Source organism: Zea mays, chromosome 1 (assembly GCF_902167145.1).
Source record: "Zea mays cultivar B73 chromosome 1, Zm-B73-REFERENCE-NAM-5.0, whole genome shotgun sequence".
Classification (NCBI taxonomy): domain Eukaryota; kingdom Viridiplantae; phylum Streptophyta; class Magnoliopsida; order Poales; family Poaceae; genus Zea; species Zea mays.
In genome coordinates, this window is record NC_050096.1 from 13433768 (window position 1) to 13505856 (window position 72089).

Below are 72089 nucleotides of genomic sequence, written 5' to 3' on the forward strand. Positions count from 1 at the left end.
GTCATAGTATATGAAAGAGACATGATCAACGGTATATAAATGAGTTATGTGTGCAAATCAACAAAAGAAGTTCCTAGAATCAAGAATATTTAGCTCATGCCTAAGTTTGTTAAAAGTTTGTTCATCAAGTGGCTTGGTAAAGATATCGGCTAATTGATCTTTAGTATTAATGTAAGAAATCTCGATATCTCCCTTTTGTTGGTGATCCCTTAAAAAGTGATACCGAATGGCTATGTGTTTAGTGTGGCTATGCTCAACGGGATTATCCGCCATGCGGATTGCACTCTCATTATCACATAGAAGAGGAACTTTGGTTAATTTGTAACCGTAGTCCCTAAGGGTTTGCCTCATCCAAAGTAGTTGCGCGCAACAATGGCCTGCGCCAATGTACTCGGCTTCGGCGGTAGAAAGAGCTACGGAATTTTGCTTCTTTGAAGCCCAAGACACCAAGGATCTTCCCAAGAACTGGCAAGTCCCCGATGTGCTCTTTCTATTGATTTTACACCCTGCCCAATCGGCATCCGAATAACCAATTAAATCAAATGTGGATCCCCGAGGATACCAAAGCCCAAACTTAGGAGTATAAACTAAATATCTCAAGATTCATTTTACGGCCGTAAGGTGAGCTTCCTTAGGGTCGGCTTGGAATCTTGCACACATGCATACTGAAAGCATAATGTCCGGTCGAGATGCACATAAATATAGCAAAGAACCTATCATCGACCGGTATACCTTTTGATCGATGGATTTACCTCCTTCGTCGAGGTCGAGATGCCCATTGGTTCCCATGGGTGTCTTGATGGGTTTGGCATCCTTCATTCCAAACTTGCTTAGGATATCCTGAGTATACTTCGTTTGGCTTAGGAAGGTGCCCTCTTGGAGTTGCTTTACTTGAAATCCTAAGAAATACTTCAACTCCCCCATCATAGACATCTCGAATTTTTGTGTCATGATCCTACTAAATTCTTCACATGTAGACTCGTTAGTAGACCCAAATATAATATCATCAACATAAATTTGGCATACAAACAAGTCTTTTTCAAGAGTTTTAGTGAAGAGTGTAGGATCGGCTTTTCCGACTTTGAATCCATTTGAAATAAGGAAATCTCTAAGGCATTCATACCATGCTCTCGGGGCTTGCTTGAGCCCATAAAGCGCCTTAGAGAGCTTATAGACATGGTTAGGATACTCACTGTCTTCAAAGCCGGGAGGTTGCTTAACATAGACCTCTTCCTTGATTGGTCGATTGAGAAAGGCACTTTTCACGTCCATTTGATAAAGCTTAAATCCATGGTAAGTAGCATAGGCCAATAATATACGAATTGACTCAAGCCTAGCTACAGGTGCATAGGTTTCACCGAAATCCAAACCTTCGACTTGGGAGTATCCCTTGGCCACAAGTCGAGCTTTGTTCCTTGTCACCACACCATGCTCGTCTTGCTTGTTGCGGAAGACCCATTTGGTTCCCCCTTATGAATGTCGCCTAGGATGGTGTCGACAGGGTGATCTCGTTGGATTGCTTGGTGGATTCTTGGGTGAGGCGGCCTTTGTTCTTCATCCTCCTTATCTTGACCATTTGCATCTCCCCCTTGATCATTGTCGTCATCTTGAGGTGGCTCATTTGCTCGATCTTCTACTTCATCAACTTGAGCTTCATCCTCATTTTGAGTTGGTGGAGATGCTTGAGTGGAGGAGGATGGTTGATCTTGTGCATTTGGAGGCTCTTCGGATTCCTTAGGACACACATCCCCAATGGACATGTTCCTTAGCGCGATGCACGGAGCCTCTTCATCACCTATCTCATCAAGATCAACTTGCTCTACTTGAGAGCCGTTAGTCTCATCAAACACAACGTCACAAGAAACTTCAACTTGTCCAGTGGACTTGTTAAAGACTCTATATGCCCTTGTGTTTGAATCATATCCTAGTAAAAAGCCTTCTACAGTCTTAGGAGCAAATTTAGATTTTCTACCTCTTTTAATAAGTATAAAGCATTTGCTACCAAAGACTCTAAAATATGAAATGTTGGGCTTTTTACCGGTTAGGAGTTCATAGGATGTCTTCTTGAGGATTCGGTGTAGATACAACCGGTTGATGGCGTAGCAGGCGGTGTTGACCGCCTCGGCCCAAAACCGATATGATGTCTTGTACTCATCAAGCATGGTTCTAGCCATGTCCAATAGAGTTCGATTCTTCCTCTCCACTACACCATTTTGTTGTGGCGTGTAGGGAGAAGAGAACTCATGCTTGATACCCTCCTCCTCAAGGAAGCCTTCAATTTGAGAGTTCTTGAACTCCGTCCCGTTGTCGCTTCTAATTTTCTTGATCCTTAAGCCGAACTCATTTTGAGCCCGTCTCAAGAATCCCTTTAAGGTTTCTTGGGTATGATATTTTTCATGCAAAAAGAACACCCAAGTGAAGCGAGAATAATCATCCACAATAACTAGACAGTACTTACTCCCGCCGATGCTTATGTAAGCAATCGGGCCGAATAGGTCCATGTGTAGGAGCTCTAGTGGCCTGTCAGTCGTCATGATGTTCTTGTGTGGATGATGGACACCAACTTGCTTCCCTGCTTGGCATGCGCTACAAATCCTGTCTTTCTCAAAATGAACATTTGTTAATCCTAAAATGTGCTCTCCCTTTAGAAGCTTATGAAGATTCTTCATCCCAGCATGGGCTAGTCGGCGGTGCCATAGCCAACCCATGTTAGTCTTAGCAATTAAGCAAGTGTCGAGTTCAGCTCTATCAAAATCTACCAAGTATAGCTGACCCTCTAACACTCCCTTAAATGCTATTGAATCATCACTTCTTCTAAAGACAGTGACACCTACATCAGTGAATAAACAGTTGTAGCCCATTTTGCATAATTGAGATACAGAAAGCAAGTTGTAATATAAAGAATCTACAAGAAAAACATTGGAAATAGAATGGTCAGGTGATATAGCAATTTTACCCAATCCTTTGACCAAACCTTGATTTTCATCCCCGAATGTGATAGCTCGTTGGGGATCTTGGTTTTTCTCGTAGGAGGAGAACATCTTCTTCTCCCCTGTCATGTGGTTTGTGCATCCGCTGTCGATGATCCAACTTGAGCCCCCGGATGCATAAACCTACAAAACATGTTTAGTTCTTGACTTTAGGTACCCAAATGGTTTTGGGTCCTTTGGCATTAGATACAAGAACTTTGGGTACCCAAACACAAGTCTTTGACCCCTTGTGCTTGCCCCCAACATATTTGGCAACTACCTTGCCGGATTTGTTAGTTAACACATATGATGCATCAAAAGTTTTAAATGAAAAGCCATGATCATTTGATGCATTAGGAGTTTTCTTCTTAGGCAACTTAGCACGGGTTGGTTGCCTAGAACTAGATGTCTCACCCTTATACATAAAAGCATGGTTAGGGCCAGAGTGAGACTTCCTAGAATGAATTCTCCTAATTTTGTCCTCGGGATAACCGGCAGGGTATAAAATGTAACCCTCGTTATCCTGAGGCATGGGAGCCTTGCCCTTAACAAAGTTAGACAATTTCTTAGGAGGGGCACTAAGTTTGACATTGCCTCCCTGTTCGAAGCCAATGCCATCCTTGATGCCAAGGTGTCTCCCATTATAGAGCATACTTCCTGCAAATTTAAATTTTTCGTTTTCTAAGTTATGCTCGGCAATTTTAGCATCTAATTTAGCTATATGATCATTTTGTTGTTTAATTAAAGCCATGTGATCATGTATAGCATCAATGTTAACATCTCTACATCTAGTACAAATAGTGGTGTGCTCAACGGTAGATGTAGAGGGTTTGCAAGATTTTAGTTCAACAATCTTAGAACGCAATATATCATTTTTATCTCTAAGATCAGAAATAGTAGCATTGCAAACATCAAAATCTTTAGCCTTAGCAAGCAATTTTTCATTTTCATCTCTAAGGCTAGCAAGAGAAATGTTTAATTCTTCAATCCTAGCAAGCAAATCATCATTATTATTTCTAGGATTGGAAATTGAAATATCACAAACATGAGAATCAACCTTAGCATTTAAACTAGCATTTTCATTTCTAAGGTTGTCAATGGTCTCATGGCAAGTGCTTAGCTCACTAGATAATTTTTCACATTTCTCAACTTCTAGAGCATAAGCATTTTTAACTTTAACATGCTTCTTGTTTTCTTTAATAAGGAAGTCCTCTTGGGAGTCCAAGAGGTCATCCTTCTCATGGATGGCACTAATTAATTCATTTAATTTCTCCTTTTGTTGCATGTTTAAGTTGGCAAAAAGAGTGTGCAAGTTATCTTCCTCATCACTAGCATTTTCATCACTAGAGGTTTCATATCTAGTGGAGGATTTAGATTTAACCTTCTTCTTTTTGCCGTCCTTTGCCATGAGGCACTTGTGGCCGACGTTGGGGAAGAGAAGTCCCTTGGTGACGGCGAGGTTGGCGGCATCCTCGTCGTCGGAGGAGTCGCTAGAGCTTTCGTCGGAGTCCCACTCTTGACAAACATGGGCATCGCCGCCCTTCTTCTTGTAGTACCTCTTCTTCTCCTTTCTTCTCCCCTTCTTGTCGTCACCCCTGTCACTGTCACTAGAAATAGGACATTTAGCTATAAAGTGACCGGGCTTACCACATTTGTAGCAAACCTTCTTGGAGCGGGGCTTGTAATCTTTCCCCCTCCTTTGCTTGAGGATTTGGCGAAAGCTTTTGATGACGAGCGCCATTTCCTCGTTGTCGAGCTTGGAGGCGTCGATGGGTGTTCTACTTGGTGTAGACTCCTCCTTCTTTTCTTCCGTCGCTTTGAATGCGACCGGTTGAGCCTCGGACGTAGAAGGACCGTCAAGCTCGTTGATCTTCCGTGAGCCCTTGATCATAAATTCAAAGCTCACAAAATTCCCGATAACTTCCTCGGGAGTCATTAGTGTGTATCTAGGATTACCACGAATTAATTGTACTTGAGTAGGGTTAAGGAAAATAAGTGATCTTAAAATAACCTTAACCACCTCGTGGTCATCCCATTTCTTGCTCCCGAGGTTGCGCACTTGGTTCACCAAGGTTTTGAGTCGGTTGTACATGTCTTGTGGCTCCTCCCCTTGGCGTAGACGGAAGCGACCGAGCTCCCCCTCGATCGTTTCCCGCTTGGTGATCTTGGTGAGTTCATCACCCTCGTGCGCGGTCTTGAGCGCGTCCAAAACTTCCTTGGCGCTCTTTAATCCTTGCACCTTGTTGTACTCCTCCCTACTTAGAGAGGCGAGGAGTATTGTTGTGGCTTGGGAGTTGAAGTGCTCGATTTGGGCCACTTCGTCCTCATCATAATCCTCATCCCCTACGAATGGTACCTGTGCTCCAAACTCAACAACATTCCATATACTTTTGTGGAGTGAGGTTAGATGAAATTTCATTAAATCACTCCACCTAGCATAATCTTCACCGTCAAAGGTTGGCGGTTTGCCTAATGGAACGGAAAGTAATGGAGTATTTCTAGAAGTACGAGGATAGTGTAAGGGGATCTTACTAAACTTCTTGCGCTCATGGCGCTTAGAAGTTATGGAGGGCGCGTCGGAGCCGGAGGTAGAAGGTGATGAAGTGTCGATCTCGTAGTAGACCACTTTCCTCATCTTCATTATTTTGTCGCCACTCTGATGCGACTTGTGAGAAGAAGTCTTCTTTTCCTTCTTCTTCTCCTTCCTCTTCTCCTTGTTGCGGGACTCTCCCGATAGAGCTTTCTCGTTGCTTGTAGTGGGCTTTTCGCCGGTCTCCATCTCCTTCTTGGCGTGATCTCCCGACATCACTTCGAGCGGTTAGGCTCTAATGAAGCACCAGGCTTTGGTACCAATTGAAAGTCGCCTAGAGGGGGGTGAATAGGGCGAAACTGAAATTCTCAAAAATAATCACAACTACAAGCCGGGTTAGCGTTAGAAATAAAGTCGAGTCCGTGAGAGAGGGTGCAAAACAAATCACAAGCGAATAAGGAGTGAGACACGTGGATTTGTTTTACCGAGGTTCGGTTCTTGCAAACCTACTCCCCGTTGAGGTGGTCACAAAGACCGGGTCTCTTTCAACCCTTTCCCTCTCTCAAACGATCCCTCGGATCGAGTGAGCTTTTCTTCTCAATCACTTGGAACACAAAGTTCCCACAAGGACCACCACAAGATTGGTGTCTCTTGCCTCAATTACAAGTGAGTTTGATCGCAATGAAGAATCAAAGAAAGAAGAAAGCAATCCAAGCGCAAGAGCTCGAAAGAACACAAGCAAATCTCTCTCACTAATCACTAGGGCGTTGTGTGGAGTTTGGAGAGGATTTGATCACTTGGGTGTGTCTAGAATTGAATGCTAGAGCTCTTGTAAGTAGTTGAAGTGGGAAAACTTGGATGTCTTGAATGTGGGTGGTTGGGGGTATTTATAGCCCCAACCACCAAACTAGCCGTTTGGTGGGGCTGTCTGTCGCATGGTGCACCGGACAGTCCGGTGCACACCGGACATGTCCGGTGCGCCAGCCACGTCACCAAGGCCATTGGGTTCCGACCGTTGGAGCTCTGTCTTCTGGGCCCGCCTGGATGTCCGGTGGCACATCGGACATGTACTGTAGAGTGTCCGGTGTGCCAGCGCGCGCGTGCCTGACTTCTGCGCGCTTCTGGCGCGCATTAAATGCACCTGCAGGTGACCGTTGGCGCGAAGTAGTCATTGCTCCGCTGGCTCACCGGACAGTTCGGTGTACACCGGACAGTCCGGTGAATTATAGCGGAGCGAATTCCCGAGGCTGGCGAGTTCCAGAGCCGCTCTTCCTTGGGGCACCGGACACTGTCCGGTGTACACCGGACAGTCCGGTGAATTATAGCAGAGCGCCTCTAAATTTTCCCGAAGGTGACGAGTTTGACTTGGAGTCCTCTAGCGCACCGGACACTGTCCGGTGGTGCACCGGACAGTCCGGTGGCACACCGGACAGTCCGGTGCGCTAGACCAGAGGTGCCTTCGGTTATCCCTTGCTCTCTTTGATGAACCCAATTCTTGGTCTTTTTATTGGCTAAGTGTGAACCTTTGGCACCTGTATAACTTGTACACTAGAGCAAACTAGTTAGTCCAATTATTTGTGTTGGGCAATTCAACCACCAAAATCATTTAGGAAATAGGTGTAAGCCTAATTCCCTTTCAGTTTCTCAACTGGATGCCATTGAGCGTGTAATGGCGTTCAAGTCGCAGTACAGCATGAGTAGAGACGCATTCGATGGCTTGTTGACGGTTATTGGGAGCCTGCTTCCGGATGATCACGTTCTGCCAAAGAGCATGTACGAGGCACAGAAACTCCTTCGTGCACTCAAGATGACGTATGAGAAGATTCATGTTTGTCCAAAGGGCTGCGTGCTATTTAGGAAAGAATACGCGGAGGTAAAGTATTGTCCCAAGTGTAAATCGTCTAGGTTCATGGAGGTAGACTCTGGTGATGGACAGAAGAGGTAACTCGACATCCCCTTGACAATCCTACGGCACCTTCCGTTCATACCGAGGATCCAGCGTCTATACATGATAGAGGAATCCGCGAAACAGATGACATGACACAAAAATGGAAAACGATACAATCCTGACGAGATGGTGCACGCATCCAATGGTGAAGCATGGAAACACTTTGATGCCATTCACCGTGAGAAAGTCGAAGAGGCTCGTAATGTACGTGTTGCGTTGGCCACAGATGGGTTCAATCCCTGTGGAATGAGCGCTGCCCCGTACACATGTTGGCCCGTGTTTGTTATCCCAATCAATCTTCCCCCTGGTGTGTGCTTTCAAAGGCAGAATATATTCGTGTCATTGATAATTCCCGGACACCCGGGGAATAAAATGGGCGTGTACATGTGTCACACCCGGTTTTGAAGGTAAACCGAATGCGAACCATGTGCGTGCCAGGATCAGTAATTAACGTACACAGCGATTACATAAATGACTCATCATAGCACAATGCTTCGAATTACAATAAAGAGTAAGTGATAATATACATACTAGAGCCATTTATATAATATAAATCAAAGTACACAGAGTCGAAACGTAGCCAACGTAAACAACCCACCACAGGCAGCTGACTGGGGGGAAGGTCGCTAGCCTAATCCTCGAACTTGTCGAAATCCTGAAACTCCCAAAGCAATAACATGAATCTAACCATAGTAGCCCATAAGGTAATCAAGGACCAGGTAAATAGAAAGCTAGTCAATCCTTAGGTTGTTCATAGTATGCGGGACAGTGAATTGTAAAGTAAATGGGACATAATAGGTCAGAGGACACTTGCCTTCACCAAACAGATGCTCAGGGTCTTCAACTTTGTAGAACTCGAAGAGTTTGATCTCTTTGTCACCGAAGCTTGACCGTCGATTCCTCGAAGTTCGGAAATGGATTGCAGTCTATTCGCGAGGCGTAATGAATACAAATAGACACAAGCAAACATATACTTGCATAAGAACATTACACCATACAAGATAAAATATTATAAAAGCAAGCAATATAAAATAGATAGCGCTTCTACGATTATGCGAGGAAAAGAATCGCGATAGTCGAAGCTAAGGTCGAGAGGTTATAACATTTACGCTACAAAGTATTAGTTAGAACATTCAATTCGACGCAATCACATTAATTGATATCAAATGTAGATTAAAACTACTATATAGTTATGACTAACTTATTAGTTTAATAGTGGACGATTAAATAGTTAATTAACTGCCATGAGTGATTATAAGCAAACGACTTAACCTTACGCGCGGATAACATGCGATACGCGCGAACGTCGAGCGACAACGCGTGCGGACAGCACGCGCGACACTCGCGAACGACACGCGCGAAATAGCACGTGCAACATGCGCGAGCAACACGCGGTGAGACGCGCGAAAGGCGCGTGACAAACACATAATTAACATTATAAATTTGATTCGACTGAGTTGTTAATTGAATGACCGAGAAATAAATAGGAAATCACTTATTTAACATTAATGAAGTGACACAACGATTTTATTAAAGTGTCTAAATAGCGACTCCCGCTAACAACGCGACGATATGCTAGAATCAATAATCGATACCGCATTCCTATTAAATTAGAATGTCATTTTATTAACCATTAGACAAGCAAACAGTACACTAGTTAGCCAAAACCTGTGATGCGACAACATACTATTATTAATGTGCATTCAGCATGATTACGAAGTTATAACAATTAGAACAAGATCAGATGTATCTGTTATGCATACACATTGAATACGTACTTGTTCACGATTCAATACGATGGGATCTCACGTGGCCACAATTCATCTCACCCACGAACTGGTCCTGCGCGACGGGCAAGGGCGCGAGCAGCCATGCAGAGGCTGCTCGAGCCGCGCTGGTCGAGCGAGGGCGCCGCGAGTATGCCATGGCCGCTCCTGGGCGAGCCGTGAGCACACAGGCCACGCCGCGCACAAGGGGGGCTCGGCCACTATGCACACCCGAGGAGAACCGACCGGGGAGGCCGCGGCTAGGCCGCACGAGGGCAAGCCGGGCCGCCATGCAGGCTGGCCGCGCCGGGTCGAACCACGCAACGCTAGGGCCAAGCCGCACGCACCGGGCGCCATGGCCGAAGGCACTTCGCGCGCCATGCCGGGGACACCGCAGGATGACCGCGCCGCGGACGCCGCGAGCCTGCGCGTCAGGTCTGGTCGGGGTGAGCCGCCGCGCCGGGCTGCCACGCCGGGGTGCCCACGCCGGAGCCGCACGCCCGCGCCGGAGCCGCGCCGGGGCCGCGCGCCCGAGCCGGGGTCGCGCCCGCGCCGGGACCGCGCTGGGGGCAGGGGCGGGAGCTCGCCGGAGGGATAGAAGAGAGGGGGGTGGCTGGAGGGGCCTACCTCGACGGCGGCAACTGTTCCAGGCTCGGCGGGTGCGTCGTGGGCGAGAACCAGGGCAGGGCGGTTCGGGAGGAGGAATAGGAGGTGGGCGCCCCTGACAGGCGGGCCCGGCAGCTGTGGGAGGGTGCGGCCTAGGGTTTGGGGGTGGGGCTGCTGCACACTGGTGGGCCGCTGGGTGGGCTACGGGAGTTGGGGACGCGGGGGGGGAGCGAGGGTGGGCCGTGCGCACTGGGGCACGTGCGAGCAGCGCAGCTGGCGCGCTAGGCCTCGGGGAGGGATATGCCACCTGGGGCGAGTCGGGCCGCGAGATGGGGGGAGAGAGGCCGCCACGGCTGGGCCACGCGAGCCCGGGCCCAGGAAGGGGAAGAGGGGGAGGGTGGGCTGGCTAGAGGGTTTGGGCTCCTTCCTTTCTTTTCCATTTTCTTCTTTTTCTTGCTCTTTTCTATTATTCCTATTCATATTTATACACAAGAAAGAGCTACAAAAATAAATGGATACACACCAAGACAATATGTTAAACAGAAAGAAAATGCACTCCACAACCAAAATAATATATGCCCCGGCATGATGCAACAATCAAAGCACCTCTAGGGTTTTATTTTACTAGGCTTACATATATAAAACAAAATAAATCTCCACTATTTGAAAAAAGAGTAGAAAAGAAGGAAAGAAAGAGGGTAACACCTGAATTTGGTGGATATTAAAAAAGAAATTTTATACCCTCAAATTCAGGGTGTTACAAATCTAACCCCCTTAACAGAATCTCGCCCTCGAGATTCAAGAAGAGGCTAGCAGGAAAAAGAGATTCGTTCATTGGTTGATCATGGCTTTCTTGGGTTAACTTTGGCTCTGCAAACTTAACTTGGGGATTGGTTTGCTTTGACTTTCAGGTGCTTGAGACCGACCGATGCAATTCTTGAGGATCTCTTGGACCTGTGGATTAGGACCCACACATGCTTCCGCTGCGCCACTTTGATCTTGATGGTTGATGTTGATCGCATTGTCTTCATTGGGGTTAGCGGCTAACCCCCTTAACAGGAGCGTTTATATGCACTTGATGAAGATGTTGCCGACTCTGATCTTGACTGATTTGGAGGAGTTGGAGGTTGCCAAATGGACGAGTGCAAGAGGAAAGAATAGCGGGAAAAGGTAAGTATAGACGAATTAGAGAGAGCAGGGGGAGAACCCAACTACTTAACTCTATGGCACTCAGCTAGTAAACTGATGTCATTGCGGACCAAGGGCCACAACACATCAACACTCATCACAAAGAAGCAAATCAGTCATCACACAAAAACAAACCGCACAAACATACAACAACAAACATTCCGTTGCTACACGTTCCTTCTAATTAAATGGTGACCTTTCTTGAAAAGGGAATAACTACTCTCTAAGGTTGTTGAAGGACAAGGAGAAGAACAAGACGTGCAGAACAGGGACACGAGCACCATAAAGAATGGAGTTAAAGCAAGCATTGTAAGCAATCAACAAAAGGATACGACCAAGGGCATAATGGGTAGAACAACACTCTCAGGTTGAGATAGAAAAGGGGAGATTTCCAAAAGCAGACCTTAGATAGGTATCAAGTCAAGATCTAGTGATTACAATGGTAAGGCATATATCAAACAAACGCTATGACTGGCAACGCGGTAAAGGAAAAGGGAATGACCAAGAGCGGGTAGGTAAGACAACACTCTTGAACTGGAACGAGGGAGGGGCTTTAAAATGCAGGGACGGGATAAGAATCAAGGTAAAGATCAAGGGATGACAAGGGTTAAGGTGATAACGAACAAACACCCAACCAAAAAATTATTTTAGACCAAAACTTGCAAGGTGTCAAGAAGGGGAAGCAGTCAATGATGAATAGGTGAGGCATTATCCTCAAACACGGATGGAAAAGAGGAGGCTTCAAAGGATATGTTCGAGATAAGTAGGAGGGTAAGGACATAGATATCACGAGGGTTTTTTAAAGGTAATAACGGACAAAGATGTAGGATAGGAGGTAAATAAGCATAAGACAAAAGATATTAGTACCATAAAGGATAAGGATGGAGCTAAGATAGGACCTGCAAATGAAAAAAAATGAGAGGGTACGTCCAAGGGCCAGATAGGTAAACTGCCACTCCCAAATTGAAGTGGAAGAGAGGGGATCTTTTTAGAAGTAGGAATAAAGATGAGTATCAAGGCAAGATCGATGGACGACAAGGTGAGGGTGATAGAAAATAAAAACACAGCAAGGGATGGAATTAACACAAAACTTGTAAGGCATCAAGAAGTGAAAAGAAATCAAGGGAGGGATAGGTAAAGCACCACTCCTAAACTAGGATGGAAAGGAGAAGGCTCCAAAGGTTGGGTTCAAAGTAAGTGTCAATGTAAAGATAAGATATTACAAGGGTTAAAGGCGATACCAGACAAGGGTGTAAGAGAAGAGGTGACGGTGCAGGAGAACCAAGGGTATGAGTACAATAAAGAATGCAGCTAAGGTCATGCTGGCACGTGGCAAATATAAGGTTGCGACCAAAGGCGGGATAAGTAAAACGCCACTCCCGAAATGAGATGGGACATTGGAGATTTTAGATAACAGACATAATGTCATCACCCAGGCAAAATCGAGAATGAGAGAGGTAAAGGAAATGAAGAGCAAAAGCACAACAAAGGATAGAGTTAAAAACTCGCAAGCGACACAGAAGAGGATACAACCAAGGGGAAGTAGGCAAGTTACAACTCTCAGATTGAGATGGAAGAGAGGAGATTTTAAAGGGTAGGTATAAGATAAGCATCAAGATAAGATATAGAGGTGTCAAAGATGAAGGTGATAATAACAAAAGGCATAACAAAGGATAGAGTTAAGACAAGACTCACGAAGTGGCAAAGTGGAGAAAACAATCAAGGGTAAGATATGTGAGGGTTCAATAGAATGGTTGAAGTAAGAATTCATCATCGAGAAACAAGGGTGGCCAAGGGCATGTAAACTAAAATATCTTAAACAGACCTTGAGATATGAAGGTAAGCATAAAAAGATGAGAGTATGAAAGGTTACAAGGAGATGAGCATACCAATACCAAGAGACAAGAAATTGTCGAAAGATAGCGACTTAACAACAGAATAAGAAAGGGTCTCAGAAGACAAGAAGATCATGGACACATAAACTGAGCTGTTTAAATAGGCAACAGAGGTACAAGGGTAAGTACTTTAGATCAAGGGATAAGGGTATTTAAAATGTAAGGATATGAGCATGTCAATAACAAAATAGAATAGAGGTCAAATGGTAGCAATTTAATAATGGAAGAGGAAAGAGTCCCAAAAGACTAAACACTATGGTCAGGGGCATCTACAAAGATGTCGCAAGCACAAGAGTGAGATCAGATCTAATAGATTGAGAGAAGTATAGACCATACTAGAATAAAATACTTTTGGCAAGGGGGCATATAGGAGCACAACATAGAATTAGTCGAGGTGACTAATATTTTGAAGCAGAATCAAGGGTGAGGTGAAGTAATGATCAATAAGTCCTTAAAACGGCCAATGCTACTCTAGGCTAGTGGTCCTATAGTCAGCATGGCTTTGATACCACTTATGTCACCCCCGATTTTGAAGGTAAACCGAATGCGAACCATGTACGTGCCAGGATCAGTAATTCACGTACACAGCGATTACATAAATGACTCATCATAGCACAATGCTTCGAATTACAATAAAGAGTAAGTGATAATATACAGACTAGAGTCATTTACATAATATAAATCAAAGTACACAGAGTCGAAACGTAGCCAACGTAAACAACCCACCACAAGCAGCTGACTAGGGGGAAGGTCGCTAGCCTAATCCTCGAACTCGTCGAAATCCTGGAACTCCTGGAGATCCGCCTCGACACCTTCTTTACCTGAGCATAGATTGCACCAAAGGCAACCTAGTGTTTTGTGAAAGCAAGGGTGAGTACACATCAACGTACTCAGCAAATGTCATGTTTGGCTGTAGTGGACTAGCTTTATGTGGGGTTAAGTCAAGCAGTTGCTTTTAGTTGGTCAGGTTATTATTACTAGTAGAAAGTCAGGTTTTAGCATTAACCCAAGTTCTTAACCCAAAGTACCCTTTCCAAACAGAAAGAATACCACTTACCATTACCATAGTCATAAACATCATCCTTGTCACCACCTGTAAACCAACCATCTCTGATCAAGGTATCTCTAATCAATGGAGCTCCCTTGGCCGCTCATAACCGCGAGCACGGCTGATATATCAGTTTCATAACACTCTGCAGAGGTTGCGCACTTTACCCACAAGCCGTGATTCCCTCTTGCCTCGGGCCGATCAAATCCTTAAACACTACCAAGGTGAATAGGCAGGGTCTCACTACGTAGCCTTTACAAAGATTCCCTGGGGCTGTAGCCGCCCGTTAGGTTTCCTAAATGCACCGCACTCCTCCCCAAGGGGCGAACCAACCTTGGCAGAGCGAGCCGCATACATCGAGCCCCATTAACGGCACGACGGCGAAGCGAACTACACCTCAGTTCCTCTAATTATTCAGCTAAGGGCGTCCCATTCCACCCTCATGGTTGCATTGTTTTCCCGGGTGGTCATCCAATGAATAGGTACTTACAGAGAGGCACTCGAGAAACCGCTCGAGCCCCGTAAAGTATCACCAGTCCGACATCATAATCATAATGACAACATCGTATCATAAGTGTTCACATCATGTTCATTGATAAAAATAAAGCAATAGCATGAATCTAACCATAGTAGCCCAGAAGGTAATCAAGGACCAGGTAAATAGAAAGCTAGTCAATCCTTAGGATGTTCATAGTATGCGGGACATTGAAATATAAAGTAAATGGGACATAATGGGTCAGAGGACACTTGCCTTCACCAAACAGATGCTCGGGGTCTTCAACTTTGTAGAACTCGAAGAGTTTGATCTCTTGGACACCGAAGCTTGACCGTTGATTCCTCAAAGTTCGGAAATGGATCGCAGTCTATTCGCAAGGCGTAATGAATACAAACAGACACAAGCAAACATATACTTGCATAAGAACATTACACCATACAAGATAAAATATTATAAAAGCGAGCAATATAAAATAGATAGCGCTTCTACGGTTATGCGAGGAAAAAAATCGCGATAGTCGAAGCTAGGGTCGAGAGGTTATAACATTTAGGCTACAAAGTATTAGTTAGAACATTCAATTCGACGCAATCACATTAATTGATATCAAATGTAGATTAAAACTACTATATAGTTATGACTAACTTACTAGTTTAATAGTGGACGATTAAATAGTTAATTAACTGCCATAAGTTATTATAAGCAAACGGCTTAACCTCACGCGCGGATAACATGTGATACGCGCGAACGTCGAGCGACAACGCGTGCGGACAGCACGCACAACACTCGCGAACGACACACGCGAAATAGTACGTGCAACATGCGCAAGCAACATGCGGTGAGACGTGCGAAAGGCGCGTGACAAACACATAATTAACATTATAAATTTGATTCGATTGAGTTGTTAATTGAATGACCGACAAATAAATAGGAAATCACTTATTTAACATTAACGAAGTGACACAATGATTTTATTAAAGTGCCTGAATAGCGACTCCCGCTAACAACGCGACGATATGCTAGAATCGGTAATCGATACTGCATTCCTATTAAATTAGAATGTCATTTTATTAACCATTAGACAAGCAAACAGTACACTAGTTAGCCAAAACCTGTGATGCGACAACATACTATTATTAACGTGTATTCGGCATGATTACGAAGTTATCACAATTAGAACAAGATCAGATGTATCTGTTATGCATACACATTGAATACGTACTCGTTCACGATTCGATACGACGGGATCTCACATGGCCACAATCCATCTCACCCACGAACTGGTCCTGTGCGATGTGCAAGGGCGCGAGCAGCCGTGCCGAGGCTGCTCGAGCCGTGCTGGTCGAGCGAGGGCGCCGCGAGTTATGTCGTGGCCGCTCCTGGGCGAGCCGTGAGCACACAGGCCACGCCGCACACAAGGGGGGCTCGGCCACTATGCACACCCAAGGAGAACCGGCTGGGGAGGCCGCGGCTGGGCCGCGCCGAACCGCACAACGCTGGGGCCAAGCCGCACGCGCCGTGCGCCATGGCCGAAGGCACTTCGCGCGCCATGCCGGGGACACCGCGGGCTGGCCGCGCCACAAACGCAGCGAGCCTGCGCGTCGGGTCTAGTCGGGCAGGCCGCCGCGCCGGGCCGCCATGCTGGGGTGCCCGCGCCGGAGCCGCACGCCCGCGCCGGGGTCGCGCCCGCGCCGAGGCCGCGCCGGGGGCAGGGGCGTGAGCTCGTCGGAGGGATAGAAGAGAGGGGGGTGGCTGGAGGGGCCTACCTCGACGGCGGCAACTGTTCCAGGCTCGGCGGGTGCGTCGTGGGCGAAAACCAGGGCAGGGCAGTTCGGGAGGAGGAATAGGAGGTGGGCACCCCTGACAGGCGGGCCCGGCGGCTGGGGGAGTGTGCGGCCTAGGGTTTGGCGGCGAGGCTGCTGCGCGTTGGTGGGCCGCTGGGTGGGCTGCGGGAGTTGGGACGCGGGGGGAGTGGGGGTGGGCCGTGCGCGCTGGGGCACGTGCGAGCAGCACAGCTGGCACGCTAGGCCTCAGGGAGGGATATGCCACCTGGGCCGAGTCGGGCCGCGGGATGGGGGGAGAGAGGCCGCCACGGCTGGGCCACGCGAGCGCGGGCCCAGGAAGGGGAAGAGGGGGAGGGTGGGCTGGCTAGAGGGTTTGGGCTCCTTCCTTTCTTTTCCATTTTCTTCTTTTTCTTGCTCTTTTCTATTATTCCTATTCATATTTATACACAAGAAAGAGCTACAAAAATAAATGGATACACACAAAGACAATACGTTAAACAGAAAGAAAATGCACTCCACAAACAAAATAATATATGCTCCGGCATGATGCAACAATCAAAGCACCTCTAGGGTTTTATTTTACTAGGCTTACATATATAAAACAAAATAACTCTCCACTATTTGGAAAAAGAGTAGAAAATAAGGAAAGAAAGAGGGTAACACCTAAATTTGGTGGATATTAGAAAAGAAATTTTATACCCTCAAATTCAGGGTGTTACAACATGGAGCCTTTGATCGATGAATTGGTACGTGCCTGGGAGGAAGGGGTATGGACGTATGACCAAGCTACAAAGACAAACTTCAGAATGCATGTTTGGTACCAGTACTCCATGCATGACTTACCGGCGTATGGGCTATTCTGCGTCTGGTGTGTTCACGGTATGTTCCCATGCCTAGTTTGCAAGGAAGCTCTCAGGTTCATTTGGTTGAAAAAGGGTGGCAAATATTTGTCCTTTGATAAACATTGACAATTTCTCCCTCCTGACCATCCATTCCGCCTAGACATCAAGAACTTTATGAAAGGTGTCGTAGTGACAGACCGCCCACTTGCAACGATGACTGGTGCCAAAATTCGTCAACAGATAGATGGTATTGCCGCACGGGAGGTTACCTATTCCTAACGATGAAGATTACAACTTAGACCCGGACACATATGATGGAGAGTTCTTCCAAGAAGATGGGCTAGAAGGGTGATTTGAGATAGACTTAACCGAAGCTATCGGAATGGACGTAGATATCGAAATGGTTGTTGATGAGGAGGATGATGAGGTGCAAAATGATAATGACTTAGTAATCCTTGAAGGCAATGACATTAATGACGAACTTGCGTCTTCTGATGGTGTTGAGATTGAAATGGTTGATAGTGATGATGAGAGTTATGATCCGGCTAACCCCGAGACATATGAAGATTATTTTTAATCAATGTAATGCTATATGACTTTTTATTTCGCACCTGTTTTTAAATACATCTTTTTATATGTGGTTATTTGTTTACTCTTAATTGTAGGTTTTTGGACGAATATGGAGGGCGGTAGTTGGTTGAGTAGGAGGAGGAGGGGGAGGAGGAGGGGGACGGCGGACGAGGCAGAGAAGGCGGCGCAGCAGGACAACCTTGTCTAGCAGCAGGCGGCGCAGCAGGACGACGACGACCAGCAGCAGGACGACGATGAAGCTCAGCAGACCGCCTCAGGTTCTGGCGCCTCAGGTTCGAGGAGCATCTACCTACGAGGTCCCACGAGTCTGCATCAGCGTCCCATACTTCGGGACAGGCGGCCGCTGATTCGGCCGGATGGGGAGAGGCATGTAACTTTATGTTCTTCATTCTTGTTCAAAATCATAATATAAACTAATACTTTTTATTTATCACTTGAACAGGTCTTGGACGGTTGTGGATTATGCTGGGGGTCATCGTCGCCTCCCCAATGGCATCCTTGGCCTGTTGTGCAGGGAACACTTCCCTAGACTGGTTGAGTACGCTGGAGTGACAGGCCCAGCCTACACCTTCGACCACTACGCCGTCGCCCCCGATGCAGTAGACCGTGACGGCCGGGAATTCAATAACAAGGCAGAGCAGGTGAAGCAAGAGCTGTGGGTAAGTCTTAGTATAATGTAAAATATGTCACATTCGTTGCAAATTCTTGAAATAATGTATGGATACATCGTTTTTGTATGCAGAATTTCTTCAGATGCGAGGCTGGATACGAGGCTAGGGCGGTTGTGGTGGCCACCACGAGTTGTAAGAAGCTCGTCGTGGACATGCACTATGAGGCCCGAATCGAGGACATTGTTAGCTACCACGGCTCTGTCCTAGGGGAGAGGGTGACCAAGCAGCAAGCCCGAACCATATCGTTGACCAGGGACCAGTACCTGCAGGTAAAGTCATGCATGTTTAGTACCAGTACTCCATGCATGAATTTTATTTTATCTTCTGATATGCACTTTATGTGTTTACTTTGTAGATGATTCCACGTTGGTGCGCCGCACATCCTCTGTGCTGGGAGCAGATGGTGGATAGGTGGTGTTCGACTGAGTGGGACGAGGCGTACAACGCTAGCCGGGAATGGCGTATGATGATGCAAGGTCCCTCCCACCACCAAGGCAGCCGGAGCCTGGGCCAATATGCAGAAGCATGGGTACGCCCTCTTTTTTATTTAGGTATATAGCACTGGATTAGATATTATTTCTAACTATCTCGTTGGTTTTCTTGCAGTCGGCGTCACATGGTGGCCGGTCTTGCTCCACCTTCTCGACCTATGCTATGGCCCATAAGGGCAAGGCGACGTCCGACGTCACCTACAACCCGGATGACGGGCCAGAGGCCTACATCAACCCTGCCATCTATAGCCGCCTTCATGACTACACCGCCATGGCGCAGAAGGTCCATGGCCCAGACTATGATCCGAGCACCGAGCCGATCGACCCCGATGTGCTCATGAGGGTCGGAGGAGGCAAGAGACATGGGCGGTACTGGATTGCCGATGGGGCAATCGACTCGTCCTCCACTCCCACTCTATCTTAGGTGCGAGCAAGGAGCACGGGCTCGAGTCCAGCCATACGACCTCGGCACGACAGCTCACAGCATCGCATACAACAACTCGAGGTTAGTGCTTCTGTAACTCGTCCTTCCTTGAGTTATATACCTTCTCTTTGAGTTACTATAATGTTGGCTTGTAATATTACAGACCCAACTAGAAGATATGGAGGAGATGATGATGGCGGAGCGGGAGGCGGAGCGGGTGGCTCGCGAGGCAGATCATCAGAGGATGGCGGAGATGTTTCAATACATGCAGAGCCTTGGCGCCGCAAGGGTTTCGCTACCGCCACCTCCATTGTTCCCTGCAGTTGACCCCGCTCAGTTCCATACTCCTATGAGTATCAAAATTGTAGTTATATGTTGCTAATGCATCTGGTATAACACATGCAATCTCTTCTCTGTGCCGGGCCAATCTAGGGCGGCATCCAACAACCCTCATGAAGGGTTCAGCCCAACGCAGCACCAGTCCAACCGCCCACCTCCTTGAGAGTTGTGTTTTCAGTGTTTAGACTTCAGAACATGTGTTGAATACTTATGTTTGTGTTGGATACTTATGTCAGAGCTTGAGACTTATGAGACTTATGTTCTTGATACTTATGTTTGCGTTGAGAACTTGGATATTTATGTTTGTGTTGGATATTTATGTTTGTGATGATATTTGTGATGTATATATGTGATATATGTGACATATGTGATGTATATGTGATATCTTTTGTTTGTTTGGATGGAATATAAAAAAACAAATAAAAAAGGTGTATATTGGTCACTTTGCCGAGTGTGACACTCGGCAAAGCACCTCTTTGCGGAGTGTCACACTCGGCAAAGTGACCAGTTGCCGAGTGTCAAGGCCATAACACTCGGCAAAGAACCAAGACCTGGGCACCGGTATAGGTTCTTTGCCGAGTGTACTGGCTCTGGCACACGGTAAAGAAGCACGCTTTGCCAAGTGCCATACCAGACACTCGGCAAAGTACCTGACATGGGGACCCCTCTGGCGGATTCTTTACCGAGTGTTGTCAGGCAGACACTCGGCAAAGTTAACTCCTTTGCCGAGTGTCGCCTGGGACACTCGGCAAAGACTCCGTCTCCATCACCTGTCGCCGTAACGGCTGCTTTTCTTTGCCAAGTGCTCTCTGGCACTCGACAAACCACTTTGCCGAGTGCCCGAGAAAGAGTACTCGGCAAAGACGGCTTTGCCGATGCACTGTATGCCGAGCCCTCTTTGCCGAGTGTGACACTCGACAAAGAATTTGCCGAGTGTTTTTAAGGCTTTGCCGAGTGCTTCAAGCACTCGGCAAAGCCATCGATTCCGGCAGTGAATCAAATCGTTAGCCCGTTTTTACTTCTTACAATAAACAAATTTAAAGAAAATAATTCACATCAACTGACATTCAACAAATTATTAATCCAAACTTAATCCTTTCTAGAAACAAAATAACATTGATGTTAATAAAAATAATTATAATTCTATTTTTTATCTAATTTAAACCATATTCAATACTCGCTAATGAACCATAAAAATTAAGATATGCTCACTAAATAAAGATAATTCTTGTAAGAACACACCTATGTGAGCTCAACTGTTAGCCACAGTTTGTAGGATTTGAGAATTCCTAAGAAGCTTATGAAAATAGCTTATACACTCCACTCGTGGGGCAGGAAATTGGTATCCTAGTATCAGTCCAGAAGACAAGTGAAACTTGTTCACACCAAACTGCCAATTCAAGGCTTAATTTATTGGGCAGTTGTGGATGAGCTTAGCTAGTCATTCTAGGTGGGTGTTCAACCTTAGCTGGTCTCTACCGAAAATTTGGTATATTAACAGTACTTTGGTATAGGGATGATTTAATGTGCCTCTGGGATCTTGTGGGGGTTGTTAGAGAATTTAGGCTTGGCTGAAATAATTATTCCTGTAAATCCCAAAGGCCCACTCACACATGCATGGTATGGTGGGAACTTTAGTACCACCTTGCTACTCTAGGTGGAGTGAGGCCAACTTAAATAGTTGAGTTGTATCCACCTATATGAAGCCATTGTGGAGAGGAAAAGGGAGAACCCACGCGCTCGCTCGCTTCGCCTTGTCGGGCTAAGCTAGGGTAATGGGCGCGGGCGCACGACATGTGCGTGAGTGGTCCAGCGATTTCTCGCTTCCGACCTTGCGGGTTGGTCTATTTTAGTAAGCAATTATTCTCGCAATAACTGTGATTGATTGTCACGTTAGCGTTGTGATTACGCGGCTGATTAATTGTCTGTTTGGGCCGTGCATTGTGTATATATTGAGGGTGAGACGTCGTCCCTCAATACATACTTTCTCCTCATTACACCAAAGCGCTGTCCCCTTCTTCCCCATCCCGTCGTAGACGTGTCATCGGGGTTGGGAGAGCAATATCTCTGAAGCCTACGTCCCCTCTTGTCCCTGCACGGGGTAGGGGTCGTATCAGATTTTTGGGTAGTGTCGTCGCGACGGCTCGCTATTCGTCTGCTTCATCTTCGCCGACGTTGTCGTCCTCACTGGTCTGCTACGTCTACTCTTGCGATGTTCTAGCGCCGACAATCCCACTGTAAGAATGTTTATGCGTATATTTATTCTATCACTAGCACTAGTATATAAACTGCTCGTGAGTTATACATATACGAAGCATGATCATGTTTCTTCTATTATTATTATTATTATCAGAATTAATTTTTTCATCTCTAAATTGCTATTATCTCCAACACATATGACATTGAAATATTTAGTCTAACTTCTTTCATGATTGCCTCGACCACCATGCAAAGAGAGAAAGAAAATCAAAACCCAAATAAAGCAAGTAATCTACTACTCTATTCATTCCAAATTATAAGATGTTTTGATTTTTTCTAGATATAGTATTTTTATAGTTGAATTAGTCGTAGGGTATATTTAAGTGTACAATAAATGTTGAATACCTAAAAATACCAAATATCTTGTAATTTAGAACATAGTTTGTACTTCAAAAATATGTTAGAAATACCTTAACTTCTAGAGTTCCCTCCTAAAAATAAATAAAAAAATAAGACTAGTATATCTTAATCAAATACTACATATACAAACATTGTTGTAAGTGAAGACTCTAAGCTTCTATTGAGGTAAGCAGACTTAGGTATCGTTTGGTTCATATAGTGTAACGTAAATATTAATGGTAATGATTCACACTCGGGTACCAGCGATAACAAGTTTGAATAGGTTGATATAGTTCCTAGTGTGATAACTGATTTTAGTTAGATTTAAACAAACATGATGTAATGTTATCGGTTACTGATCACGTTATAAATATGTGAACTGAACGACGCCTTAGCACTCACCTAAATCGTTTGGTAAACTCCACAGGAGTCAGTCAGAGAGAATCACTGTCGTCAAAGTCGGAGAGAAGCACTACCAAATGACTCTAAGTTTATAGGTAAGTGGAAATATCTACACTACTCTATTAAGACTGTAACGTCAGTGTCCATACCCTGCCCCCACGCCCATGCCCGCGCCAGTCGCGTCCGCACGCCAACAAAACCGTGCTGACAATCTGGCCCCGCGTCCACACACATTGGTGCTCCTGTCCCACGCGTAACGCCTCAGAGTCGTTCCCCAACCAGCGTCCCCCAAGCCTACGAGCCCCTACCCCCGCTCAACCCGCCTCGGCGCCGAGCGGCTTGCCAACGCCGAGAATTCGCGCACCCCAAGCCCCCACGACCCTGTTCTCCGATGGTGCTCCCGTCCTACGCGCTGCTACCTGTCACACCCGGATTTGGGGGGCCAAACCTAGGCGCGAATCACATGTGCTAGGTTCAAGTCTCACACATATGATAACTCATGGTACATAAACGAATGTCACATCATTAATATATAACGGAGTTCTGTACAAATTAGTTAAATAATTACATCATACGAAGACAATGATCTAGCAACCATAGTTGACTGGGAGACGACGGCCTAGACCTCTCACGGACTCACCGCAGCATCCTTCATGCTCCTCATCTTAATGGTACCTGCTCTTGACATAGGGGTGTGTGAGTACAACAAAGGTGAGCACACATACGTTCATCACTCAACAAGTTGTGGGGAATAATGTGCATGAACTCACCAAAGGTGGGAGCTCATATGAAGTGTAAGGTTTACCAAAGGAGATGGTTAAAGTTGAGCATTGCTTTTAAAGTTGGTCAAAGTTTTATTAGTAGTTACTAAGTGTAAGTAGATACCAACCCAAATAAATAAGAGATCAAATTGGTAACAACACCCACAATGCAATGGATATGACAAATTAAGTTTAGTTCCATAGATTACTCATGTGAGGGCCTGAGCTACTCATGACCGTGAGTACGACTGATATACCAGTTTTACACTCTGCAGAGGTTACACATCTTTACCCACAAGTTGTGTATCCCGTCTAGCCCGGGTTTGCAAGGCCCTTAGACACTTCCAAGGTGAATGGCTAGGGATCCACTACGAGGCCTTTACAAAGTTCCACTAGCTTCAGAAAACCCGCTATGGGGCGATATAGGAATCCCTTGTCCGAAAAGCCATCGCAGCATGATCGACCCGAGAATCTCCCTATACGCAGCTTCTCTACCGCCCTTGCCCCTTTTGGGCAAGGTAGTCCTCCACTAGCTTTCCTAATTAGTCAGTCAAGGACATCTCATACCACCCTTGTGGTAGCACTGTTTTCCCAGGTGGTTCTCCATGTTCCAATTAGCATGATGATCTTATCATGAACAATAATTAAACAACAACATAATTGAAACATGATCATAATATAACATTAATTTCCCAAAAACCAGGTAGAGCAATAGCAAATCTACCCAATAGTTCATCTATTTGCAAGGTGGGGGATAAACAATGCTAGGGAAACCTATTAGGTCCCATCAAATTAATGTCACACCCGGATCTAAGGGACAAAGTTGGGTGCATCTCATATATGCGCCAAAGAAGACAACACATATAATAACAGAATGTATAGAGATAAATGTCACAATATAATCAGAGTACTTATTACATTGCGGAAGTCTTACAAAATAAAAGATAAATATAGATCGAACTAAAGTCCATCCTTGGCGCCATAAAGTCAACTGGGAGACGCCACCTAGATCAAGTCAAACTCCTCGCTGTGTGACTCCTCTTGAACCACCTGTACTTCTCCTGTGGGGGGTGTGAGACAGCAAGGGTGAGCTCACACATGTTCATCGCTCAACAAGTTGTGGGGAATAATGTGCATGAACTCACCAAAGGTGGGAGTTCATGTGATGTGTAAGGCTTGATCAACAATAGGGGTTAAAGCTGAGCATTGCTTTTAATAAGTTGGTCAAATTTTATTAGCAGTTACTAAATGTAAGTAAATACCAAAACCATAATAAGAATAGAACAAAAATTAATAATAAATTCCATGCAATGCAAATGACAGATTGAATTTAGTTTCATAATTTAATCATGCGAGAGTCATGAGCTGCTCTTGACCGTGAGCTCGGCTAGTATACCAGTTTTACACTCTGCAGAGGTTGTACCCTGTACCCATAAGTCGTGCATCCCATGTTGCCAGGGTTAGCTAGACCATTAGACACTACCGAGGTGAATGGCTAGGGATCCACTACAAGGCCTTTACAAAGTTCCACTAGCTTCCGAAAACCCGCTACAGTTATGGGAAGAGCACTTGCAAGAATCCCTCGTCTGACCACCATCGCAGCAAAATCAACCCGAGAACCTCCCTGCATGCAACTCCCCTACTGCCCTTGCCCCTTTCGGGTAAGATAGTCTTCCACTAGCTTTCCAAATTAGTCAGCCAAGGACGTCCCATTCCACTCTTATGGTGGTACGTGTTTCTCAAGTTAAGCTCCATGTTCCAATTAAAAATATAATGATCTTGACATGAACATAAATAACATAACAAAATAATTGGAACATGGATATAATGAAATATTAACCCAAAACCAATAAAGCAATAGCAAACTACCCAACTGATTCAGGGGTAAACAAGGTAAAAGATAATCATACTAGGGTGACCTATTGGATCCCATCAAAATTAAACCTATGCATTGAATAGTGATAATAAAGAACGTTATTGGATAATTGAAAGTGATCAAGGGCACAACTTGCATGGGACTTGAGATTCCAGGTACCAGGATGATCCTCAGATTCCCGTGACCTCACTGCTAGTCATAGCAATACAAACAAACATGGTATAGATAAAATTAACATCACACCAAAAATAAGTACAAACTGAATAATAATGATCTACGCGAAGCTACGAGATCGCGGGTTCGAGAACCACTAAAATCGGAGTTACGATCATCAAGTTATAATGTGATTAAATGATTAACTAGGTTCTACGTTTATTTTATAATTCCAGAGAAAAGATAACCTAAAGTAGTACTTGATTCAACTTTAATCTAAATTGTAAATTGACCATAGATCATATTTTAGTAGATTATAATGAGAAGCAGATTAACAAGACTAACCAACATAAGTTAAATAAAGATCTAATTACAAAAGAATGAGACACGGTACAATAAACGTTGTTATTGAATAGTAAATATTCATATGAAGCCAGCGCAACTGGAACAGTTCAATTCGGAGTTAAAATGGGGAAGTTATAAATTTCCAAAGGTTTTATGTATTTGATACAAGATTAATTAAGAGATTAATTTTAATGGGGCTTTCATGTCAGAACAGTGGCACTAGATGATAAACAATAATCTTACAAAATTATAGAAAATGAAATGGGTCAATTTGGACTTCAAATGAATTTTCTATGAATTACACAAGTTCTAGAAAATTTTTTTATTAAAATTCATTTTCTAAATGGTTTTATAGGTTTTTATCACTGCCTGGACTACGCGTCAAAAACAGAAAAGTGCAGGGTCTAACGCGAAAAAATTCCCAAGACTCAGGGCTACCTCCAGTGCGGACCGCGGGTTAAATATCTAATCACCAGGGGGCTCTTATGAAAATGTGCTTGCGAAGGGGTATGGACAGACGCTGGCCGTCCGATTAGAGACTCACGACCCAGATCTGCGCTATGAATAACTGAACTAGAATCGCTCCACGTACGTTGGATCAGATATCAGTGGTCGGGATCTTATGAATCGCAATTGACATCTGTCCATCGGATCTAATTTCAACGGTCTTGATCTAGATCGCACGAAGGGGTACTTTCTTCTAATCTGAGTCGTTACCTACGAAATCGATGGCCAACCTACCCCAGCAGAAGCGATATTCAGGACCGATTCCTGGCCGTCAGTCACAAGATCAACGGCAGGGGATCAAACCGCGAATCTTTTTGTTTGGATCTAATCTCACTCGCCCTATCCAAATCCAACAGTCCTTGGATCGTCTTCCACCTTCCAGTCGCGACCCGGAGATGGCAACCGGAGCACCGCCGCTGAGCTCGCCGCAGCACGACAAATCATAGCACCTGAGCACCAATACCAAATCAGACAGACGCTACGCAGGGGGAATATCACCGCGGACATGCAGGGGAGAATCTTACCGGTCCTGGAAGCGTAGACGCCCCTGACAACGGCAACTCGCGGCTTCGCGACAGCGACGCAAATCCGTCGAGGAATTCCGACGGTGCCGGCGACCAATCCTAAGCAGCGTGGCTAGAACCTCCCTCTCCCCGGACTGAAGAAGCCCCCCGACACAATCACGCGGGCGCAGTCGGTGGCAAGCTGAAGTTCTCATGCGGTGGCGGTGGAGGTTCTCGGAAGCTGGGTTGATCGAAATTCGGTAGCGCAGGGGAAGGGAATGAGATAATCACGACCCCGGGTTCTTATCCCCCCAGCAAGGACGACGAGGGGTGGTTGAGGATCCGCTATTAGCGCGCTGGCGAGGTTTGCGGCACAGTTCTTACGGTGGGCGCGAGAGATTCCGGCAGTCGTATCACACGAGGCAGAGAAAAGATCGGAAGGGAGAAGGGGATAGACCCGACCGGTGGGTCCCATCCTGAAGCCGTGATGCGCGAGTGAGTGGCTCAGGGCAGCGACTGAGGCGGAGGTGGGTCGAGTGCGCGGCCCACGCAGGAGAGAAGGGGTAACGGGATGGGCTGGTAGAGAGGATAGTTGGCCCAGGAGTAGGTTACCCTTTTTGTTTTTATATCTATTTTATTTTCTAATCCAAATTCAAATTCAGTTTGGAATTCACACTTAAAGTTTGAGTTCAACTTTTAAAGGCACACCTAAAACTCCAAGTGTGAGTGCAAGGTTTATTTACTTCTTTTATTTATTTTCAATTCCAAGTTTTAATTCAATTTCACATAGAACTGAAGCTTCAAGTAGATTCAAATTCATGTTTTGAATTTCCATTTTCTAAATGTCATAATTTATTCAAAAGGGGTATAAACACTATTGTTTTACCTTGTTATTTATTTATGGAAGGAATAACTGACTTTATTAAAAATTCCCTTCTCATTCTCTAATTTCTATTCCCTTTTTGATTTACAAAATTAAAAATTCAAATCCAAGATAAAGTTTAGGAACTCAAATTTTATATCCACTAAAATCAATTATGAAGCAATAGATATGTATTTATTTTAATTGATTTATTTGTTTGATAGATGTTTGAAATATGCAAAACACTCATATTGTTTTATTTTCTTTTTAGAAAAAATAGTATTTTGAATGTGGGATAAGAAGTAAAAGTTACTTCAAAATTAAATATTCACGTGAATAAATGCTTATAGTGTATCATTTAATGGTATGCATAATCATTTAGTTGAATAGAAAACTTTTCTATTACTTCTTTTCTAAAATAATTCTTGGTTTTCCAAAATTCAGTCCTCAATTTTCAATATTCCAGTATAATTTGAGATATCTGAATTTGCTATTTTATTTCTTCATATATTCATTTTATTATTATTTTTTCTCATACAAATTTTGGGCGTTACAATTAACCTGAGCATGTCACAGTAATTAACAAAAACACTTTTGGGTAAAGAAAAGTGATCAATGGCACATCTTGCCTTAGACTCGAGATTCACAGGTACTTCACCAACTTGGTCTTCAAGTGACTCGTGACCTCACTTCTATTCGTAGCAATACATATAAATGGACAAGGAGTACATAAAATAACATTACACCAAACATGAGAACAAACAACGTAAGAATATTCTATGCACTGCTACGAGGTCATAGGTTCGAGAATCACTAAATTCGGAGTTACATTTATAAAGTTATGATTTTCCGAAGTTTTAAGTGTCTACTATAAAACAAATGAGGTACAAGACTTTAACCATAGGTTTCATGGTAATACAAGGTTACTAGATGATAATCAGTATTAATATGAGATTAATGCAACTATAATGGATAAAAAGGAATTAAAATGAATTATTTATGAATTAAACAAAGTTTCTAGAATTATTTCTATGCTAGAAAACATTTTCTAAAGTAATTTACTCATTTTATTTAACCTTTGTGCTGCGGCCATTAATTCTAGAAATCTTGGGGTTAAATTCATAAATATCGGGGACTCCGTTTTAATTATTTCCTAACTGGTTGGATGATAGGTTGATTTGAAAGAAACCCAAGGGCCTCTTTATAAAGATGGACATGACGAAGGGGTACGGTGGATTGCTAGCCGTGGGATCCAAATTCGACGACAGGGATCAGAGACTTATCTCAACTGAACTGGTATTCTATCACAGCGGTCGTATCTAAAATCAATGCTCGGTCCATTGTATTAGCTTATATTTCTAATTTTTGCTTTCTATTTTAAATTTAAGATTCAAGTCTAGTTTAGAGATGAGTTAAATTTTCTATTTCAAGCATAAATTGCAACAAACAAAACTCAATATGAATGCTAAGCATTTTTTATTAATTAATTTATCCATTTAAGCAAATGAAAATGAGTAGGAATAATTCATGTAATATGTTTTACAATAATAATTATTAAAGAAAATAATTTGAACACATAGCCACATTTTAGAAGTACGATAAAATAAATTTATAATCTTCACATATTTATTTAAAAGGATATAATTTCTTTTGTAAAATCTATATTAAAAGATAGTTTAACTTAATTATTTTTTTGGAGAATAATTTTTTAATACAAATGATAGTTCACACAAGAATATTTTAAGTAATCTATTATTTGAAAACACATTTATTTAAATCATGAAACGAGTTTTCCTAATTTATCCAGAATAGGATTTTAGAGTGTTACACGACCGCACCTTCCAAATCACGCTGACATCTGCGCACGCCAAATGCACCAGCCATCCCCTGCCCCCCAATATATACCACCACCATGTTCATGCCTCTTTGCATTTTCAGTCCAAGTATTTGAATTTCTTGCAATTGCTCTTGCGACGAAAGTCAAAGTTAGAGATTTCTAAACACTGCATTCTCATCTTAGGGTTTTTGTTGTGTATGCCTACTGTTTTGTTCATATCTATAACAATTTAGTTCCTCTACTCGTAACTATAACAATTTTGTTGTGTATACCTACTGTTTGGTTCATATCTCTAATAGTGCCTACTGTTTGGTTCATATCTAGAACAATTTCTTGGCTTCTTATATTTTGTACCAGCATTACGTTGGGTTGCGTGTTGCTTATGTTGTATATGCTTACCTTTTAGTTAGTGTTATACTGTTGTCTGTAAGATGCTCCAAGTTTGTATGTGGTCTGTTTGAACTGGAGTATTGTAGTTGGATCTATAGCCAAAAACGTGCAGTCAAAAAACCTTTGTGGTTTTAATAGTTTGTATCAGTAGAGTGCATGTTGATAATCTTGTAATCCTGTGCGGGAGATGCAGTCACGGCTTGCCCGAGGCCAACCCCGGCCCGGAGACGCAGTCACGCCTTGCCCACGGCCAACCCCAGGCAGGAGACACAGTCATGCCTCGTCCGAGACCAACCTCGGGCGAGAGACGCAATCACGACTCACCCGAGGCCAACCCCTGACGAGAGACACAATCACGGCTCGCCCGAGCCCAACCTTGGGCAGGAGACACAGTCACGGCTCGCCCGAGGCTAACCCCATATGGGAGACACAGTCACACCTCGTTCGAGGCCAACCTCGGGCGGGAGACACAGTCACGGCTCACCCGAGGCCAACTCTAGTAAGGAGACGTATTCATGGCTCGCCTGAGGCCGACCCCGGACAAGCAGCGCATTTTCGACTCGCTCGAGAGCATCTACGACGATGCTCCAGAATGTGATATATATTTATTTAGTCAAAATAAATTTTTTGGCCAGAAGTGCAAACACTCATTGCTATGTTAACTATTAATTAATGTTGAAACCCCCTTACATGTTCTTGCATCTTACACGTTCTTGCATAAAGGAGGCCCATGAGAGCTTCAACAACAAGAGCTTGAACAACAAAATCGAAGGTAACTTGTCCTCATCTTTCTTTCTTTTTCCTACCAAATTCTTCACTTCTATTTAAACTACACAATAAAGTGTCCGATTTAGGGTCTCTGTAGGTTGTGAGGATTTTAGTTTAATGTCTTGACGGTGAAAAAGCAAAGAAAGACTAAAACAACCATGGTTAGATTTATAATGTCCACATTCCCTACTTGCTCGAGACCAACCTTGGGCGGGAGACACAGTCATGGCTCGCTCGAGGCCAACCCCAGGCGGGAAACACAGTCACGGCTCGTTCAAGGCCAACCTCGGGCGGGAGACGCAGTCACGGCTCGCCCGAGGTCAACCCCTGGCGTGGGACGTAGTCACGGCTTGTCCGAGGCCAACCTCGGGCGGGAGACACAGTCACAGCTCGTCCGAGGCCAACCTCGTGGGAGACGCAGTCACGCCTCGCCCGAGGCCAATCTCAGGAGGTAACTGTTACAACCTACACGATTGATTTGTCGTGTAATTACCAGAAGACCCTTTGTGTTCCGTTGCAACGCACGAGCACCATACTAGATATATCTTCTTTATGTCGTTTAGATATGCGCAAGTAATAAGCATTTAATGAATAGTTTGTTTAAATGAGGTAACCAGTCTACCACGTCATAATCTGCAGTGGGCACCATACTAGATAGTTGGTATTGCAGAGATTAATAAGGCTATTCCCAACAATTACCTGATATAGATAAATCTTGTTTAAATGAGGTAATCGGTCTACTATATCGCTTCAAGAATATAGATATGTAACAAGCATTTAATAAATAGTTTGTATTCCCGTACATGCACCATACTAGTAGATTTATATATGACCCTTTAATATATTCACTTACAGTGAGAACATACTAGTCAATGGCGCGCGCCAGCGCGCACGTGGAAATTAAATACTTATTTGTGTCTTAATCGCAGAGACAGGACAATATATTATACATATGTATATAGAGTGTCGCAGATGGTTGTGATCATTACATAATACATGGTCAGCATGGAATGTGGAGACGTACAAACAGTGCCTTTAATATCATTAGGTCTACATATATATTATGATGCATAGACAAAAGACATTTGGATATTGTTTTCCAAATAAGACATAAACGTCGTTGGTAGACAAAAGATGGTACATACAGTGACCAAGATTAGGAATAGCAGTCAGGCTGCATTATAGCCATTACAGGTTTTTTGCGTATCAGATGGATGTTGAATCCTATCATTTTTTCCCATGTACCACACATCCGTCATGGCAAGGAAAATCTTGGTCAGTTCATACAGAATGGGTTGTATAGAACCTTTTGTAGTTTTGATACTTAAGTACCATGTGCAAAAAATCTGGTATCTACAAATTAGTAGTCATAAAGCATAATGGTATAAAAGTGATTTATATGGTAAATCTTTGTAAGTCATTTTCCATTGCAGTTGTAATTTTGGTAAGTTAGTATTTGATTCTCCAAATTTTAAATTAACTTATTTGACTGTAAGAAAAGCTATTGTCATTAGATGTTTGGCATTGTTTGTTTAACTTTGAGCAACAGTAATTAGCATGTGTGTCTTGAGGGCAGTTGCACAGTGGGGGGAAATAGCCTTTACATACAATGCAGGAAGTGAATGAAATAGTCATACATTTATCCTTATCGGATGCATCCTCATCGCAATCAAATTTTAAAGATTTGCGCCTAGCCCTGATTCAAAAACAACGGTGAAATGATGGATTTCAGAAGGGAGAAGATCGTCATTTTGTGCATTTTATTTCAGTACCTTTTCGGTGGTGACTCAAAAGACTGTAGATTTTGGTCTTCAATTCCAAGGCTGCCTTGAGCTTCAAGGTTGTTATGTTGCTGGCATGTAAATCAATGTGTAAGCATAGGGACATGTAAAGCTAAATAAGTTGGAAAAAATGAAGTATTAACCACGTTGAGTTTGACTTACATCTAGAGAATGGTTGTTGATAGGTTGGACAGTGTTGTAGAGGGTGAAATTTTTTGTTTTGTTCTAGATAGTAGTTTTGTTGGAGTTGACGGATATGCTAGAATGTTTAATTTGTTTGATGGCAAGGATAGGTTTCTTCCATCTGAAGCTATGACTGACTTGATTAGGAGTTCGTTTTCTAGATCTTTAAATGACATTTTGTTGTAAACAACTACGAATGTGACACAATTTGAAATACGACTCAAACCAAAAAGGCAGCAGCAACGTAATAGAAGGAAGAAAGTAATATTTGCATAGGTAGTGAGAATAAACATAGTACTCACTTGTATGCTTTGATTGTTGAAAGATCCAATTGAACGTAATAGAAGGAAAAAAGTAATATTTGCATATGTAGTGAGAATAAACATATTACTCACTTGTATGTTTTGCTTGTTGAAAGATCCAATTCTTGCGACCATACACCTTAGCGCCAACACAAATAGCTACAGAGGCACGTTTTGAGCAAAAGAAAAACAAAGCATAAATAAATTAGAGTACAGCCACACAAATAGACGTAATAATAGACGACTGATATCAATAAAAAGCCTAAGGCATTGCATAAGAGAAGTGCATTGAAAATAGAATATAATTACATAAATGGAGATAATAATAGAGGATTGATATGAAGCCAAAACATCCAGGTTTTAAGTAATATACACATAAATAGTAATCCGAAACATCCGAATTGTATGACATACTACATAAGAAGTAACGGAATACAGTCACTGAAATGAAGGCAATAATAGAGGACTGAGATCAATAAGGAGGCCTAGCCAGAGCATTGAAGAGAAGAGCAGCAAAAATAGAATACAACCATGTAAATAGAAGCAACAGGACTAATATTAAGCTGAAACTTTTAGGTTTTAAGCAAGATCGTCATCTACAACAGAATTTAATAATAGACGACTGATATCAATGAAAACGATAATGCATTGCATAAGAAAAGAGCATTGGAAATAGAATATAGTTACATAATTGGAGATAAAAATAGAGGATTGATATGAAGGCAAAACTTCTAGGTTTTAAGCAATATACACATAAATAGTAATCTTAAACAGCCGAATTGTATGTGATATTACATAAGAAGTAAGAGAATACAGTCACTCAAATGAAGGTAATAATAGAGAACATATATCAATCAAGAGGCCTAGTCAGAGCATTCAAGAAAAGAGCATAAAAATAAAATACAACCACGTAAATAGAGGCAACAATCGAGGACTAATATTAAGCTGAAACTTCCAGGTTTTAAGCAAGATTGTCATCTATAACGAAATACTTACAACGAATGAATGTAAATGTAAGTAGGGCTTGGGTGATATAACATTTGATGATCAGGCGCATAATGCACGTAAAAAATATATATATGGGCCGAACTAAAAAGGTATTAGCAATGTAAAAGATGAAAGACAGTAACATTTACGTAGGTAGTAACAATGAACACAATATTTACATATGTGATTTTGCGGCTGACACTTCGCAGCAAGAGGCTAAGTCGGAGCATTAAGAAAAGAGCATAAAAAGTAAAATACGACCACATAAATAGAGACGGTAATGGAAGAGTAATATTAAGCTAAAATATGCAGATTTGAAGCAATATTCCCATGTATAACATAATTCTTACAACTAATGAATGCAATTGTAAATAGGCTTTGGGTGGTATACATATTGAAGACCTATAAAAGGCAATTGATTGTATCATGTAAAGCGTGAGTAAAGAAATTTTAAGAAGACAATACAATAAGATGAACTAAAATATTCCATGAATACACCCCAAAATAACATATACTGTAGAAAAGGTCCAAAAAAATAAGAAAGGTTAGATTGAAGTCTACATTTGTATGTTGGACCCCTGACCATGCCTTATATTAGCACAGAGCGAATCACCTTTTATTTTAGGGAAATGCAATACCCTAATCTTGTTTGTAAAGGGGGTAAAAAAATGAAGGAGCATAGATATTAGGTAGCAGTCCAAATGCACGAACGCGTTTGTGGATGCGGGGCGAGCAGTAAAAAGCAAAGGCAGGTCCATTTCAGGGGAAAACACATTTCAGAGAAAAACACATTTAGGGTTTCTAATGTGGCATAATAAAAGAGATCAAAAGGCATCTGTGCCTTATAGTGTAGGTAGACTAAAAAAGGGCAGCAAAAAGCATGCGTGCTTTCAAGTGTACATGGAGACCCCATTGCAAAGATTCAAAACCAAACGCAATGTCTCCATACTGGAAAGCAATCAGAGTTTGGGACCCTTCTATTGAGCAACGAACAGGGTAAAGGAAAGTGAAGCCTGAAAAGGATCTATTTACCTCCAAGAAACGACGGCGGCGGGGGCTTTCAAGTGTACATGGAGACCCCATTGCAAAGATTCAAAACCAAACGCAATGTCTCCATACTGGAAAGCAATCAGAGTTTGGGACCCTTCTACTGAGCAACAAACAGGGTAAAGGAAAGTGAAGCCTGAAAAGGATCTATTTACCTCCAAGAAACGACGACGGCGGGGGCTGGACGCACGTTGAGGCAGCGGCGGCGTCGCTGTCGGCGCTAGCAGCGTGGTCGTTGTGGTAAGAAGGAGCAAGCAGACCGAGAGCCTTCTAGGCGGTGCCGGCGTGTTTTCCTTTTTTTTATTGACCAGAGGAAGCTAGAACGGTAGTGGTAGAGCAAGGCACGTGCGCAGGTAAAGCAAAAGAAGCTACCGGCAGCCACGCGTACGGCGACGATGCTAAACGGCGTGTAGACGTGCGGCTCAGGTTTTTCAGCTAATTGCTACCGGTAGCCACGCGTACGGCGACGATGCTAAACGGCGTGTAGACGTGCGGCTCAGGTTTTTCAGCTAACGTGGACCGTGCGTACGTGGAGGAAGCCGCATCGGCTTAATAGAAAGAAATGGGCCTATAGACACCCACGGAATGGACCAAAACTGTCAAGTCTGCTCCAGGCCCATGTAAATTTTGGTGGGATCTATAAAGTGTAACATTTTTTACCTCACCAATAATGAATGAAATTAGAAGGCTTGAAAGTTAACAATAAGTTTTGACTCAGAGTGAACAAAAATATTTTATCAATACAACTCACCATTAGATTATCTTCACTTAACGATTTCATCAGTTGTTATTGATCAAATATTTGTAGGGATGTCAAACATGTCAGTATTATCGGCTTAAAAGCAGCTAGGGTCTTTGTCAAAGGCACACAATGTTTCTTCATCCCAGGAACACAAATTCGCATTCATGTGTATCATAGGTTTATAACTATCTTTCACGTAGTCTTTATTGTACATTTTGTGGCTACTGATTTTCTTCTTATTTGTTGTCCAATTATATCCAGAGAATGTTATCGAAAGGATCTTGAATTGAAGCTGTACATGTGAAATTATTTATAGAAACAACTATCTGAATTGTTCTTGGTAACAACAAGCTTCTGTTTTTCGGATTTTCTTGTACGCAGACCACCTCCACCTACATCACGAAGTTAAGTTCACTCCTACCCTGCTCATATCCTCTTGTGGCTATTTTTTTTAACAGTTCTGTAAAGGAATTGACTGAATATTCATCATGCACATTAACACCTTTATTTAATAGTTCTAGCAAGGAATCGACTGTGAGCATTCATCATGCACATTAACACCTTTATTTAATAGTTCTGGCAAGGAATCGACTGAAATCTTGGAGGCGTGAAGCCTTTCCTACCCCCTCACGCCTTGTTGCTACCTTGGAGGCGTGAAGCCTTTCCTCCCCTCTCTGGCGCAGGAGCAACAACTGTCTCTGCCTCCATGACTTCACGCCCACATGACTTCACGCCCAGGGAGGAGTTGAAATCTTTAGAAAATTACTTAGACTTGGCTCAATATTTAAATATTTTAATAACACTTGCTATATAGTATATAAAATGAACGGTATGATTTGCACCTTAGGGGGCTAGAACGACCAACTCGCCCACATGACTTCTTGTTACTTCTATGTTTCCTGTAATCTATACATTAAGCTTCACTTTTTCTAGAAATTGAGCTGCTAATGCTATCAGTTGTTACACCATCTTTTTTCCTGATAACAATATTTAGGTTGTGACCCCATACATGCAATTCAAGGATTGTGAGTGGCAACTTGAAGAGACAAAATTTCAGTATGCCTTGGTATTTCTGGAGCCTCTGTGAAAATACTAGACTCTCAATATGGTGTAGGTTGTTTGTCGGAATGCTAGAGCGGAATATGATGTCCTTCGTCATGCTCGTGCAGGGCTACAACACGCATGACATGAATAGAGCATGATGATGCTGGTGAACACCTGGATGAGAGTTGGGATTCCGCGTCATCGCTATAAACAACAAGCAACACGGTGTGCGTCGTCTGCATATGTAACCTTTGACTGTCCAACTTCATGGTACATGTGAATTCGTAAATATTTATATACAAACGTGTGTCGGGATTGCTTGGATCTCTTTTAATAAAACTGGCATACTTCAATATTTATTATGATTATTGAGTTGATTCTTACTAGCATTACTAAACAATGGCCTATGTGTGCACTGTTATTCCCGTTGCAACGCACGGACATATACCTATATATATAATCATGATATTATATGTTCCCGTTGCAACGCACAGACACTCACCTAGTAGAAAGAAATGGGCCTATAGACACCCACGGAATGGACCAAAACTGTCAAGTCTGCTCCAGGCCCATGTAAATTTTGGTGGGATCTCATCCGAACAGGCCTGGACCTGGACTCCGGTCCAGGTTATCCATGCGGCGGAGCTCTCTTCGTCTCCCGTTCCCCCTAACGCGTGCGCTCCTTCGCCGACTGGGCGACCGCCGCCGCCGGCCTCGCCCAGGTCTCCGTCCGGCCCTACGACAGGTTCCATCGGGCCCTTAGCCGGCGACAAGCACCACCAGGTACGGCCACTTATTCTCTTCCGTTCCTACTGTACGAAACCGACCACCCAAACCCTAGCTTAAGCTGTTTGTTTTCGGATCTGTTCTAATTGCAAGTTTATAGATGATTACGCCTAGTAACTTCGATTCTGTATGCAAAACATTATCTGGTGTACACCCATGTCTTTTGCTGCGTCCGCCCCTGGGTGTGGTGGGGTTGGACAATGCTGGAAAAGAAAGGGGCGGTGAATTATTTTGTGCATTTGGTCTAGCTTGGGATCAGAAGTTTGTTAACCTTTCCAATTATTAAAGGTGGGATGCTTTCTTATTAACGAATTGTAGGATTGTCTTAACTCTTAAGCCATACAATCCCATTCTTAAATTTTGAATATCATCATGAAATGCGGCATGATTGTGTACTATTCATGGTTATTAAAGCGTTAAAACGTTGAAGCGCTCGCAAGTACTTTTTGAATTTAAAACGTTTAAGTGAGCTTTAAAACATCTTTTTAAACACCATGGACAAAATATCAATATAACATAAGTTCACATAATAATATCAAGGGAAATACCAACCTCTCATAATAACAAGTTCTAAGATGACATGTCCATAATCACAAGCACACAATCAACTAAAACACAAGTTCTAAGTCTGTGTCCAGTAGATCGTGCATATAGTCGTGCAAAACACCGTTTTCACTGTAGATAGCACTGTTTGCAGAGTGGAGTTTGAAATAGGAGGTGGGATAGGGAATGGGATAGGAGAGTTGCTGGAGATAGCCTAAAATGACATGTGACAACCACAGGCACATAATCAACTAAAATGACATGCCCACAACCACAATGGCACAAGCATCACTCTCAATCTCCCTTCCATCTATGATCTTAGCAGCGTTTTCCTGAAACGTTCTAGCGCCTTAGGCACTTAGCAGCGTTTTGGCGCTTGAAAGGCGTTTAAAAGGCGCTTAAGCGACTTTTAAATAACAATGGTATTATTTGGGCCTTCTAGCATGTTATGGCAAGCAATATACCATTCTTTCATTTCTCATTTTTATGGGATTGAGGTTGTCTGTTTAAATGCACATGCCGCTCTGTACATTACTCTGAAGCTGCATCCTGCCATGCTGTCCTTTTTTATTTCATTGTGCCTGTTGAACACCAGGTGCACTTTCTCTATTCAGAGACTGATTAGGAGTTCGAGGAGCAAATCAATTCGTACCAAATATAACCAAGCTTACATGGCTAAGCCAAGTGATTCATCACATCATGGAGTTGTGGACAATAGCTCCAATGGATCCCAGGCTAGGCGTGAGGAAGCTGGGAAACTTGGTCCATCGTGGTATTTCAGTAGAAGGGAAATAGAGGAAAACTCTCCATCCAGGAGGGATGGCATCGATTTGAAGAAAGAGTCTAGCATTCGGAAGTTATATTGCAAGTTTCTACAAGAGTTGGGCATGGCGCTTAAAATGTAAGATTGGGACATTTATTTTCTTATCTTATATATTGTTGGCTGTTCTTTGTGTTCCACTTTCTACAAATTCTAATAACACTATTTAAAATGAAGTGCTACTTTGACGTTTCCGTGATGCTGATTATTTTCAAAATATGTGTTCTATATCAGCTTATGTTTGCTCATTTTTATATAGTTACTTGTGTGGTGAGATGAACATATCTACAATTATTTGTGGTAACGATGTATAAATATCTTTTTCCCAATAAATAGCTGTGTAAGTTTGACTAAGGATGTTCATACTATAATCAAGAAGAGAAATTTGTATAGTTGTTATTGCATAATTTAAATTTTGGCATACTTGAGATTTTGCTGGTGTTTATTTGTGTGTGTGTGGTTGATCTTGGTTGTTATTGCTAAAGTATGCCATTTCCTCAGTGGTTATATAACCTTAATGCAACTTGCATTCCTTGTGTGAATCCTTCAGTTTTTTAAGTTTTATTATATTTAATGGATCCTGCATTCACACCAAGTTTGTCAAAGTAAATACTTTTCGCTCATCCTTTTATCTCGTAAAATCTACCTTACCTGTGCTGTTTTTAGGCCCCAAGTGACGATTGCCACAGCAATGGTATTCTGTCATCGTTTTTACCTTCGTCAATCCCTTGCAAAAAATGATAGACGAGTAAGTCTAATTCGATGATTGTCTCTAGTTTTGGTTGTCCATGGTTGCCAACATTTCCTTTAAGCTTTATAAGTTATAACTGCATTGCCATAGAAACTTTTATATTTTGATATAATTTCATTTTTGCCAAGTTTTCAATTATTTGGCTTTTCCATTTTGTATCCCAGACTACTAACAGGATCTTAGTAATTGATAAGAGAAACTACAGGTTCATTTTTCACATTTTCTCTTGCATTCGTGTTAGAAACCAAATTCTTCTAGTATCTACTATGATGTGAACTCTTTGATAGTGAGATACTTAGATATAGATTTACTCCTTCAAGCTAGGTATCACCATGTGGAATGTATTTTGTTTCTAAAGAAAGGTACCAATACTTTTGAATCTAATATCCACACAGATAATCGCTACTGTTTGTATATTCTTGGCTGGAAAAGTTGAAGAAACACCTAAACCTTTGAAGGATGTCATCGTGGTTTCTTACGGGATTATTAATAAGAATGATCCTAAGGCTAGTCAGAGAATCAAGCAACAGAAGGTAATGGTGTAAGTTGTTTCTTATTTTGCTCCAGAAGTCCTGATACTGTCTAGTTTTAACCGCATGATTATTATGGTTCAGCTAATATTGTTTCATACTCTTTATTTTGGAACTAGTTTTTTTAACTTTGTAACCCATTGTGTTGTACACCTCTAGGATGTGGTTGTATTCTTGTATAGTTATTTATGCAAGAAAACGTTAGGTTTTAGCCCCATTTTAATATGTAGATTCAAATCTTGCTACAAAATCTTAATGCAAAAGTAGTTGAGATCCACTTATCATCCTGAGTTTGATTGCACATGCTACTAGTATCAATGCTTAACGGTTTATGATGCTTAACAACCTTCACTTACAAAATGATAATGGCCATCAATAGCTGCCATTGTATAATTGTATGCCCCCATTATCAGCTTATGGTTGCTCAAATCATCCCAAGGTGCTATCTAAGCTGAACTGTCTAATCCTGAAAATGTTTTTTTATAAAAAAAGTTATGCTCCTTTGTGTCGAGCAGTCGAGCATGAACGTTATTGACAGTGTTATTCTTTTGCGCTTCCTGCTTCGGAATCTACATAGAGTTTATTTTCTGCATGCACCAGTTTCTATTTGGTTCAAAAGAAAGCCATTTATGTAAGAGTTGTTTCAACTGATATTAGTGCTTGTACTGCCTATTGCAGGAAATCTATGATAAACAAAAAGAACTTATTTTACTTGGAGAGCGAGTTGTACTTGTAACACTTGGGTTTGACCTTAATATTAACCATGCCTATAAGCCCTTGGTTGAAGCAATAAGGAGATTCAATATTGATAAAAGAAGTCCACTTCCTCAGGTTGCCTGGAATTTTGTAAATGATGGGTATGCTAGTGCTACCCTTTCTGTCTTTTGAAATTACAGTTCACAGTTGTGTATCTACTACACTTAATGTTGTGCACTGTACAGGCTGCGTACTTCGCTTTGCCTGCAGTTTGAGCCTCATCATATTGCAGCTGGTGCTATCTATTTGGCTGCTAAATTTCTCAAAGTGAATCTCCCATCTGATGGTGATAAGATTTGGTGGCAGGATTTTGATGTCACGCCACGACAACTTGAAGGTTGGTCCTTATTTGCGAAGTTAGTGAGAAATGTTTCCACTCGCTCTACTTTGTCTATTTGTTCTGCATATGTTGTGATTGTTATTGATTGAATTGGCACCATGTGTTTGGTGTGTCAAATTGAATTTTGTTCCTGTGGAAGTCCAGGTTTTGAAGGAGTGAATAAACATAATAGATACTTAACTTGATAACTTTGTGTTTTCTTTCTTTACTGCTAGCAGTTCTTGACGAACTGCAGCTCCATTGAACTTATATTCAGTCTAAAGTAGGAATATCACAATTTTTACCACTCCATTAGTTAAGCACATGGTTTATTACTTTATTTTTTGTTAGATTGTTTATAAAGATGGAAATACATTTCAATATTTCATGCCATGTTACCGTTTGGGTTTTTGATGTCTAAACTTTTTCATACCTTGATTCATTATACAATTTAATTTCCAAAACTTACCTTTTAGCCAATTTATTTAAATTCTAGCATGTTTGAGCCAATTCATTTTTCTGTTGCAGACTGCAGTAGCAAATTTTTAAGGCTAATCTAAGAAAAATAGGCACAATCGGAAGTGTACATTGTTATGTAGACCAAAAAAGCGTTTCGAGAAAAAAAATTTAGACCAAAAAAGGCTGGCCAATTGATAGACTTGCATTAGGCAATTTTCTGAACATGTTATGATATTCTGCCCCACCAAAATATGGAGTTCTATTTTCTATGTTGTGAAATGATCTTGTTCCTGTTGTGTATTTGTAGGTGCTATGTGTCTTGCTATATTACTATATTAGTACTATCTTTGTTCCACAAAGAGTTACATTTTGGTTTTATCCTGAGTCAAACTATCTTATGTTTGACCAAGTTTATACAAATGATCAACATTTATGGCACCAAATAGATTTACTATGAAAATATATTTCGTGACGAATCTAATGATATTTATTTCATTATTTGTATCATAAACATTGTTTTTTTGGTATAAGATCAATCAAACTCTTAAGATTTTTTTAACTTATAACAAAATCAGAATTACACTTTTTGTAGGACAGAGGTAGTTGCTGCCTTTTTAGCTATATGGTGAAGTTGTTAGAGAGAGACATGTTTTGGGGCATATTTTCTATTTTATTAAGCCACACCATAAACCATTGTAGGATTGGGTACATATAGAATTAGCAAAATTGGAATCGAAGAAAGCTTCAGTATATTCTAACTACTAAAGTAGATGCTAATCAAGATAAGATAGATGATAAGGTGTTGGGATATGACCAACTACTAGACTAGAAGCTGAAATCTAAGATAGGCACAAGGCTTATTATATCATTCTCCTCCTTGTGTAGTGACTTCTGAGGAATTTGAACCATCTCAATTCTAGCGCGAAGGTCCTGAAACTTGACCCTTCCAAGTGACTTGGTAAGAAAATCAGCGAGTTGGTCCTGAGTGCTGATGTAGTTGGCACTAACAATCTCCTTGTCCAAGCAACTCCTAATGAAGTGGTACTTGACCTGGATGTGCTTGTTGCGCTAATGGGGTTCTTCACCGGCTAAGGCAAATTTGTTGTCCATCCGTCTACCAACGGTGACCGACTCGGCAGGTGGTGGCTGGTTGCGGTCATCGACAACCTTAAGGAGGCACATCATGTCCTCGGTCGTCAGCTCGACGAGGTTCAATAGTGTTTCGCTTGCCAAGGTGATCTGCATGTATTCCTTGGGGACGACGTGGAGGACCTTCTCGACGACTCTCCTTGTCGATGTAATCGTCACCGTACCGTGTCATCTGCTGCATTTGGCTAGATAGACGGAGAGCGAAGTTGTTGATGTCCTTGTCTGGCCAGAACGCCAAGGGATCCCACCCATGATACAACTTCTGCTAGGTGGTTTTTGCGTTTGTGGTCGCCACTGATGCGTGCCGTGGGGATGGCGTCCCAGGTGTACTTGGCGGTCTCCTTGTCCGTGAGGACGAGCACCATCTCCAGTGGGACAATGGCAAGGAGGGCCTCTGGTCTGCTAGTTCTCGTCGAAGTCATTGTCGTCGTACGAGACCACATCCTGCACCTCTCGGCCCTGCAACTTCACTTTCATCACCAAGAACCACTCGTTGTAGTTGGTTTTGGTGAGCACGGGGCATGGGCCATGTGCTACTGCCAGACTCCTTGGTGATGGTTTGATGATGGAGGAGCCTTTATCTTCTTCTTTGCTTTGGCAGATGAGGAGAGAAGTCGTTGGGAAACAGCTGGGGCGAAGAGCCTATGTTCTCCCTAGGGTGGTTCGTTGTTTTTTTTATGATGAATGTTTTTTGTATGCTATCTACTGGCCCCCGTAAGGAGGCCTTCTGATGTATGGTCTACTTTAGACCTTTTACTCTATCTTCTTAATATATAAAAAAGGGGCGCAGTTCTCTTGCGCGTTTTCGAGAAAAAACTATGGAGGAGCCGCATCGACCATGGTGGCCACGACGTCGCTCCGGGGAAAGAGACATGTGTTGGTGCCTGTGAGGACTCTTTGCGCCTTTGTGTCCCAGCCATGGCAGCACTCGGGGGAAGGAGAGACGTGCCAATGCTTGTGAGGGCTCCACGTGCCCATGTCTCGCTCGGCCATGGCATCATGCTCTCGCTCACCCGCGTTCATGCGCATGGCCGCAGCAGCGGTCTGGTGGGCCATCTCGATCGTGTGCGCCGCTGCGGTCTCTGCCGCTGCGATGCGATCCTCACGAGCTGCAGCCGCATGCCGTTCCCTGCTTCCAGGGCTACTGCATGCTGGTTGCGCGCAGCTGCCTTCTGGCGCCATCCGCTGGAGGTGTGCTCGTGGGAGGAGTGGCTGGCCATGGTGCCACACAACTCGGCTTTGATACCATTTGTTAGAGACTTAGAGATAGACACAGGTTTTGCGGCAGATTTCTATTTTATTAAGCTACACCATAAACCATGGCAGGATTGGGTACATATAGAAGTGCCAAACTTGAAAACCAACAAAGCTTTAGCATATTCTTAGTTTCTAACTACTAAAGCAGATGTTAATCAAGATAACATAGCTGATAAGGTGCTGACGTATGCACTAACTACTACTTGACTAGACACTGAAATCTAAGGTAGGCACAAGATTTATTTTATCACAAGTTGTCTATAAATGGGATTTTGTTGGTGTGCACATATTTATTGTTAATATTTACCTTAAAGAGCTTTGCAATTAGTAACTGGTGAGCATCTTCTAATTTGTACTGGTGCCTTGTCACATACACTATCTTGGTAAAGAGGACGATTATCTTGCTGTTTGATTGGAACCGATAAACTACTCAAGTCCCAGCTACGTTTTAGCTGTTAGAATCTTAGTAGCCTCTAAAAGATCAGCAAGCTTCTGGCCTTTTCGAATCTGGCCTCTACTTGCTATGTATTGTTTTTTTCTCGAACGCGCAGGAGGACTGCACGTCATTATATTAAGAAAGGAAAAGGTCCAAGAGGACCAAAGTACAGTGCCCGTAGGGCAAACAGAACACTTGACCACACTCTAGACCCTACTCATAATAGCAGGAAGACCAAAACTTGCTAGCTGCTTAGCCCCAGCCCTCTCCCAACAACTTAACTCATTCAGAAATAAGCTTTTAACAAAACACATGGAAGGGTTAACACCATCAAAAACAGCTTTGTTTCTAGTCAGCCATATGCACCAAGACCCCAAAATAATGACACTGTTGAAGCCTTTCTTTCTGAATTTGGGCACCTTCTTAAGCGCCTTCCTCCACCAATCAGCAAATGAGATTTCATCAACAGCAGGAATGAGATCCCCAAGACACAAGGGAACAAGAATAGCATGCCAAAATTGCCTGGCAAAACTGCAAGTACACAAAAGATGTTGCACTGTTTCCTGCTCTTGGTCACAAAGAACACAAACAGCCGGATGTTGCAGCCCTCTCCTCCTTAGTCTATCAGCAGTCCAACACTTATTCCTTATCGCCAGCCAGAGGAAGAACTTGCATTTTGGGGGAGCCCAGGATTTCCACAAACGTTTCCATGGCTCAAACGAAATTGAACCCATGAAAAAAGCCTTATAGCAGGACTTTGAGGAGAACATCCCAAAAGAAGAGTGCATCCAAACATGTCTGTCAGCATCATGAGAGAGCCTAACGTCCCCCAAAGTATCCCATAACAATAGGTATTGCTGCAACCCACTCAAGGAAAGAGCACCACGAATATCACTGACCCAATGCCAATTATCCAGAGCCTGTGCCACCGTTCTAGAAGAATACGCCTTGCGGCCAACCATACCCACCACCTCAGGGGCAATGTCCTGGATAGTATTCCCATGAATCCATCTATCCGACCAGAAGAGAGTAGTAGCCCCATTCCCTAAAATGGTAAAAACCGACAAATCAAAGAACTGTCTAACCTGACGTTGCACTGGGAGGGACAACCCACGCCAAGGTCTGCTCTGATCCGTCTTTTCCAACCATAACCATTTTGCCTGCAATGCCCAGCTTTTGAGCTTAAGGTTAGGGATCCCAAGCCCACCAAGCCTCAGAGGCCTCGTGACAACTTCCCATGGAACAAGACAGCTACCACCATTAACCTCCTTTCTTCCTCTCCAAAGAAATCCTCGCCGAATTTTATCAATTGATTTAATAACCCACTGAGGGACGTTGATTGCAATAAGAAGATAAGTCGGAATGGCCGATAGAACAAACTTCACCAACGCAGTCCGCCCAGCCAGGTTGAGCAACCGAGCCTTCCAGTTAGGCAGACGATCTGCGATCTTCTCAATCCATAACTTAAGGTCACAATTCCTCAGTTTTTTATCAGAAATGGGCAGCCCCAGATACCTGCAAGGAAACACCGCGGGACTGCAATGCAGCACACTGCAACCAGCAAGCACCTGCTGATCATCACATCTAATTGGAATAGCACTGCTCTTGAGCATATTGGTTACCAGACCAGAAGCCGAACCAAAACAGTTTAGTATTATCTTAGCACAATTCAGATCTGCTTCAATTGGCTTAATGAAAAGGACCACATCATCCGCATAGATGGAGACTCGACTGCGAACATCAGCTCCCCCAAGGCCCTCCAACAAGCCTCTATTTTCAGCAACCCGGAACAAGCTGCTAAGCACATCCATAACCATCACAAATAACATGGGAGAAAGAGGATCTCCCTGGCGAAGACCTCTCCGATGAAAAATATGATTACCAGGCGAGCCATTCAACAGCACCTGAGTAGAAGTGAATAACAAGTTGGAGATCAGATTACGCCAAACAGGACCAAACCCCAAATGTGTCAAAATCTCCATCAAAAACGCCCACGAGACCGAGTCGAAAGCCTTGGATATATCCAGTTTCAGCAGCAAACTAGAGATCTTCCTCTTATGAAGGAACTTAATCGATTGTTGCACTAGCATGAAATTGTCGTGAATTGACCTTCCTCTAATAAAAGCACTCTGATTAGCTGCCACTAGGTCTTGAAGGTATGGTCCCAAACGATTAGCGAGGATCTTAGTGACCAACTTAGCAAAACTATGAATCAAGCTAATTGGTCGAAAATCACCAGCTGAGGAAGCATCTTCCCTCTTTGGAAGAAGAATGAGATACGCTGAGTTCAGCAAATCAAGTTTATAGGCATTTCCATGGTAAAGGGAATTAAGAGCAGCCATTATGTCGACCTTAATGATGTCCCAGCATGTCTTGTAAAATTTTCCTGTAAAACCATCAGGCCCAGGGGCCTTATCAGAAGGGAGACAAGCAATGGTGTCCCTAACCTCCTCCTCTGAAAAAGGCTGCTCCAAATCAGTTAGATCCATCGCAGCCCTGTGACAATTACTCAAATCAATAGTAAATGGCCTCTGCAAATCAGCCCCCAGCAGGTTATGAAAATACTCCTCAAGAATTTGTTGCATATCATCATGATTGGTAGCCAATCTTCCATCTTCCTCAAGCTTGGAAATGAAATTCTTTTTCTTTCGATAACATGCATGCGAATGAAAGAACTTAGTGTTGGCATCACCCTCCTTTAGATAGTGGATCCGTGATCTCAACCGAGCAACAGTCCTTTCAAGAGACGCGAGGCTAAGACACCGCTGCTTCAACAAGTTTAGCAACCAAACTTCCCCACTGGACAAAATTCTGATATCCTGTGCCATTTCCAGCCTATGCAACACTTCTCTGACAAGCCCCAGCTGCAACCTTACATTACCCACTTCTTTATGCCCCCAGGACTGCAATGTGCGAGCTAACCTTTTACGCTTCAATGACACATGCTCCAACGGACAGGAGCCCCCAACTGGCAAGCTCCAGGACGCACCCACCACCTCCAGAAAACCAGGAAATTTGGGCCAGAAACTCTCAAAGTGAAACCGTTTTTTCCCCAAGCAGCCCTCTCTGACCTTGAGGATCAAAGGACAATGATCTGAAGATGTGGTAGCATTACTATGAAGCGAAGCGTCTGGAAAAAGATCTTCCCAACAGCTAGTGCAAAAGACATGGTCCAGCTTAACAAGAGTTGGGGCATCTCTCTGGTTGGACCAAGTAAACCTCCTTCCCTTCAAATGAATCTCTTTCAGATCCAAGGAATTAATAAGCCTACGGAAGTCCCCCAACATAGCCCTGTTAATATTGGAATTGTTCTTGTCTTCCTCCCTGAAAATCAGATTAAAATCTCCCCCAATGATCCATGGTCCCACACAGGTATTTCTGATTTCTCTTAATTCGTGAAGAAAGGAGGATTTAAGATTGTCCTGGTGAGGACCATACACTCCAGTGAACCACCAGCAAGAACTATTTTTCTCTTGCAATTTAACTGAAACCGAAAATTGCTTGATAACTGAAGCCAAAGAAGAAAAAGCTCCATCGCGCCAGGATACCAGTACCCCTCCTCTGGTACCAATCGCAGGGCTGTAAACAAAATTGCTGAAACCAGACCCCAAAATTGAGAGCACATCAAAATCTGAAATAGAACAAAGTTTGGTTTCCTGCAGGCAAATAACCGAAGGTCTAATATCAACCACCAAAGATTTAACAGAATCTCTCTTCACACGATCATTCAGCCCTCTCACATTCCAGATTAAAAAGCAGCTTGAATCCATTCAAACAAAGATCAAACACCACCAGCAAACCAGCCCCACCACACCTAAACAGGTCCATTCAGCGGCACCGTCCAGCCAAACAGCGCTGCCAAAGCAGCAATATGGACGCTAGAGAGCCCAGAAACAAATAGCTTCGCATAATTACCGGCATCCTGGACAGAAATAACTTCATTATCATCACAGAAACCCAAATGCATGCAGACCTGGGCAGCAGCCTCCGAACCGAGTTCTGGAGGAAATTTGGCCACCCTCCTGCTCCGCCTTGGCATAAAATTACTAGGTAGAGGCTTCTTCCTTCTCTTTGGAATCTGTGGAGTTGGCAGCAAGGCATCCACTGGTTTAGTGACCAAACACTGGAACTCGCACAAGGGCGAAGAAATCACCATAGAATTATCAAGACCCGACTGAACCAACGGACCATCCTGATCATCCAAAATAGAAGGTCTCAACCTCCTGGAGTAGACTCTAAAAACAGGCGGCTTCAAATTCCATCTAGCAGAAGAAGCACTGACAACACAACTCACTGCCAAAATCGAATCCTCCCTCAACACAGCAGCCAAATCAGCAGAGGGACCATCAGGAGAATAATCAGGAACCACAACATCACACAAGGCCAGAACACCAGGCGCCGCCAACATCTCAACCGCAGCACACGGGAGGGTAGGGGCATCAACTGGTTCTGCCAACGAATCCGAAGAGACAGACGCCGCCACAGCATCACTGTTATCCATCGACGCATCCAAAAGCCCCACATCATCAGAGGGTCCAACACGCGTCGACGAGGAATGAAGACGAGGGCCCAGCCGCGAGTGCACCGAAACCCGAGGCAATGAGGCCTGATCACCCAGTCTCCGCACCCACCGAGCCCGACGACTCGGCCCCGGCTCATCATCAGAGGGATCCGATGGAGGTGGCTGCAGCTGCTCCTCCACAAGGACACCCTCCGGCCCAATAATCTTCACCAACACAGGGAACACCAACGAACGTGGACTCCAAACTCCGTCTTCATCGGGGACCGCTGGCTCCACAGCATGAAGGTCCAACACCTTCGGCAACTCCACGGGAGAGCGGCACCATGTACTCAACCTGATGACCGACAAGTCCTCCCCGCTGATAGAATCCGGGTGTAGTCCCTGAACCAGGCAATATGGACCAAGCAAAACCTCCGCTGTCTCCAGTCCCCAAAGGTGAGCAGGGATACCACGGAGCTCGACGTCAATGAGGGAAGACAAGACACTGCCTCCCGAAGCAAAAGCCTGCCTAGTCCATCTCTTAATATGCAACCTCAATGGAGGGGCAACGAGCGACGGTCCTCCACTAAACACCTGCCCAGCCAGCTCCTCCGAGGGGAAGAGGACAATAAAAGAATCTGGCGCAGCACGACGTAGGCGGAGCGCATCAGCATCAAGGCCAAACCTTGAGGCGAGCGCCTCTCTAACCTCTGTGGCGCAACCAGTTCCTTCTTGCCCAACAACGCTGACGATCAGGGCATGGCGAAGCTCCAACTCAGCACGGTCGAGCATCCTGGACCGCCCAATAAACCTCACAGGGCGAGGACCATCCTGAGCCGTGGGCGACAAGTCTCCCGAAGATAGCAGCAGAGGATCACCGCCAAGACCACCACTAGGCCCGGACCTGCGCCTTCGCTGCCCACGGCGGGTACGCCGCTTCCCGCTGATCGCGGCATCGGAACCACCAAGCGTCGAGCCATCCGCCATGGCGTGGTCGGCACCAGTGACCGCCGCCGGGGCCTCCATGGAAATTGGCCGCCACACCAGTCTGCGCACAGGAGCGGCCAAGTTCGTTTGCCTGCGCGGGCACTCGCTCACACGGTGCCCCGGCCGCCTGCAGAAGAAGCACCGCACCCTGTTCGAACACCGCGCCGCCCGATGATCAGCAGAGAAACAGTTGAAACATCTGCCCCGCAGATCAACCGGCACGGGTCTGGGTTCTGGCAGGGGAGGGCGACGAGCCAAGCGGCGGTCGCGACGACTCTGGACAGTCTTCTAGCCGCCACCAGCCCTCTCCACTGCTAACCGAGAAACAGGGCGCTGAGAGGACACCAGCGCATCCCTGTAGGAGCGGCGACCCTGAGACGAGGCCACACCCACGGCCGCCGGGACAGCACCCGCGCCCGCCGCCGCCGGGATAGCACCTGCGCCCGCCGGGACAGCGTCCGCCGGGGCAGCACCCACGCTCGCCGCGCCCGCCGCGCCTGCTGCGCTGTCGTCACGCCACCGCTGCGCCTTGGACCGACCACAAGCAGAGGGCCCCGCCGACGCCGGGGAAGAGGAGAGGTGATTGGCCGCCGGGATCGGAGTGGTCTCCGGCGTGGGGCTGGTGGAGGAAGGTGAAGAGGCGTCGGGGGTAGAGGAGAGGGTCAGGGGATAGGAACGGTCAGGCGGGAAAGGAAGGGGCGCCATAACAAACACACCCGTAGAAACTTACTATCTCGCTATGTATTGTTTAGCTTTGACTAGGCGGTACATGGCAATTCTTGTTTGTTATTCTAATTATTATTTATTAACCTATTATAATAATGGAGTCTGGCATGTGCTTTTTATCTCTTGGTTTCTAAGTTGCATTTGATCTGATGATAAAGCATATTCGTTGTCCACCATTGCAGAGGTTAGCAGTCAATTGCTGGAGTTGTATGAGCAAAACCGTACAACGCAGGCACAATCATCACAGGGAAGTGAAGCGGAGGGGAGCTCTGCTGGTGTGTGTAATCAACGTTCAACTGTAAAGTCTGAAGCGAACTCCAAGGAACCATCTGCTCATGGTCATCTTCAGGCATCCAGACCGCCAAATTTGCAGCACTCGTCCTCAACAGGTGCTTCAGGTCACCATGACGATGGGCAGTCAAATTCAGACAAGCATATTTCTGGCCACAAAATGCTTCAAAATGACAATTTTAACCATGGTGGTAGCAGAGAAAAGAACAAAAGTGGAACCAAAACTGGTACTGTTATGGACAAATTGCACAATGACAAAAAGTTCTCGCCTGGACATCATTATTCCAAGGCCAGCCATGAGTCTCATAATCCAGTGGAAGAACATCAACCACATGGATCAGATGATAATTCCAATGAAACAAGAGATGGTGTTGGTGGCAATGAAGCTCCTGTTGTGTCAACATCCAGAATGGATGCGATGAATAAAATTGACAAGGATAAGGTAAAAGCAGCTTTGGAGAAGCGAAGGAAATCGAAAGGTGGTTTTGCCACGAAGGTAAATGTGATTGATGATGATGATCTACTTGAGAGAGAGCTAGAACAAGGTGTTGAGTTGGCTGTTGAGTTTGAGAAGATTAATCAAGATAAGAAGCAGAACTCGTCCGATGGTAGCATGCATCCACCAGACCTTGAAAACGCTGACGAATTAATGGAGAATGGCCACCATGTCAAGCAGAGTCTACCAACGACAGCTGAAGACATGGGCTGTCCGATGGACAGTAAAGAACGACATCCTCCAGCACTTCATAAGCAAAATGATGTTTCTGAGCACAAGTCACAGCAGCTTGATGACACATTGAAACACCAAAAGAGCTGTGATCATCCTCAACCTGTAGGAAGCCCTGAGCAGGATGGAAAAGACTACAAGAGGCCTAAGCTTGACGGATAGGTTTATATATATGATTTTGGATGGGTTTTCTGGAAGCTGACAAGCAATTTGGTGCCGGATTCATTGTATGATGACGTATACATGTTGATGAGCACGTGTCTTCTTCGCTGGTGCCTGAAGAAGTGAAGATGCCGCGCCACAAAATTGCTGTGCTGCGGAGAGCACCAAGATGATGCGCCCCACAACTGATTGCAGCTTACAGTTTGAGGAAAGTCGGGCAGCAATTATTGTTAGGTTCCAACAAACATTGGAATATAATATATATATGAACGAAACATGCTGTCGCGCTTCTGGTATCAGCTGCATTCGTTTCTTGTATGTAATGTTCTGGTTAAAGCGATGGAAAGGTTTTATCAAGGTCGCAAATATTAATGCAGCTTTCCATTTCTGGGTTTACATATTTTTCAAATTAAACGGTTTACTTTTTTATGTCCACATTTTCACTTTAAGAAGTTTATATATATATATATATATATATATATATATATATATATATATATATATATATATATATATATATATATATATATATATATATATATATATATTTCTTTTTCAGCTGATAGGGTTTTCAATTCGCTGAGTTATGAAATACCACGTGGATTTTTTTTGATCGCATTATGGTGCTTTTATTATCTATGGCAGCTCCAGAGCAATTTTTGACTGTCAATAGATAGTTTCGGTCCTGATTTTCTAGTTTAACTAGTTAGATGCCCGTGCGTTGCGACGGCACATAAATTGTTAAAGGGATATGTTGTTGCTCGTCTGGGTTAATGACGGAATATCGTTATTGCTAAACACCATCATCTGGATAAAGATAGGAGGATCCGAGATAAGAATCGTAAGGTTCTACACTAAAACCGAACAGGAGCTTGGTGGCTCCCATCTTGCGAAACGCATTGGAGATCCTCTTGGCGTGGACGTCAGAGATATAACATTAAAAAACCACAACATTGATTAAGCTAAAGTAAATTGTATGTGTGGACGACAAAGATAACAACAGCGCCTCCAAACGGGTATCTTCTCGACCTTAGAAACCAGAGCATTCTATCAAAAGGTTGTGTATATGCATTAAAACCAACATATAGCTCCACTATGTCAAAAATGAGATGTAGGTGTTTTCTTTCATTTTCACCATGACTAAACTGCACAAGGATATTACCTGCACAACAACATACCATAATAGAAAAAGAGTTAGTTTTATATGACCTGGGTAGTGGATTAAATTAAACAGACCCCAAGTCTACCCATAATGCTTTATGCCAGTGGAAGCATGTCCTCAAACACGCATGAAAAATAACAACATTATATCTCCTACTACATACCAGGTTCTCGGGTTTGACTTTGAAAATATCGGTTTACCAAGTCATCGTCTGCATTACGACCAAAATGCTAACAACAAAGAACCTGGAGTTTTTTTACACGCAACACATGAGTACATAAACAAAGAATTAGTAATCTCACGGAATAAACATTTTCAGACGGTCCTATTACATAAATTTTTTATTTTCAAAGTAAATATTTTAGTAATCTCACGGAATAAACATTGGACGACAAAGATATAGAAAAACTTGGAACAAGTCCCTGTCCAAGGTACATATTTTTTATTTTTCTTTAGTAAGTGGTCAACTCTGAAAATTTTCTGTCAAGGTGAAGTTTGCCTTATGACTTGCTCATAGTAGGGTCTGCTTTGAACTCCTCCAATGGGAATGCAATGCCGTGATCCCACGGACCGATCAAATGGGATTCAAATTCAGGTTGTGTTGTATCGCGCTCTGAATCTGGTGATAATGCGTCTATCCTTGGTTTCTTAGGAGAAGGTTGCATGATCTCTGGGTAGTCATCTAAGCTTGGAGGTGAATCAGAAAGCTTCTGATCCTCAGAAGCTTTAATTGATCCACCAAGCTTTTGTTGCTCCTCAATGATCATCTGCAAGTATCTTCCTTGTGCTTCAATTGTTAGTTGCAATTGTATTTGAACCTGAAAACGTAATTTATTCAGACAAGCAAAAGAAAGTTGGCAAGGAAAATTTAGATTGATCTTGAAGCTAAAAAGGCCTAAAAAACTACAAGCAATAAGACAAAACAGAAGAACTGCCAACAATAGATTATTGACAGCTAAGCATTACTACAACCATACCCTTAGGTGTAACTTGATAGTTAATAAGTGAATATTAATAATGGGCCAAAATATAAGCTTGTAGAAGTAGCCCCCAGCTAAGTAGGACTGCCGGTCATAGTAGGATTGTCGGTAAACTAAAATGATGTAAAAAAACAGAAATAAATTAACAGTTTTCAATAACAGACCTCGAGTTGCTCATGTAGTCGCTTCTGAACCTCCATTTGCATCTTTAGTGCCTTCAAAAATCGTGCCAATGTTTCCATATATCAAATCACGGTGATCAACAATTAAACAAAATAACTCTTAACCAAAAAATGGAAGTGTTGCGCACTCATGAACTACAGATGCCAACAGCTAACATATAAACAGGCTCAAGCCTTCCTTCAAGGATACCAGGTTGTTCTAAGCAGCATCTCTATATTTAGAGAGGAAGACTTGTCTTGATTCATCTCTTCCTGAGACCCCACTCATGTGGGTAGTTCTGCCCTTTTTTATGAATACAGATGCAACATCAACATATAAACAGGCTCAGGCCTTAGATACTACTCTCAATTGGTCTATTGAAATTCTATTGCATTTATGACGAATGCAGTTACAGATTAAAAAGTAAAGGACGAGTACAGATGCATGATGAAAAGTAAACAGAACGGTAACTGCAAATTTACTTCAGACATGCTGCTGCTTTGATGAGATCGGAACAGGGTTGTTGCTCACATCTGTGGATTTAAAGCCTACAATACATGTCACAATTTAATCATGAGGTTCACTAAGACAGCATTACACAAAAGAGGTGCTGGTACTGAGAACATAAAAGATCATGTCATCCTTGTCTGAAAGGAAGCACATTCCAACTAAGAACAAAGATCACTGCTTCTCAATGCAGCAAGGCTACGACGTGATGTTTCTCAATGTCATAGCATGTGCTTCTCAATGTCATAGCATGTGCTGGTACTGAGAACATAAAAGCTCATGTCACCTAGATTTTAGCACCCTTATACATGATAATAACTCCAGGAATACATGTTAAAGTTGTAAACTCGTAGGCAGCAACCTTTGAAACAGAGAAGGAACAAAAACAGTGGATTGGTAATTTAATATACATAAATCAAATTAATAGTAACAACATACGAAAATATTTATCTGTAAGAAGGTCCAAAGAGCAATCAATCCAAAACTACTTCTTTTCTAATGATTCCTATTCAAGAAGCACAAGCATAAACCACTGAACTCGCATCATTGAAAGCAAAATCTAATTAGTCTGCTACTCAAGCTAATATGTACGTGTAGTCCTTCGTAGCGTACCAATAGAATCAGACAGCATGTAACTTAAAAACATTGTGCAAGATACGAACACGAGGATTTCCCTAATACAATACAGGTGATGAGCAGCTAAATGTAATGTTATAAACAAAGAGCATTGATGTGGCAAACCTCTGAAAATGTCCATGTCAGCTTGTTCAACAATGTTGATTTCCCAACCGAAGGAATGCCAACTAAACCAACACGTGCATCTCCACTCTTCGTCACATCAAATCCTTCACCTGCACCACCACCACCTTTGGATGTTGGAGTGAGCAACTCCCCCCGCAATTTTGCAAGTTTAGCCTAGGCAAACGAACAATTAAGAAGACATAACCTCAGTTGATATCAAAGAGTATCAGCTCAACAAAGTACAGTCTCATAATAAATATCAAATATCAACATGAAGCATAATATGGAAACTAATTAATAGCAAAACATTGCAGCGTTGATAATTTAATAGTAGAAAATAGTTGAACTGTCCACATTTTCTTCGGATTACTACCTCCAACCGAGCAGGAGCCCGTCCAGTGGCCGCTGGCCCGCGATGTCGTGGCGGTCAAGCTCCTGCCATGGGCTTGATGGGGAAGAGCTCCATGGTGGTTGGATAGGGCATGTGTGGGCGCGACGGCGGTTGCGGCGCGTTGCCACTCTGAGCCGTGCCGCCACGCCAGATCTGGATCTCGCAGAAGCGCTGGAGGCATGCGGGGGAGGGGGAGGCAGGGGCGAGTGGGGCAGGCGTGGTTCCCCACGATGTTCCGCGATGGGAGGAGAGAGGGAAAGGCAGAAGGAGGAGGTGAGGATGGTCGGACCGGCGGAGGAGGTGAGCGAGGCGAGGATGCGGGGCTGCCGGTGGATGGATGGAGGGATGGAGCGCAGGAGGGCGGCGGGCTGCGGGAGGGCGGCGGGGCTGCCGGCAGGATGCAGGGCGGGGTGCGACCGCGGGTGGATGCGGAGGCGCGGCAGAACCATGTGGGTGTGGACGCCTACAGTAGTAACATAATTAGTAGTAGAGATAATTCTGCTGAGCCATGACAAAACATTAGAAGACATCATGTGGAAAACGTACAGGCATAGAATTGTTCTGCTGAGCCTGCTTCAGATGTTTATCTGCATCAAACCATGTATCACAGTTTACCTTTTCGTAGAGTATAAACACATCAAAGGATCAAAATCACAACGGGTACCTCAAGAGTTCTTAGCTGCTCCTGATACTGCAATACCATCTCTTTCAGGCTGTCGACTTCCTGGGTCCTCACATCAAACTCTTTTTGGCGTTCATGCTGTATCGCAACGCCCCGCTTCAGAACAGCATTCTCTCGGATAGGTGAATTATGCAATGTGCTGAAATGTTCAGATGTTAGAACATTAGTGATACAAAAACTTCAATAGACTCTTTATTGTTGTGCTCAAAACCCTGGAATAGCAATACATTCTTCTCAATATATACTTGCAAAATATGTACCATCTGCAAGAAGATAGAAACTATTATATTACTACCTATAATCTAATGATAGCATGATGATCCTAGAAAATGCAGTAAAGGGAGAATGGCATGTGCTCATACAACCAAACAACTCTTAAACTGGAATACTTCAGAGAACGCATATCCTCACGAGACCTCCTCACTTCATTGCTTCCACCTAAATCAGTTCTCCATTTATGAGGCAACATCTTAGTCTTGACATTGAGTATCTAGGCACAAGAGCAACAACAACAAAAAGAAAAAGAAAAATAATACTCAGATCGACTGGACATTCCATAAATAAAAGGTTCGCATAAGATTGGGATCTTATTTTCTTTATTTATGAGAACAAATAATTTTAGGAAGGTAAGCGATCATAGTGAAAGACAAACCTCTATTTTACGATGATGGGAATGTGTGTAACAATTAACTCACAAAAGAACTCAATGACCTCATTCGATGTCATAAACTTATGTTCTCTAATTCGTGTTCAACCTGCATAAATGCCAAATTCATATATTAGAGAAAATCACAAATATCATAGGAACACCTAGTACACATGAACAATAAATCACAGTCACCCACTATCAGGGCTTGCTAAAATAAAAAGCTATTATGATCAGCAGGACCACAAGTAGTTTAATGAGCTAAATTGTTAGCTGAAAAGCGAACAAATGAGTACTGTGTTCTAATAGCCTAGAACCAATAGGTTGTAAACAGAGCTCACAGTATATACAGAAGATTAATGATTATGTTCATGGATTGGACCAAAAATAAAAAGCAATGTTTGATAGGCCACCACATAGTTAACGCTTGTACCATGACTCCAACCAAACCCCATTGACTGAACTGGAGGCGAGGTTAACCTCGCTCTTAAAAGAACACCGTCACAATTATCTAACAACCATGAAATCTACAAAATACAACGACACGGTAGGCAGGGCATGCAGATCCGACAGCAAAGGAGACACCTTTTGGGTTTTGAAACAAAACACCTGCTCCTGGTACCAAGAAACAGACAAACATGACTGCAAGAAGTTTCAAAGCTAGTGAAGTTGCCAAGTGAAAACTGAATTAGAAAATGTTTGTTGCTACTGAATCGCTGGAGGCAGAATAGAGCAAGCCATCCTAAACACAGCAGGCCGAACTCAGCTAAAATCCATGTGAAAGCAAGCAAATAAAGGAGGATCGATCGGAGATTTAACATCATCCTTGCTGCTACAGGCCACATCCCACTGCTGGAGCTTAGTGTTGCTAGCTAGGAGCCCTGGCTAGCAAGCTTTTCTTTGAGGTATACCACAGTCAACTGTGATGAAGCAAAACAATGGCCATGGTAAATCATTTCCCAGTCAGAACCATAAGATTATTATCGAACTATAGAAATCCAAAATGTATGACAAAATACAGAAATAAACCAACATAATTCATTAACATTTATTCTTCATAACATAAAGCTTCCATATATTTATACTGAAACTAAACAGAACCACAACTTCACCTGCGACTCACTTGGCCCCATGCTTCGCCTTCGAGTCAGCATACAAAGCCATCTCACTATTGAATGTCCTGGACAGAACAACCAACAAATACCAAGGATCAATACATAGATCGATTTTCACCGGTAACCAAATAGGCTCAATAAAAACAATGCCTACTTGCTTCTCCTTTGATTTGTCATTGTTTGTAGGGGTCTTGCCCCTTGCTGGGTGTGGGGTTGCTACATGAGTGGCACCCTTCTTGCCACCTAAAAACAATGCCTACTTGCTGCGACTCACTTAGACATGAGTGGCGTGCCGCTTCCATCTATGTGAACTCTGTCAGTGCTGCTGCGGCTGCGGGTGCGGGTGAGGCCATCGATTGAGTGCTGCAGTTCACGTTCAAGGTCAAAGAGGGAGGCATGTGAGAGCCGTAGCTAAACATGGACACATGGTGCAGTGCGGTGCAAGTCTGGTGAATACTTGAATAGAAAGGAAATATATTGGTACAAGCCAAAGGCCTCTCACATATTTTTCAGCATGGATTGGAGTATGCAGTGCTCATATCAAGTGGCAAAGTTTCAGACTGAAATCTGATAAGTAACTAAGTATAAGAGTCGTCCAGTTTAAGTGGTACGACTAAATTTGAGCACACTCTGTTTAGGTGGGGCCATTCAACGGTAGTTTAAGACTTTAAGTGACACATACATACAGTTAAGCTTGGCGGACGCGCGCGTGGAGGCCGGGGGCGCCACGGCGGGGGCACGGTGATGCTTGGTGGACGCCCTCGTTGTAGCCTTAAGGTATAGTAGAGCTACCATTGTCTGCATTTCTTGAAATCCCAGCAACAAGACAAAAATGCAATTGGTGTCATAATGAACAATTCAAAAATGCAACTTTCACCCTTGGAACCTGGATAAATTGCATTTCTGGGTGTTGCTCTTCACGCTCATCATTAGGGCTGACAGAGGGCCTGTGCTAAATTCCTCTTCGTCTTTCTTCACAGCCTTATGTAAATAGTCAGAGAAGAGACTGAGTTAGCCATCTCTATGTATTGATAGAAGTCAGAAAAGCAACAGGCATATTGTGCATTCAATGATTCTACCAAAAAGTGGATTTCTCTAATTTGTCATCATTTAAATCTATGGTCATGAAGACAACGTTCCGAATTTTGGTCAGATACTCACATCCATCTCTTGAAAAGCTAGTCAAAACAGCAATATGGAGTTTCCCATGCAAGCATGATATCAAACATCAAGCGGCGAAGATTCTTATCGGCCAAATAATCTGGACATGTTGTAACTTCATGAAGAGCTTTATGGCAGCAATACTTTAAAAGGTATCTTGCATATGTATTAGCCTCATAACAATTGTGTGGAAAATCAATATCAAAGCTCCATACTGAAATTTAGTGTGAACTTGGCAACTTTAAAAAATGAATTCAGATTAAGTTGATCTAATTGTACCCACTTTATGCACTTTGCCACCTCCGCTCACAACATGCCCAAACTTAATGCTTTCACTAATTGGTAGGAAGAATAAGCCTTGGCACAGGACAAATATACCAATTAAATGCTCAGGCTAGCAAAATGTTGAGATTGATCTATATTTTCCAGCAATAGCTCAATGGGTTTCTCTGTACTTTAATTCTATACTTCTAGTACCAATCGAGTTTGGGGACAGCACCAATCTGCTGCGTTGAGGCATAGTTCTAATGCGACGTGGTAAACACACTAATCACGATCACAAAAAACATTCGTGCTTATTCTTTGAATAATAAGTGGATAGCTCACATCTAACTTCTATAGACAACCGCTAGCAGAGTATATTCGCGTCAGATGAAGACACTACCTTGAGCAGTGAGAGACTATGAAGTTGGCGATGGAGGAAAGCTGCAGGATACTCCCGTCGTCACTGCCCTTGTCGTCGATGACCACGGTGGCAGAGGGCGAGGCGAGGAAGGCGGCTGCCACCACCGCTCGGATCTGGGCAAGTTGGGCTAGGAAGGTGCGAATTAACTTGAGAAAATTGAGCAACTCAAAAGAAAACATGTGAAGTGTTTTTGATGAAATAAAACATGAAGACGCCCCTGCCATCTAGCCCTCTTATGTGTCCTTGTTCTCCTTGTAAAAAGGTGAAACCTGATAATATTGCTTACTATTACCAATCCGATCAAAGTCATTGATTGTGAGTTTTTTAGACCAAAACATTATTAAGCTCTCGGTCAATCATAGGAGTTTATCATGCTAAAGAAAGACAGAGTAAAATTCTAGCATAAAGAAATATTATAGGAATCCATAATCCTAATCCAAACTGTATATTTAATATACCTAGAGGTTTATAGTGTTGGTTTGGTCCGACTTCTCTGCTAGAAAATGAATGAAAATTACCAACAGTGCACAAACAAAGTAGTTTATCCACATAAATGTATTCCATTTTATAAACTACAATACATCATGCCATTCCTTCGGTCGGGGGAAACTGACCAAGGAGAACAGGCAAACCAACATAAATCTACTGAACCAACATAAATCTGACATCACCTTGGCGCCTCAGGATCAGATCACATCCAATCAATGATTTTGCTCCACTTTTGGGGTCTTCTTATACCTGTTATTCTCAAGATTTGCTTTTGAAAGGAGGGAATCCAGAACTGCTACTTCAACAAGATTGTAAGGCGCCATCAAAACACTGGCATAATATCCACATGGGTGAGGGATAGATAGACATGGAAAAAAGAACATGATACCTAGCAGCTCGTATGTTTGGGCTAACAGATGTAGATGTAGAGGCAAAGGCAGTGCTCTGCTCATCCCTGTGTGCCCAGCTCTTGCTGTTGTGCGCCACGAACATCCTCCTGAGCCCATGCATCATGGCCACCATCCTAGAGGCCTGCCGTCGAGAGCTCCTAGACGCGCTGAGCAACGCACCGCCGCTGAGCCAGTTTTTGTCCATGCCCACCCTCCCCGCCCCCTCAGCGTGTTGGCGGCCACGAATCGATGGCAGAGGATCTGGAGGTCGACTGCGGTACGGGGGCCGCGATTGAGATCGAGAGCGGGGGGAGAAGAAATAGGGGCAGTGGGGAGTTCAGGCAGGCGAAATCGGTGGCGTGCACGCAGGCATCTGGGTGGCGGGGTCAGGACCTCCTGGCAGGACAGATCGGCGGTGATATCGTGCGGGAGGGTGTAGGGGGCGCAGAACTCCAGCCACGGCGTGCGGCAATCTCAGGGGCGGGGGCGGCGGCGTGGGGAGGGGCGGCGGCGTGGGGAGGGGCGCGCGGATGGGGCGTGGGGAGGGGCGGTCGCGTAGGGGTGGTGAAGGGCGCGCGGATGGGGCGAGGGCAGACGGGGGCACGGTAGTGTGGACGCTGACGTTAGTAACTTAATAGAGTAGTATAGATTCCTTGATAGCATGGTCTGAATCTAGTTAGCATCGCTAAAAGTCATAAATCTTGTGGTCCTGGGTTTGAAGCTGTTCCGCTGAGCTAAACTAAAGGCTGCTGTACAGTGTTTTGCTGAGTGGCAGGTGCTGCCCAGGTTAAACTAACAGCTGCAGCTGCAGGTCAAGCGATATTACTTGGGCCCTGCCCTGCTTAGCATCTTGCTAGTATCGTATCTACCGTGAGACGTGACGCTTGCTAATATTTCAACCGCCGAAAAGGTAAAACGAAATGAAGGACCAGGTCATCAGTTCGAGCCTTGTATACTACTAGTACCAATATAACATTTGTCAGGGTCAAGCCTAATACTCCTTATAAACTAAACTACACGATTTTCCATCGGACAACGGTCGGTCCATTTGAATTCAATTTTCCAATCTCTCTCCCTCGCGAACGCTTATAACCCCTACTGCAAGCGCACCCACTCTGACGCAGGATAACACGAAGCCGTGGTTTTCCCCCTTTGTGTTCCGTCTCGCGCCAACCCATCTGGGCTGGGGCACACAACGACAATTTACTCGTCGGTCCAGGGACCCCCCGGGGTCGAAACGCCGACAGTTGGCGCGCCAGGTAGGGGCCTGCTGCGTGTTGACGAACAACTTCCCGTCAAGTTCCAGATGGGTAGTCTCAGCAACCTCTTCAGCCCGGGACGCTGCTCCGTTTCGGGAGTCTCGAGTTCATGTCCCTCGACGGCAGCTACGACATGGTACTCCTTCCCCCGCAACGCGACAGCGACAACGACGACCGTCAGCCCGCCCGGCGGCGGTGGACTCGGCGACGTCTTCCCCCATGGCGGAAGAGCAACATCCGGGTTTGTCCCGTCGCCTTCCTCGCCGTAGGAGGAGGAGGCGAGGCAACCGTGGCCAAGCAGGAGGCGGCACCTCGTTGGCTGTCGAGCGAGTCGACGACGCCGGCGCCCCAGCGGGGGACACGTCGGGCGTTGACCTCGCGCCTGAGACGACGACGAGCGTCGTTTCCCCGCAACACGCCAACCCCAAGCGGACAGATGACGCCAGCACGCTCGTGAAGGGCCTGCTGGGCGTTAGCCTCGTACCTGACATAACAGTGCAGTCCGTCCCCGACGCGACTTCGTCACCGTCCATCGATCGAGAGGTACCATCCGTTTTCCACCCTGTGCCTTTTAGATTCAGCTTCGATCCACCAAGCGATCCCGCTTCGGTGAGCGCTTTCATAAAGGCATATCCTAACCTTCCGGGGTACCATATGTGGTCGACCTGGGACCGACTGACGACCGTCTCAACCTACGGCCCCCCGGGCTCCGAGGAAGACGACGAGCCCGACTCTGGTTGGGATTTCTCCGGGCTCGGTAATCCTAGCGCCATGCGAGACTTCATGACCGCATGCGACTACTGCCTCTCTGATTGCTCCGATGATGGCCACAACCTTGACGACGAAGGTTGTGGCCCAAGTTGCGAATGTTTCCACGTCGATCTAGGGGGTCACAACGAAGGCAACCACCTCAGTAAGCCGGAGGACGATGATCCCCCTAGGCCTGCGCCTCGCGTTGACATCCTGCAGGAGCTAGCTGTGGTCCCAGTCCCCGCGGCGGGTCAGGACACACAGCTCGAGCAAATCCGTGAGATGCAGGCCAAGCTCGACGAGGAAGCAGGACAACTTGTGCAGCTCTGGCAAAACATCGAGCAGGAGTGGGCAAACCGAGCACTAGCCGGAGAAGCGCGTCATCAGGCCCAGGACGTCCAGCGCTGTATCACTGACGATGCCAGGGCAAGGCTGCCCCCGGCTTCCAGTGGGGTCGGCCAGAACCTGGCTGCAGCGGCAATACTACTCCGAGCGATGCCGGAGCCATCCACCACCGAGGGGCGACGTATCCAGGGAGAGCTCAAGAATCTCCTGGAGGATGCCGCGGTCCGACGGGCCGAGAGCTCTGCCTCCCGAAGGCAAGGGTACCCCCCGGAGCATCGCGCCGCGACTTCCCGATTCATTCGGGAAGCCTCGGTCCACACCGGGCGCACGCGGGACGCAACGCCTACGGCCCCGAGTCGCCTCGGCAACGAGCACCGCCGCCACGACCGTCGAGCCCGCCTCGACGAAAAGGTGCGCCGAGGCTACCACCCCAGGCGTGGGGGACGCTACGACAGTTGGGAGGATCGGAGCCCCTCGCCCGAACCACCTGGTCCGCAAGCCTTCAGCCGGGCCATACGACGGGCGCCGTTCTCGACCCGGTTCCGAGCCCCGACTACCATCACCAAGTACTCGGGGGAAACAAGGCCGGAACTGTGGCTTGCGGACTACCGGCTGACCTGCCAGCTAGGTGGAATGGATGATGACAACCTCATCATCCGCAACCTCCCCCTGTTCCTCTCCGACGCCGCTCAAGCCTGGCTGGAGCATCTGCCTCCTGTGCAGATCTCCAACTGGGACGATCTGGTTAAAGCCTTCGCTGGAAACTTCCAGGGCACATACGTGCGCCCTGGGAACTCCTGGGATCTCCGAAGCTGCCGCCAGCAGCCAGGGGAATCCTTGTGGGACTACATCCGGCGGTTTTCAAAGCAGCGCACCGAGCTGCCCAACATCACCGACTCGGATGTCATCGGTGCGTTCCTCACCGGCACCACTTGCCGCGACCTAGTGAGCAAGCTGGGTCGCAAGACTCCCACCAGGGCGAGCGAGTTGATGGATATTGCCACCAAGTTCGCCTCTGGTCAGGAGGCGGTCGAGGCCATCTTCCGGAAGGACGAGCAGCCTCAGGGACGCGAGCAGGAAGACGTCCCCGAGGCGTCCGCCCAGCGCGACCCGAAGAAGAAGGCCAAGAAGAAGTCGCAAGCGAAACGCGACGCCGCCAGCGCAGATCTTGTCGCTGCCGCCGAGCATAGGAACCTTCGGAAGCCTCCTGGAGGGGCCAACCTGTTCGACAAGATGCTCAAGGAATTATGCCCCTATCATCAGGGTCCCGTCAAGCACACCCTTGAGGAATGCGTCATGCTTCGGCGCTACTTCCATAAGGTCGGGCCCCCGGCGGAAGGTGGTAGAGGCTATGACAACGACAAGAAGGAGGGCAACAAGGCAGAGGAGTTCCCCGAGGTCCACGACTGTTTCATCATCTACGGTGGGCAAGTGGCGAATGCCTCGGCTCGGCACCGCAAGCAGGAGCGCTGGGAGGTCTGCTCGGTGAAGGTGGCGGCGCCAGTCTACCTAGACTGGTCCGACAAGCCCATCACCTTCGACCAAGGCGACCACCCCGACCGCGTGCCGAGCCCAGGAAAGTACCCGCTCGTTGTCAACCCCGTCATCGGCAACGTCAGGCTCACCAAGGTCCTCATGGACGGAGGCAGCAGCCTCAACATCATCTATGCCGAGACCCTCGGGCTCTTGCAGATCGATCTGTCCACGATCCGGGCCGGTGCGGCGCCCTTTCACGGGATCATCCCCGGGAAGCGCGTCCAGCCCCTTGGACAACTCGATCTGCCCGTCTGCTTCGGGACCCCCTCCAACTTCCGAAAGGAAACCCTCACGTTCGAGGTGGTCGGGTTCCGAGGAACCTACCACGCGGTGCTGGGGAGACCGTGCTACGCCAAGTTCATGGCCGTCCCCAACTACACCTACCTCAAGCTCAAGATGCCGGGCCCCAACCGGGTCATCACCGTCGGATCCACATACCGATAGGCGTACGAATGCGACGTGGAGTGTGTGGAGTACGCTGAGGCCCTCGCCGAATCCGAGGCCCTCATCGCCGACCTGGAGTGCCTCTCCAGGGAGGTGCCAGATGCGAAGCGCCACGCCGGCAACTTTGAGCCAGCAGAGGCGGTTAAGTCCATCCCTCTCGACCCTAGCAACGACGCCTCCAAGCAAGTCTGGATCGGCTCCGAGCTCGACCCCAAATAGGAAGCAGTGCTTGTCGACTTTCTCCGTGCGAACGCCGAGGTTTTTGCGTGGAGTCCCTCGGACATGCCTGTCATACCGAGGGATGTCGCCGAGCACTCGCTGGATATCCGAGCTGGAGCCCGACCCGTGAAGCAGCCTCTGCGTCGTTTCGACGAAGAAAAGCACAGAGCCATAGGCGAGGAGATCCACAAGCTGATGGCTACGAGGTTCATCAAAGAGGTATTCCATCCCGAATGGTTAGCCAACCCTGTGCTTGTGAAAAAGAAAGGTGGGAAACAGAGGATGTGTGTATACTACACTGGTCTAAACAAAGCATGTCCGAAGGTTCCCTACCCTCCGCCTCACATCGATCAAATCGTGGATTCCACTGCTGGGTGTGAAACCCTGTCATTCCTCGATGCCTACTCAGGGTATCACCAAATCAAGATGAAAGAGTCTGACCAGCTCGCGACTTCTTTCATCACACCTTTTGGCATGTACTGCTATATTACTATGCCATTTGGTTTGAGGAATGCAGGCGCGACATACCAAAGGTGCATGAACCACGTGTTCGAAGAGCACATCGGCCGAACGGTCGAGGCCTACGTCGATGACATCGTGGTCATGACGGGAAAAGCCTCCGACCTCCTCTCTGACCTTGAAACGACATTCAAGTGTCTGTGGGCGAAGGGCGTGAAACTTAACCCCGAGAAATGTGTCTTCGGAGTCCCCCGAGGCATGCTCCTGGGGTTCATCGTCTCCGAGCGGGGCATCGAGGCCAACCCGGAGAAAATCGCGGCCATCACCAACATGGGGCCTATCAAAGACTTGAAAGGAGTACAAAGGGTCATGGGATGCCTTGCGGCTCTGAGCCGCTTCATCTCGCACCTCGGCGAAAGAGGCCTACCCTTGTATCGCCTCTTAAGGAAGACCGAGCGCTTCTCTTGGACCCCTAAGGCCGAGGGAGCCCTCAGAAACTTAAAGGCACTCCTTACAAGTGTGCCCATCTTGGTGCCCTCCGCTGCAGGAGAAGCCCTCTTGATCTACGTAGCCGCAACCACTCAGGTGGTCAGTGCCGCGATCATAGTCAAGAGACGAGAAGAAGGGCATGTACTGTTCGTCCAGAGGCCGGTCTACTTCATCAGTGAAGTGATATCCGAGACCAAGATCCGCTACCCGCAAATTTAGAAGCTACTGTATGCAGTAATTCTGACGCAGCGAAAGTTGCGACACTACTTCGAGTCTCATCCGGTGACTGTGGTGTCATCCTTCCCCTGGGGGAGATCATCCAGTGCCGAGAGGCCTCGGGTAGGATAGCAAAGTGGGCGGTGGAGATCATGGGCGAGACAATCTCGTTCGCTCCTCGGAAGGCCATCAAGTCCCAAGTCTTGGCAGACTTCGTGGCTGAATGGGTCGACACCCAGCTACCAACAACTCCGATCGAACCGGAACTCTGGACCATGTACTTCGATGGGTCGCTGATGAAAACAGGAGCAGGTGCGGGCCTGCTCTTCATCTCACCCCTCGGGAAGCACCTCCGCTACGTGCTGCGCCTCCATTTCCCGGCGTCAAACAACGTGGCCGAGTACGAGGCGCTGGTTAACGGGTTGCGCATCGCCATCGAGCTAGGGGTTCAGCGCCTCGACGCTCGTGGCGACTCGCAGCTTGTCATCGACCAAGTCACGAAGGACTCCCACTGCCGCGCCCGGAAGATGGAGGCCTACTGCGACGAGGTTCGTCGCCTGGAAGACAAGTTCTACGGACTCGAGCTCAACCACGTCGCCCGACGGTACAACGAGACTGCGGACGAGCTGGCTAAGATAGCCTCGGGGCGGACAACGGTTCCCCCGGATGTCTTCTCCAGAGACATACATCAACCCTCCGTCAAGACCGATGACACGCCCGAGCCCGGGGAAGCCTCGACCTAGCTCGAGGAGGCCTCGGCCCAGCCTGAGGCACCCTCGGCCACCGAGGGTGAGGCACTGCGTGTCAAGGGAGAGCGGGATGGGGTCACGCCTAATCGAAATTGGCAGACCCCGTACCTGCAATATCTCCACCGAGGAGAGCTCCCCCTCGACAAAGCCAAAGCTCGGCGACTAGCACGGCGCGCCAAGTCGCTCGTCTTACTGGGCGATGAAAGGGAGCTCTACCACCGCAGCCCCTCAGGCATTCTCCAACGATGCATATCCATCGATGAAGGACAGGAGCTATTGCAAGATATACACTCGGTGGCTTGCGATCACCACGCAGCACCTCGAGCCCTCGTTGGGAACGCCTTCCGACAAGGTTTCTACTGGCCGACCGCGGTGGCCGATGCCACTAGGATTGTACGCACCTGCTAGGGGTGTCAATTCTACGCAAGACAGACGCACCTACCCGCTCAGGCCCTGCAGACAATACCCATCACTTGGCCGTTTGCTGTGTGGGGTCTGGACCTCGTCGGTCCCTTAAAGAAGGCACCTGGGGGCTTCTCGCACCTGCTGGTCGCCATCGACAAATTCTCCAAGTGGATCGAGGTCCGACCCCTAACCAGCATTAGGTCCGAGCAGGCGGTGGCGTTCTTCACCAACATCATCCATCGCTTCGGGGTCCCGAACTCCATCATCACCGACAATGGCACCCAGTTCACTAGCAAGAAGTTCCTGGACTTCTGCGAGGACCACAACATTCGGGTGGACTAGGCCGCCGTGGCTCACCCCATGACAAATGGGCAGGTGGAGCGTGCCAATGGCATGATTCTGCAGGGACTTAAGCCAGGGATCTACAACGACCTCAACAAGTTCGGTAGGCGGTGGATGAAGGAACTACCCTCGGTGGCCTGGAGTCTGAGGACGACGCCAAGCCGAGCCATGGGTTTCTCACCGTTCTTTCTAGTCTATGGGGCCGAGGCTGTCTTGCCCACAGACTTAGAATACGGTTCCCCGAGGACAAGGGCGTACGACGACCAAAGCAACCAGACCAGCCGAGAAGACTCGCTGGACCAGCTGGAAGAAGCTCGGGGCGTGGCCTTGCTACACTCGGCGCGATATCATCAGTCTATGCGACGCTACCACGCCCGAGGGGTTCGGCCCCGAGACCTCCAAGTGGGAGACTTGGTGCTGCGGCTGCGGCAAGACGCCCGAGGGCGCCACAAGCTTACTCCTCCCTGGGAGGGGCCATTCATCATCGCCAGGATTTTGAAGCCCGGAACATACAAGCTGGCCAACAATCAAGGCGAGGTCTACAACAATGCTTGGAACATCCGACAACTACGTCGCTTTTACCCTTAAGATGTTTTCAAGTCGTTCATAAACCTCGTTTTCTATACATACACAAATAAAGTCTAACCGTCAAGGAAGGGTCAGTCTTGCCTCGGCAAAGCCCGACCCTCCCTCGGGGGCTAGAAGGGGGGAACCCCCTCTGCGTAAAAATTTTCCTCGGAAAAGTTTTCTACCAAAATGACTTTCGTGCTTTCCGACTATATCAATAGCAGAACGAGTAAGAGCGCACGTAAGCGGCAAGGCCAACCGAGCCAAGGGACTCCTACGCCTCCGGGATACGAATACCTCACTCGTCACATTCTGCGAAAAGTAACTCTTACTCGGATAAACGATTTTGCTACTGACGAACAAGTCCGGATACTCAAAATGAGAGGAAAAGAAACGCAGCTTTATAACACGACAACAAAGTGTTTAGGCCTCGGCAGCCACGAAAGACACATGCATGCTCCAAACAGACTGCTCCGGCAGAATCAGGCATCACCCGCGGGAGGAGCGACACCCTCGGCTTCATCTCCACCCTCGGCGCCGCCTCCACCCTCGGCAAGATCTGGCCCGACCTTGGACGGCGACACGGGCGGAAGGATCTCCACCTCGAAGGAGGACGCCAGCACCGCGCTTGGGCCCGCGACGGCCGCGTCAAGCCTCTGGACCTCAGCTAAGGCAGCCTCATATTCGTCAGGTAGATAGTACCCCTCGCTGACCCGCTCCAGATCCACGTTGTAGTGGGAAGCGAGCACGGCGAAGGCCCGCCTAACGCCGTGATGAAGCACCTCGCGGAGTCTGCCGTGCACATGGCCGCCCAAGGCCCGCAGGCGGCTCTGGGGGGAGCTACCCGAGGGGACGTCATCGAGGCCAAAGACCTGGCAAAAGGCCGAGATAACTTCGGACATGGCCATGCGGTCGGCCTCCTTCTGCTCAGCCGCCTGGGCGAGAGCCTTGACGGACTCGCTGAGAGCTGTCTCGAACTCTGCAAACAGCCAAACAGAATTCTTCAGACACGAGTTGAAGAATGAAGATGAATCGAAGTCACAAAGCGGCCGAAACATACCTTCAGCCCGGGCACGCTGCTCCGAGGCTGCGGCTTGGGCAGACTGGGTAGACCCGACCGCCACGGCGAGGTCCTCCGCAAGGGCTCCGGCCCGAGCAGACACCTCGGCTAGCTGGCCCCCAAGGGCCTCAGCCCGGCCTACAACCTCGGCAGCCTAGTTCCGAGATTGGTCCCGCTTGCCAATGACCTGGCCAAGCTCCAGCTGCCGCTGCTGCGCCTCCACCCGTGCCGACGCCGCCTCTGCCCGCGCCGCCGCTGCCTCCACCTCCAGCTCATCACAGAGCAACCGGAGGTCCGTCGCCTCGGTGCTTCGTTGGGCAAGGCGTTCGATAGCCTCGGTAAGAGCGGCCCTCAGGAACCGCAGCGAACCCCAGACACCGGTCTAGTGGCGGATGAACAGCGACTTGGCAGTGCTCTGATCCGTCAGATCCTGAAGAAGGGAAGTAGGGTGTCACAAAGAATGCCCTGGTCACACGAAAGGTATGCCTGAAACCCTCACCTGGAGGACCCTGGGAACGTCCCTGGAAAGGATCTCCATGATCGACCGAAGCGACCCCATCGCTGCCTCGGCATACTCATGAAGCTCATCCCAAGACTGCTCCTCCCGCTCGTCGTCAAGGACGAAGAGGGGTTTCGAGGCGCCACGGGTCCAGAACCGGAGCGCCTGCCCACGCCGCTCGTTGGGATCGCGCCGCGCGGGGATGAGGCCGCCGCTCCCTAAGACGGGCCGCGGTTCTGCGCACCCCTCCTCCAAGGCGTCGGGACCCCCTGCAGTCGACGCATCGGGTACCACCTCGGCTAAGGAGGTAGGCTTCCAATCACCGACCTCGGCAACGGCGACCGCCCCCTCCTTATGGCCGAGACTAGGAAGGTCGGAGACGGCCTCGAGCAGCGGCACCTCAGCCATCCCAGCATCAGCGGCGACGGGTGGCTCCACGGGCAAAACAGCAACGGCCTTGGCAGAAGCTTGGGCCGGCGCCGGCAACACATCAGGTGGGCTCAGGGCCGCGGCCACGCCAGCAGCCTCCCCCGGCACGATGGCCGCCCCGACGGAAGGGTCGGCCTGGGGGGCTTGCCCCATGGCAATTCGTGCCGCCTGGGCCCCCGCTTGAGGGCGTCTTGTGCGGAGGCCAGCCAACCGGCGTGGCGCGGTGCGGCACTGGCTGCAGAAGCCGGCACCGTCTTAAGGGCCTTCCTGGGAGCCAGACCGGCCGAACCGTGCCTCCGTTTGCTGAGAGGAAAAGATAAAGCAGGATCAGGACACACAAAGAAGGAGCCAAAACAGAGGTATCCTCAGATACTTACCCGCTCCGAACCAAGGCCAATCGTGCCTGCGGGGAGGCCCCTCGGTCCCCGCAGGCGCCGCCGAGGTTCACCCCGCTGCCGGCTTCGGCGCCGTCCCCACTTTGGGCGCCCGGGGCGCCGGAGGGACGACCTGCCCATGCGTCGTCACGATGCCCGAGGATCAACCTCCTGTACAGCCGGCACGAGCGACCGCTCTTGGGAGACAGGCAGGTCGGCCCGACTCCTCGGAGTCACCTCAACTACCTCGGCCAAGGGGTCAAGTACCCCCTCAGCCTGCCCCTGCTCTTCGGACCGGGATCCTAATGTCCCGGCCCCAGGTACCGACGGCGCCAGCCCACTCGGGGGCTGGCTCGACGACCCCTGGCCCAGCCTCAGATCCGGGCTAAGGCCAAGGCGGGCCGCCATGTCGTCGTCCTCGTCATCATCGTCGTCATCATCATCGTCAGGTGTCTCCGGCGACGGCTCCCTCGGGAGCCCGTCTCTCTCCTGCCTCCGACGGCGCCTCTCCAAGGCGTCCCGAGCCCGCATCCGCTCGCGAGCCCGAGCCTTTTCCGTGTCCTTCTTCTCCTTCTTCTTCTCCGCAGCGACCCTCCGCGCGGCTCGGTCCACCGCGTCCTCTGGGACCGGTGGCAGGGAAGGCTTGTAACACCCCAACTCCCAGAGACGAACGGAAATCCCGGCTGTGAGAATCAAGGGCAACCTGACACAAGAAAGGAGAAGGAGCGGACACTCACCAGGGACACGCACCCACGCTCGGGACGCATCAAGGGCTGGGTAAGGGCGCCGGTGTCTAGCCTCCCTACCGTGCCCGCTACCCGCCTGCGAAGGTCATCGGCAGAGAGGGAGACCGAAGACATCTGCGAACCCTCCAAGTCGACCCCCGGCATCATCTCCGAAAGCGGCAACTGTCGCTCTGCCAAGGGAAGCACCCTCCGGCGATGGATGGCGGCAACCACCCCCG

General features: G+C 46.0%; 1 protein-coding gene and 1 long non-coding RNA gene across 3 annotated transcripts; one reads left to right on the forward strand and one right to left on the reverse strand.

The window, feature by feature from the left end:
- Positions 1-31613: 31613 nt before the first annotated feature.
- Positions 31614-34958, reverse strand: LOC111590578 (uncharacterized). The gene is made up of 4 exons (XR_002749714.2): positions 34873-34958; positions 32947-33012; positions 32360-32439; positions 31614-32283 (listed from the first exon to the last, which is right to left on the reverse strand). It is a non-coding gene; the product is annotated as an uncharacterized lncRNA (long non-coding RNA).
- Positions 34959-37227: 2269 nt separating this feature from the next.
- Positions 37228-52307, forward strand: LOC100217076 (uncharacterized). 2 transcript variants are annotated; one of them, XM_008667424.4, is made up of 7 exons: positions 37228-37456; positions 38598-38903; positions 39489-39570; positions 39969-40106; positions 40782-40960; positions 41045-41196; positions 50876-52306. In XM_008667424.4, exons 2-7 carry the CDS (start codon positions 38674-38676, stop codon positions 51871-51873), a joined length of 1779 nt encoding a protein of 592 aa, XP_008665646.1. In that variant the 5' UTR covers positions 37228-37456; positions 38598-38673; the 3' UTR covers positions 51874-52306. The 2 variants fall into 2 exon arrangements, with proteins under 2 accessions (XP_008665646.1, NP_001335717.1); NM_001348788.1 differs by having other exon boundaries at positions 37328-37456; positions 38617-38903; positions 50876-52307.
- Positions 52308-72089: the final 19782 nt, after the last annotated feature.

Excerpts from the sequence above, each read along its gene's own strand:
- LOC100217076 (XM_008667424.4), top strand. The coding sequence starts at position 38,674 with ATGGCTAAGCCAAGTGATTCATCACATCATGGAGTTGTGGACAATAGC. Across the intron at positions 38,904-39,488 it reads TTGGGCATGGCGCTTAAAAT|GCCCCAAGTGACGATTGCCA; the intron begins GTAAGATTGGGA and ends TGCTGTTTTTAG. Across the intron at positions 39,571-39,968 it reads TTGCAAAAAATGATAGACGA|ATAATCGCTACTGTTTGTAT; the intron begins GTAAGTCTAATT and ends ATATCCACACAG.